This window comes from Rhinichthys klamathensis, unplaced genomic scaffold, assembly GCF_029890125.1.
Source record: "Rhinichthys klamathensis goyatoka isolate OS25496 unplaced genomic scaffold, OSU_Roscu_1.1 h1tg000176l_1, whole genome shotgun sequence".
Lineage (NCBI taxonomy): Eukaryota > Metazoa > Chordata > Actinopteri > Cypriniformes > Leuciscidae > Rhinichthys > Rhinichthys klamathensis.
In genome coordinates this window covers 10294243-10366331 of record NW_026606705.1, presented here as the reverse complement: position 1 = coordinate 10366331, position 72089 = coordinate 10294243, and the positions used below count along the sequence as shown (strand labels likewise).

Genomic DNA, 72089 nt, shown 5'->3' with positions numbered 1-72089 from the left:
CCCTTAGACTATTCCTCCCATTCCCCCATGAACTCTTCCTTCCCCAATTGACCTCAACCCACCACCACTCCCGGAAGGGGGGAATGAAGTCTGGTCTATGTTCTGTTTTATGGACTTTTAGTTTCTTTTTCATTGTTTCTCTGTGTTTCTGTTCCTGTGCCCTTTGTTCCTGCCTTAGTTTGTTGTCATAGTTACTGATTTGGTCTCCCTAGTTATTGATTCTATTCACCTGTGTCCCATCTAGTTTCCTTGTTAGCTCTGCATATTTCAGCCCTCAGTTTCAGTTAGCCGATTGTCCTGTATTTTATTATGGTGTTACTTTAGTTTGCACCTTTTATTTCTCCTATGTTTCTGTTTTTGGATTATCATCTTTGTTTTGTTTAATAAACTCTATTATCTATTTCATCAATAATATAAATAGATTTTATACAACCAAAATGATCTAAAATCTTGTTGCCAAATCATTAGCTGTCCAGAATTGGAGGAGGAAGCTATTGAGAAAAAATATATAGTTCTCACCAAGTCTGGCACTTTGTTCTGCGTTCCTGTCCTGGAGCATACGTTTTCTTTGCATGTACACATGGACATTCTTCCACATTTATGGAATGGTAACCATCAGCATGATCATTCAAGACCTTTCCTGAAATTGCGCGAGAAGAAAAATGTTGCAAATTATATTAAAATGGATATTATAATTAAAACTAGATTTTTGCATCTTCTGAAAAGTGACCGGTTATTTGAGGGATCATTGATTTAAGTTAAATACTTAAGGTATGAATTAAATTAAAATAAAATATCTGTTGAAAACACATTTCCTTTTTTTAATGCTAATCAAGGACCAACCTCCAGCAGGCAGGCAGGTGCTAGTAAATCCTGTGGTGTAATTCTGTGGGTTGCTGCAGGTTGGGGGGAAAGCGGGACCCATCTCCTCATAGTATAGGTCTCCAGGACAAAGAGGTTTGGCTGCAAACAAGATAAATTCTTACTATTTCAAACATAGTTAAAAAAAATGTAAACAAAAATGAATATGATAACATTTCTCATTAAGTTGTTATAAACTGTGGTTCTTACAGCAGTTGGTTTTTGATCTCCATTGTTTCCAAAATTGATTGGAGCTCCCACACATAAGCGAGATCTCTTTAAAATAGGAGCAATTTGCTTCCTGATGCCACAAGCCATTCATATGTTTTTTACATAGATCCATGTAGCTTTTATATTTTTTGCCGAGACATTCGTAAGCATGGGACAAAACATCACAAACCTAAACAAAAAATACAGATATGGTTAGTAGACAATCAATGCATTTTAAAGTAGTTTATAGCTTATAATAGGGTACATCATGTAATCCTTTGCATATTTCACAAATATAAACCATAAAACAATGCATAATTATAAAGGATAACTTTATAATTCGTTTTAAGTACAGGCTTCATAGAAAGCACAACACCGTAAACAGTTCTGGGTAGCAGCTGATTATATGTAATCTGGATTACGTAATCAGATTTTTTTTTTTTAAATACTTGTAATTAGATTATATAACATTTTAAAATACTCATAATCAGAATACAGTAACTTTTTTATTGATTACATAATTACTTAATATTCACAAAATGGCAAAAAAATGCCAATTTAAAATGCAATTTTTCTTTCTCTTTATATTTTTCATCAATATGGTACAAGATTATACTATTCAAATCAATGGTTTAAACCAGTTAGGTGAAAAGTAATCTAAAAGTAAGCAACAAGTAGTCAGATTACATGACCTAAAATGCGCAATGTAACAGATTACATCACTAACGACAATTTGTATCATGTCATTTGTATTCAGTAACGGACTATAATTTGTAAGTAATCAGTAATTAAGTAAAACAATGCTACGGTAAATGTCCCCTTACTTTATTATGGTAAATTTAAGTCCAGTTCAGTTCTGTTGCTACAGTATTTTTATGGTAAAGTGCTGGCAACTTTACCAGCTTTTTTAACCTCAAATTTCATGTTAGTTTTATCAGTTTACTGTACATATTTGAAACAGAAACTCACTTTGTTTTCCCGTATAACAGAGTCTTGTGTCAGGCATTGCCCATCAGAGAGAACACTGGCAGATATCAGCTGCTGCATAGTTTCTATGAACAAAACACCATAAAAATTATTCTACTATTATATCTTGACACTCGTTATTTAAACAGAGCATACCCATTGAGCACACTAACCTGAGCTGTTCTGGTGCCCACAAAGTCCACTCACACCCTCCACTAAAACCTGGTCCAGTTGCACCTATAAAAGATTTGCTCAAAGATTACATATAAAATATAGTAAGGTCAGAGTTGCCTTATAGAGTCGCTATAATGCAACAATCACATATTTTTGGTTAAATTATGTTAATATTTTAAAGAATTTCCGACCTTTGTCTTTAAAGGAAACTCACCCCGAGTGAACTGACGCCATTAGAGACACTGTACCAGGTGACAGACAAAGGCAAAACTTTGCTTTGGAGCCTGGTATAGATTCCATAATGAAACACATACTGATAGGTGTGGTCGTATGGAAGGGGAATTCTGCGAAAAGATCAACACATTTTTGATATTTTATGTGTGCCGTAAAAAAAAAAAAGCAGCTGCATTTAAATGTTTTAAAGTACAATCAACTTGGAAGTTCAAGTCATCTCAACTTAAATTACATTAAACTGACTTTAAAAAAATGAGTTGAATTTTGTATAAATGTAAAAACACGTTCTCATAACTTATTTATCATATTTTTTTTACAGTTATACTAACAAAAATATTTGAATCAAGAAATACTTCTAGAAATGTGGCCCATATGGCTCCAAAATGGTATCTTGCATGATATAGTATAAATAAAACATTGAAATATGTTTTTGATTCATTTCATGTCAAGCTTTTATATATTCTAGCAAAAACCCAATTCGGGAAAATCTGTAATTTCGGTAGTCAAATATTTGATTTGCTAAATTAAAATCGAATTATTGATATATGATTTATAACATGAGGTGAAACCAATATTAAATAGCACACACAGCAGCTTTTAATGTCATAAAATCATAAATACAAGAAATTACAAGACAATTACAAGTAGTTTTATACAAATACAGAAATAATCTAAATTTAGGTCAAAAATGTGAGTCATAAATTGCCAAACCTGCTGCCTTCCACTGTGACAGTGTTATTGTGAATGAGGGTCGTGATTTTATTGACAATGATCTCCACTCTGTCCATCAGGCCGTTCGGTCCACGCTGGACGATGATATGACAGTTCACTCCAGCATGAGTGAACCGTGTGAGCGTTACAGGACATGTGGACTTCAGATGAAATGCGGTTTTGTTGAATGTATAAAAGACGCCGCTGCCATACGTCTTACACTCATCTAGAAAAAAAGAAACCAAAAATAAATAGGACCAAAGTAGACATAACAGTTCATTACTAAAATGTATGTATTTATTGTGACAAAAGGTTTGTCTCATAACAAAACCAAGTCTATTTTTTTTCCTCTTTATAATACTAACACATTTATAATTGGACATGTAACCAAGCATGTATTAAAGAAGATAAAATGCAATACTTTCTTACTTTGAGCTGCAAACCCAGAGTAGATGTGGCCTGCGAATAAAATCAGAAAAAAGTTTAAATTCCTTTTTTTTTTCCAATTAACTAGATTAATCATTAGTCAATTTTTAATAAATTAAACTATATAAATCATTTAAGTAATCAAAATGAACCAACCTGAGAATACAACAATTATTCCTAAAAATATTGCCTTTTGCAGAGCCATGCTATCTGATAAACCTCTGCTCGCTGGTGCATCAGGACTACAGACATGTGTCTTGAAGCCCTTTTATGATGAGATCCACTTCACCAATTTGAATAGCATGAGGAAATAGCCAATAGATTAAACATTGACTATATTCACATGAACTAATAACGGGGTATGGAACACAAGAGCAAACAAAGAGCTTTTTATATGCTCTTATTTGACAACTGTAGAGAAAATCCAAAGATTACTGTGGAAATCTCTTTATTTGACACTGCTTTGTTGTTTACCTCCAATGGCACGTATGGGTCATTCTCTATTTGACATAGTTCCTGGTTATGCTCTGTGAACTGGTGGATTTGATTACAGGAACTATGTGAATAAGATCCCATAACTCACTCATCACGGAAAACGCTAATCTTTTTGTTTCTTCAAATGTGCATTTAAAGAACATACGCAACTCTAATCCAAAACATTCCAAAAGTTTTTTGGTTTTTTTTGCAGCGATTACGTGCAAGAAGCATTTTTGGTTCCTTGAAGAACCTTTCAGTGACCAGTTCTTAAAATAACCATTTTTCTTTTTCTCAGTTAGATCATCTATTAGAACCCTTTTCCACTATAAAGAACCTTTTGTGCATTGGATGTTAAAGCTTCTTCGATGCCAATGAAAAACCTATGCATTTACTTTCTTACCATCCTCAAAATGATTCAAGAAAACAAAAACAATGTTTGCATTGTGATCTTGTGCATCATTTATGCCCTGTTACCAATCTTACAATCAATTTACTTGATTCTCTTTTCATTTCTTTCTTTCTTCCCCCCCATGAATAGGTAAATTATTACATCCTTCTGCTCCAGGATAAAACAGACAAATTCATGCCAAGAACCAGAGAAGATCCTTATGGCAACATGACTATTAAATTGTGACAGTTAATTAGATATTAGATAAATATTAGCTAAAACAAATAAAGCTGGTTAAGGATATCCTTTAGAAGTCTTCAAAACAGCATTCACCATGGCACTATTAAATGAATGGGTTTATTTTATTTTATTTTAGTTTTCAACTAAACTACATTTTCTTGAGTCTTGTTTAATTAGTAGCATATGCAATGTAAAAGAAAAGGATTTTTCGAAGCTGTAAATAAAACAAATACTGGGTAACACTTTACAATAAGATTTCATTTGTTAACATTAGTTAATGTATTAACTAGCATGAACTAACAATGAGCAATACATTTGTTACAGTATTTATTCATCTTTGTTAACATTAGTTAATAATAAAAATATAACTGTTCATTGTTTGTCATGTAACTTCACAGTGCATTAACTAATGTTAACACAAATAACTTGTGATTTTAAGAATGTATTAGTAAATGTTGATACTAACATTAACTAACATTATTAAATGCCGTAGATGTATTACTCTTTCTTAGTTCGTTAACTAATATTAATAAATGAGACCTTATTGTAAAGTGTTATCGATTACTGAAATACAAAAATACTATTTCAGCCTTTCTTCTTATTTCATGTTTAATTCAGTGTTGCTTGCTGTCTCTTTGTAAATCATTTGTGGAATTTAGCAATTTCTTCAAAGTCCTACACCAATTTTTATTAAGTTGTGAAACTGTGAATAAATGGTGACCATTCAAATAATCTGCAATATATAACTTTACATAATTTGGTTGAACTTTATTTTACAGTACGTGCACTTACGTGTACTTACAGTGTACTTACCAAAGAAAGTACTGGGTAATTAAAGGTAACTACATGGGTTAAAGTTAGGTTTAGGGGTAGGTTCAGGGTTAGTACCTTATTACCCAGTTATTGTTATTACTATAATAAGTACGTGTGTAGGCTATGGGGAACAGGACTGTAAAATAAAGTGCTACCCATGATTTTTTCCCTTTATTCTTGAAAAAAAAAAAACCTACCTATATTATGTAAACTACCATTGAACACTAAAGCAACTGCTAAACCTGTAAAAAATGTTGCCTCACAATAATCCACAATTGAGGGCAAGTTTTAGCCTATACGTGCCATTTACAAGGTCTATTCTGTCCAGCAGGTGGCAGTATGTCTGTTTGTCTGGCGTTGTTGTACGTTCAGTCTATCACACTTATTTTGTACTCTTATGGTAAACAGAGATAGAGATTAAGAAGGTCTCCAAAAAAATCAACCCGCAAAACTGAATCCAAATGCAAAAAGTAATGTTTTCATGCCCATTAGAGATTAAATGACTCGTTTTTCAGAATAATCATCAACAATCACTTCATCAACTCGAGTGTCCAAGCCTATCCGTGTTCTCAGTGAAATCGTGCTGATTTACCTATGATCAATTCCTATAATCTAAATAACCACTACTCATGGACATACTCATCCCAGAATAGCACTCTTATCGGGAGAAGTCGGTAACCTAGGTGACTGTTTGAAAACATGAAGGGTAGAATTACTGAACACTCACTAAAGGCTTCTGGTGGAAAACTGCTGAACAATGATAACGAAAAACGATGAAACAACGAACATTTGTCAGCAAGATTAGAAGCAAAATTTTGGGAGATTCTTCTGTTTTCTTTTCATGTCGTTCATTTTGAAACGAATCTTTAATATGACTCGGGACTACCTTCGGGTCTGAGTCTTTCGTTCTTCCTGTCAGTCCCATAGAGGCCATGCTGTCGGTACCGGAAAGATAAATGATTACTTCACCTCTTGAGTCTCGGGTCTGATTCTTCAGAGTCTTTCTTTCTTTTGTCACGTGATGAACGAATGACTCGAACTCGAAGACTCAGAAGATGAACTAATCAATTCTGTATCCGGTACCGACTGCATTGCTTAATTTTTTTTAGCTCAACTGTCAGAATTGAACGCACTGTATTGTGGGAAATCAAAGGCAGAGAAGGATACATCAATGCTGCCTTCAGAAATCGATCAGATGAAGGTATTTCAGTAGACAGGAAGTGAAGCTAACAGTGGATTCAGACGTGCCTTGATACCTTTGTACCCTGGAATGCTTCCATCGAAGGAAGTATTTTTACACTTTTACGCCCTATTCGGACGGGACTAGTTTAACAACAGAGAGGTGGAGTAATAATTACCAAAGCTTCTCTGTGATTTTAGTCCCGTCCGAATGTGCCATCTCAGTAATCAATACGGACAATGTCAGTAAATATTACGGCGACTTTTACCTTCAGTAAAAAGGTCCGTAAAAATTACCTCAGGTAATACTAATCCCGTGCGAATAGACCCGCTGTAAATATGTACATAAATATTTAGTCATTTCGTGTTCAAAACATAGACTGTAAAAAAATAGGTTCAAAAGTATTTTCCACGTTTTTTCAAGTATGGAGATGTTCTAGACGTCAGTTGCGTTCTAGACAATGGGACAAGTCTGTGGCAAAACTCAAGTGATCAGAAAGAAGATCGAAAGCACTTGTTAGAGGCACGAAACATCTTTTAGCGTTAGATAAGTGCCTATTACCAACACAATCCAATCTAAAAGTTAATTAATACATCATTCGACCGGTCATAACAGTTTTATTAAATAAAATATAGGTTATATATGTTTTGCGCACGTGATATCAGGAAGCAGCTTAATACGCACATGACGACAGGAGGTTGACGGCGATGCGCAAAATCGATTTACCCTCCCACTACTGCTAGTTTTACTGAGATATCTTATCCCGTGCGAATTGGCCATTAATATTACAGACGTCCTGTCGTAAAATTACATTACTCCATCTACCCTTGTAAAGTTAATCCCGTCCGTAGACGCAGACATGAAACGTGACGTACTGTATATCAGAGTGAAACGGCTTCTCGAACAAGAAAACATGTAAGGCAGGACTTGAGTTTGTCCATCTATTAGATGGTTGAGGTTTGCTATTGATCTATCACCTTAATGCAGTGCATACAAATATTATCTTCACATCTAGGTCTTTATTTTTAAACCAGCTGTCTGACGGGCCTATTCACCTACATCAAAAGAAAAATGTGGTTGAATTAACTGATTGCGCAGCTAAAACTGATCTTGTCCCAGTTGAATGCCACTAATACGACATTAAGAAGGAAGAGAAGATGAAAGGCAGAGACTCTCAACCTCATAATAAGCTCTTTTGTAAAGAGACGGATTAACCATTCTTTACCAATACAAGCTCAAGAATGTGTGTATGAATACTAGGATAATCAGATAATAAACTATCAGCAAATACTGATATGCCATTATCAACAACTCTGTGTATGAAGTCATTAAGAGGCACGTCTGCGGTATGAAACCACTCAACTCATTGATTCAGTGGACCAAACAGTATCTTTCAGAGATTGTAGCATCTGATGTCAGCTATTCCCCACTGTACTTAAATCAATACAAATAACAACATTAATTAGCACTTCAGATGATCAAACAGATTTGATCAACAGCTCCACTCAGAAATATTCCATTTCCTGCTCCACGCTCTTTAGTGAGAGAAATCAGAGCATTCAACCTGCTCTTAAAACCTGCACTTCCATTTTCCAAGAGCAAACTCATGCTTTGACTTTCAAAAATACCCAACCCGATCTCATAAGACCACTTATGACCATTTTACAAGGTGGCGATTTTATTTGAATTCGTAGAAAGTGAACTTAAACCTAACCCTCAGTGTGGCGTGAGCAGATCTTACAGAGATTCACCTTATCCAATTATCCAACAGTTCACCAAAACATAAACTAGTTACGAAACTGCATGAAAAACCCTCTCCTGGCCCTCTTGGAGTGAGACTTGACCAATCAAATTTTGGGACATGGACCAGAATGTATATTGCTAGAATGTATATGTACCGTATACAATAAAAAAATGTATGAATGAATAAATGAATGAATGATTGAACGAATGAATGAATTTATATCATTTACATCCATTTGTATTGCACATATCACGATCACGCCAGGCTCTCCCTCACTAATTCGGTGGTCACATTTACCAGAGTACTGATTACGGACTACATTTCCCATGATCCTCACTGGCACTTAACCATGTGCACCTGACAGTCATCAGCCCTCATCATCAGCACTATAATTAGAGCACACACAATCTTAGTCATTGTCTGCCTTGTCTGATGCTACAGGCTACTTCCCGGCTACTTCCCGGCTACTTCCCGGCTACTTCCCGGCTACTTCCCGGCTACTTCCCGGCTACTTCCCGGCTACTTCCCGGCTACTTCCCGGCTACTTCCCGGCTACTTCCCGGCTACTTCCCAGCTACTTCCCAGCTACTTCCCAGCTACTTGATTCTGTTTCCCCCGATTGCTAATTCTGTGACCTCTTCCATGTCGATCTCCAGACTTCTCAGTCATCCCCAGACCTGCAAGTACTCTTAAGTTGTTCTCCAGACATCCCTTGTCTCAGCGTGTTCCCTTTGTGTGTGTGCGTGTGCTTATCCAAATATGTCATCAAAAGACTCAAAGTTAACCATAAACCTATATTCTCCCCATCTGTGATTTCAAGCATCACCACTTACAGTACCTGTTTACTGATTGGGTTCTTGCCCAAAACTGTTAATAAACGTCTTGTTTGAGTTTTAGCTACCTTGCTTCCTGGTTATTTTAGTCTTTAGTCTGAGTCTGTAGGCCTACGTGACACATAAAGTTAATGTAATGCATATTTGTCAGTTATAAATACAATTTCTGCAGTCAAAAAATAATTAAAAACATGCAATACTATTTATGTATTTGGTTTTAATTAAATAATCATATTTTCAAAATGCATTTATTCAATTGCTTAGAATCCGCATAAATCTGTTCATTATGAAACAATTAAATGTATTCAGTTCAAAAGTATGAACATAGTTAAAAGTTCAAATGAGATTGAGAGATTGAACGAAATTCCATTTATTCATGATAAATATATAAACCTGGTTATTGTGTATTTAAAAGATTCAGTTTATAAGTAGGCTACTATTTACATAAATATTACCCGTTTCATTTAAGGCTGACAAATATGCATCACATTGTTTATCAGTTTATGTTAGCACTATTTTACAAATACATAATGTACAAATATTATTAGTTTGCTTGTGCACTTACAGTTCAGTGTGTTAGGCTATATATTCAATCGTTTTTTTTATACAATATGTCTTTTATATTCAATTATTCTCTGTGGGACATGGCCAGTTCAGAAAATTCCAACTATGATTTGAAAGGGAGCCAAAAATGTTACATTCTGGCTTTGCCCAATCATGTTATCTACTATATGCATTCTGAAATGTTTTAATAAATAAAGTGTTTAAATAAGACAAATCTATTTAAGATCGCAACTGTTTCTCCAAAAATCTATTAAATGGAGACCAAATGGAGACGTATACTACGGTCGATTGGTTAATAGATTTTTCTCCTGATAAAAAAAGACCCCGGTAATCTCACATGTGCTTCCTCTGTTCAGATATGCCAAAAGCCCTATAAACAAAAGTTGCCAATCTTAATATAACACATTTCTCATCAGAACTCTTCCAAGACCAAATTATCTCAGCAATGATATCCATGTTCATTGGATATCTGATCTAATCTAAGCATTGTCTAATTTGTGTCCATTTGTGTTTCCAAAGAATTTCCGGAGATCTAAATGAAACATAAATGAGAACTTATCTTCCTGAGCTATGAAAGAGTAACCTCTGATCAATACCGTTTTCCCATAGGAACTGCTAAGATGCACCATTACAGCTTAATGTCAGTTTTATCATGTTTAATGCGGACAGACCCAGTTGTCCACAGAGTCTTGCAGTGAAACTGAAGCAGGATTTTGTGGCAAAATGTACAGAGTTTCAGCTGGTTTGCAGTGAAAAAAAATCTAACAAAAGTAACTGAAATAGCTTGACACAATAAATGTTTCAAGTAGTTTCCCCAAATTCAAATGAAAATGCAACTTTTAATGACTTCCGCAGTCTTAAAATTATACTACCCCTTGAATAAATCCCTCACAAATGCACAAATCGGCAAAACAGGTGTTGTCTCAAGCACACCTGATGCAACTCATCAAGGGCTTCATTAGTTGCAGCAGGTGTGCTTGAGCTAGAACACATGAAATGTCTGAACTGGCTAGGTTTGTTGAGTGTCAAGTTTGACTGCATGTTTGGCTGCGTTGAGACTTGGCATTAACATGCGATCACCGTGATCCGATCAAGCAGATCGGATCCCAAGCCAATCAGGACACGGTGCGTTTACACCTGTCCACATCACGTGGCTTCTGTATCTGGATAACAGATCGGATCTCGCTTTTTTCTCGCACAAAAAAAAAAAGGATGGCTCCAGTGCAAAGTCGACCCTGAAGTGGTGGGTTTTCTTTTAAAAACAGTTTTCAGTCGGGGGACATTTTACAAATCTCGCAAAATGAGGAGGATGAAGAGGCTGCAAGTGCTAATAATGTGGATAGATGCCGGAAACGGTACAGAAAAAAGTATGGGTCCGAGAACGTTGCCAGCTGTGGTGGGAAAAATGCGCGTTCTTTACAGAAAATGAATGGTTTTCAGTCGGGGGACATTTTACAAATCTCGCAAAATGAGGAGGATGAAGAGGCTGCAAGTGCTAATAATGTGGATAGATGCCGTAATGGAAACGGTACAGAAAAAAGTATGGGTCCGAGAACGTTGCCAGCTGTGGTGGGAAAAATGCGCGTTCTTTACAGAAAATGAATGGTTCTGCAACTTTCGGGTGTGAACTGCGAAGGCAAACATTTCAGTATATTTGTGACGTAGCTTATATGAACTTCGCACTCGATTGAATCGCAAAACCACACAGCTCTCAGTTCTGGAGAGAGGAGGGGGAATAATGACAGTGGGCGAGCTTTTGTGTGACGTCTCAGTTACGATGGCTGGATTACGTTTACATTACACTGAGATTCGATCACAATGCGTCCTCGACTTTGACTTTATTCTCAAAATATTACGACTTTATTCTCGTAATGTTCTAACTTTAATCTCGAAATGTTTCGAATTTAATCTCAAAATATTTCGACTTTATTTTCAAAATATTTCGAATTTATTCTCAAAATGCTACGACTTTATTCTCTATTTTTTTTTTTTTTTTCGGATTTTCATTTAACGTTGCGGTTCAGGGTTTTCGTAAAATTTACATATTTTGATTTTATATATATAAATAAATAAAATGTTATATAATAATAATATATAATGTAGATATAATAATTGTAGGTACAAGTTCACATGTTAATTAATACTTTAATGAGAGACAAGAAAACATAATGCTAATAAATATATTTGGCTTACATGAAAGGCTCGAGCAAGACACTTGACTTGACCATACCAGAAATAACCCCCAGACTTTATGTATTTTCAAGTTCTCTTTTTATAGTTTATGCATTTTTTTTAACGTGTTTTGAGGTTACTGTTTACAAAAAGAAGCTCTTTGGCCAATGGATGTATTTCTCTGCACGTGTGTTGGTGTGTAGCTCTTTGACGCCATGCGCACGTCACAGTGACGCTAGGCTCTACCTTTCCCTTCACTCTCACCACTGTCTGATCCTCCAGACTTCACGCACAGAGCAGTGACACAACTTGTCAGGATTCAGACTAGACAGACCATTCATAAAACCCCATCAACAACACAACAGCACGTCAAGCTGGACTCATATCAGCACACTTCTCCAGTTCATCCTCTTTGACTTACTGTGCGCATTGTTTTCTTGCGGTTTTTCACTTATGTCCCTCAAATCCAGCGATGACTATAATCTGCGTAGTATGAGCAATCTGATGGGCGAGAGGAGGAAGAGAGCGGCGGATGATGGAGAGCGGAGTCTCATCAAGGCTCCGTCCAGCGCGAGCCTCAGCAGCGCCGGTCCCTCAGCAGCGTCTCCTGCGCCCGCGGACCTGGAGCGCGCGGCGCGCAAACAGTTCCAGCAGGATGTCACGCCGGGTTTCGTCTACGTGCTGGCCGCGTTCTCCGCCATCGGAGGCTTTCTGTTCGGCTATGACACCGGGGTGGTGTCCGGGGCGATGCTTCTGCTCAAGAGGGACATGAATATAACTGCCCTGTGGCAGGAGCTGCTGGTGTCCGGGACTGTTGCTGCGGCGGCGGTGTCCGCGCTGCTCGGCGGGTGTCTCAACGGGTTGTTCGGGCGGCGGGTGTGCATCCTCACGGCTAGCTTTGCCTTCGCCATCGGGGGGATAGTGATGGGATCTGCTCCTAATAAGGAGGCACTGCTGGTTGGACGACTCATAGTGGGACTTGGGCTTGGTAAGTGAGACACACCTGACCGATGGTGATGCATTCAGTGTGCAGAAAAGTTACTATGAGGTTGTTTTGTGTCTTGCTTTTTTATTGTATTTCAATATTCAGTTGATTTATGGGTAACACTTTACAATAAGGTTCCATTTGCAAGCATTTGTTAACTACAATAGTTAACATGAACTAACAATGAGCAGAACTTCTACAGCATTTATAAATCTAATATGTATCAAATGTTACACATCATTAATGCACTGTGAACTAATATGAACATGAATATTTTTATTAACTAACATTAACAGACGTTAATAAATGCTGTAAAACATATATTAATTGTTAGTTCATGTTACTTGAGACCTATTGTGAAGTGTTTACTATTTATGTAATTTAAATTTTAAATTGTAATGATTATATCAAACAGGTATACATATTTAAGGTTATGTATAGTTATAGCTACATGTTAGCATGTATTTACTATATGAGTAAATAATGACTAACCCTAAACCAAAACAACCCTAACATTAACTCTATAATAAGTACATAGTTAATTAATATTACTCATTACTTATTTGTGTAAGTGCAATATAACAACGTCAACTTAAAATTAAGTGTAACCAATATTACTACATTGTAAAAAGTGGTCAATATACAGTTTTTAAAGAGCTATATCTACCTAAGTTCTTAAAAAGCCTAAATGTATGTTTATCTTTATGTAGTCAGGTGAATTTAGTCTTATTAAATTACATTTTGGACTTAACCAAATAAATAACTTTATAAAGTTACCTAACAAAACAGAGTCTGCATTTTTTTGTTTGTTTGTTTGCTTTAAATAAACAGCATTTTTAGAAATCAGCGACATTGTGTTTTGTAAATGGACGGTACAATGTTGGCTCTTTTCAAACTCATTTCAGACTGTTTATTTTGAAATTAGTCTGGCAATTTCGTCCCTGTGGACTGTGGAAAATAAACACATTTCTCAATAGTTTATGTAACATATGTTTATCAACAGTGTTCAATGGTCTATATAAAAGCATCACAGGATAACTTTTTGTATTTAATTTGGTATTCATTTGCTTATTATTTGTGTTTGTACTTTGTACCATGCTTTTTCTTTTCTTAAAACATCATATGTCTCAAAAAAGGGCCAAGCCAAGAATGGCAAAATATTTAGTGGTCTTGTATTGGTCTTAACCATTTTAATCACAAATCACTGGTCAGGAAATTAGCAAGAATTGCACAAATACTGTAGATAAATTAACTTAGCACTGAATAGCCTTCCCCATCTTGCAGACAGCTTTTTACAGGAAAAAGAGTCTGTGTTGTTCCACTCAATGTTGATGGCTTCAAAAAGTTCATGAGTTGTTGAAAAATGTCTCCTAATATGAGACCAAATATTCACTATATGGTTTAAATCTGGACTGTGACCAAGGCCAAAACATGACCCTGATGGACTTGTGCTCAAACCACTTCTTGGTTGAGCCCTCATGTAGCGCAAACTTATGAATTGAAATTATTTGTTGCATTATTTTTTGAGTGGAACCTTGGCAAACCGGAAGTGCCTTCCATAATATAAAATGCAGTAGGCTCATTGGGAAAAAGTGGATTGGAGTTTTTGTTTTTCGTCTTTGTGTTGTCATGTGGCCTTGTTGTGAATTACCTTTTTTGGATACCTTTGTTCTCTTGCCTCTTTGTAATGAGATGAATAAGAGTGTGTCTCTTTCACATTTCCTTTGTGTCCTTTGGGACACAGCTCTATTCAGGAAGTCCTTCCAGCTTAGTAAGAAAACACTTAAGCACGAGACAGTTCTCTAATGTATTTAGACGACCCGGGATGTGGGCAGTAACATGTCATCTCACAATGGAAGAAATCAAGCTATACCGCCATTAAGTTTAGCCTCTTCCTCACCCATGGCCACTCCAGCCTGTTATTCTAGCTCTCCTAACTATTGGAACTGATTCCTTCTGCAATGCTCCTTAAGCTTCGAGATGCAGCCCAACCACTTCCTGACTGAGAAGGCTAAGGTGGCATATATCATCTCTTCTCTGCCCGACAAAGCAGTGGGGGTTGACTATCTTGCATCAGGGCGGTCCAGTTCTCCAGGCCGCGAGTGCTTTCATCCAACAATTCTGGGAGGTGTTCGAGCAACCAATGCGGGACTCACATGCCGGTAAGTAGTTTTCGCGTCTGAGACACTGAACCTTGTTTGTGGTGGAATATGCACTGTGCTTCTTCACCCTTGTAGTGTTTAGCAGTTGGACTGAGCCAGCCCTCCTCACCACCTATCATCAGTCGGTAATTCCTGCTTTACAGAGGAAGCTCGCAGGTAAGGATGATGCAATGGGACTGCAGTGGTTTATTCAATTTGTGTGGATAACCAACTGAGAGCATGCCCTGACAAGCTGTATTCCAGTTATCATGGTGAATAGTCCTCGTTTTAGAAGTCTGCGCTTCAGATGCTTTCCCTGGAGGAGACAATGCAGATTAGTTCCAACTAGCTGACTCTGGATGAGCAAAGGAGGATATAGGATGAGCGGTTATGTTAGTACTTAATAAACACCATTCATTTTCCTGCCATCCATACCTCACCCTTCACATTGAGATTAACAATACAGTTCTATCCATACTCCTGCCCTCATATAGTCCAGTGCAGCAGGAAACTTCATAGCCCAATCACTCCTCTCTAAATTTAAAATTCAACTGACAAAATTCAGCTCCTTCATCAATACACACATTGGTTCAGGATTCATTGCTCATCAAACAGGATCACTCACCCTCCAACCCAGGGACCTCCACAGATAAACACTCTCTTTATTGTTAATTCCACAGACGATGTTGTACTGGGACTGCCATGGTTAATTTATCACAACATGACTCTTTCTTTGGTCCACTCGAGATGTGAGCAGTTGGGGTGAGCAATGTTTTAAAGGTTGCCTGTCTATTCCTGTTTGTCCCACCACCATTGAAAGTCCCTTGATCCTTGTAGAATTGACATTCCCCCTAAGAATCAAGCCTTCCTTGAAGTGTTCAGTCCACTCCAAAATGGATCTGCAGAGCGCCTATAACCTCATTCGTAAGAGAGATGAGTGAAAAACTGCTTTCATTACATCCAGTGGGAACTATGAATATCGGGTCATGCCATATGGCCTGGTTAGCTCCCCCTCTGTATTTCAGTCATTTATAAATGAGGTTCTACAAGACTTTCTCCACCGGTTCATCACACTCATCATGTTCAACGATCCCTAGAGAAACACCAGCTACACCTCAAATTTAAGAAGTGCCAGTTTAACTTTAACTGTCCGTTTCCTGTGATATGTCATATTGTTTCAAACAAAGTGCAAGCTATCACATCCTGGCCTCAACCTTCTACCAATGAGTAACAATGCTTTACCAACATTTGATGGCTGTTCATTCATAATTTCAGCTCTCAACAGGGTCCCCATCCTCTATCAACTTGATCCAGAGCTCCTCTTTACCGTGGAAGACGACGTATTTGTCACCGGGGTTGATGCTGTCCTGTCCCAGAGACGGGGAACTCATCCCAAGCTTTATCCCTAATCTTGTTCTTTCTATTTTTTGTGCAGTTCTCTTATTGTCCACAGCAGTCCAGAATTATGATATATAACCGTAAGCTGCTGGCTATTAACATGGTTGATAGCACCTGTTTCAAGTCATCACAGACCACGACAAGCTTGAGTACCTCTGTTCCACCAAGAGACTGAATCCTTGCCAGGCTCGCTGGGCCCCCTTGTTGCTCATACGTGCCAGAACCACTTTATCGTTCTTTCCTGGATTGGCCACGCAGGAGTCACAGAGGTGTTGGCACTGACCCAGAAGATACTGGTGGCCCCATCTCCTACACAACATAACTATACTCTCACATTGTTCCCACATTGAGTCTCCAAAGTTCCAACTATTTTTTAATGATGGATTTTAACAAAATCTTTACATAAAAGGCAACTTGAAAAGTAACAAAAATAAATGAAGACAGTTGGTGGGTTGAATGCCGTTTATGGTAACATGTGGCTATGCAGAAAGCAAATACCAACTCAAACCTAAAAAAAAATCATTACCAGGTGTGTGTGTGTGTATGTTGACTCTATATTTTTTGGACTATTTCATGTCTGTCAGACTTTTTTTCATTTTGAATAGTGTTTCAATAAATGCACAGTTAGCTTATTTAAATGTGTTCAATGTGGCTGGTTTTTCTAAAGGATTGTACACTGTCTTTTTAATTGCTTTGCTTAAAGGATACCAAGTGAGTCATAGTGCGTGTAAGATCACAGGCTTTGATAAAATTTCATGGAGCGCTTCATTGAAAATTCAGAACTATTTTTAACTCTGGCAATTAGTACAGTCATAAGGATTCACATGATTCGACTGGGTGAAGACTGACAGAGTCCACAAGCTTAAGTTGTATTTCTCATTAATGATTGTGCGTACCACAAGGAGGTTCCAAGAATGACCTGGATATTCCACGAGCATTTGGAAAGATAAATTTAGCCTGATGCTTATTGTCTAGGATTACACACTGTCATTAGGGAAGATTGGTGTTTTCTCAATCCTTATAATGCCTGGCTGAGTAATGCCATCTTGATTGCTCAAATCCAGAGAATCGCCATTCGAGCATTATACTGTGGACCATAATCCATATATTTATCATTTTAAAGGTAGGCTACTATTACTTATTAGTAAACACACACAATACACATTGGGGCGGTGGGGTTGGCATGTTGTACTTAGGGGTGGTCTTTTGCCAGTAATCAAACCAACCATCCAGAACACCCTGGTAGTGTTGCATCCACCGTGTTGTTACTGTCACGTGACCTACCAGCATCAGTTGCGTCGCTTTACTTCCATTCATAAATCCTCTCCTGTGGCCTCATAGGATACTAAAGTGTCCATCAAATGTGAACTTCAGAATCTCGGCAGAAGTAGTAGGTCATCCGGCGACTTAAATTCCGACTAATATTTTTCGAAAAATATGTATTCGGACATATTACTCTTTTTTTCATACTTTTTTTTCCGCATGCTATAGTAGGGAAGTATTTGATTTCGGACACTAAGTGTGAGTTTTTGTGTAGTTATCTTTGTATTCATGAAGTATGATAATGTAATGGTTTTTTTTTTTCAATTTCTAGTACTATTTGCAAACACTGATAAATAAATTGTCTTGTAACTTTTCTGAAAGGTCATTGAACTGATAATGAACCACTGACTTCTGGTTTAAGTGATTGAGCCCAATTACTTCCAGGCTGACCTTTGTGAAAACACAAAACCAGTATGGAGCAAAAGGGTCAGTTAAACCATCAAATGAATGACCTTTTCCTCAGCTCATTATGTTTATTTAGCAGAGCTATGACAGCAAAGTATGTGTTTACTCTACTGTATATGAGTCAAATCATTAATGCAGTGTTCAATAAATTTGGGCAATTCCTCACCCTAACAATCCTTCAAACCGGTCACAGATCTTTGTGCTAATCACAGATGGTGTAAAGTAGAAGTTAATTTGGCATGGCAATGTCTGAGCCAATGGTGTGATCAGAGAAGTAGCTACGCTGTTTTGGCAATCGTCTGCTGTCTCCATGACTCCTCCACCGTTGTGGACCGAAAGGCCATTATAGCGATGGCCTCTCACGCTGAGTGTCTGGGGTAGGCCGTTGAATGAAGTGGGTGTGTTTTTGCTTTAAGACACTCGCTAATAATAAGAGACAGCTACGGCTTCAGTGTAGTCTCACACTAATGAGTCCACTCTCTTGTTTAGAAGGTAAACCTAGGCAAAAGCATCTACAGTTTTTTAGTGGACTTAAACAAGACACCAAAACAACATAGATTGTCTCCACTTCCTCTGACTGACTGTTACATCATTAGGGCAGAGCTTCAATGTTGTTATTGTGATGTATTGTACTCAGGAAATCAGATTTTGAATAATGATATCAGTGGATAAGTATTCCCTAGTGCATTTAAACAGATTTACTGATGGCCATTAATGTTGAAATAAAACACTCACACTGTAACTCTCATGCAATATCAATAACATTGCAAATTGCGATTCAATTGTTTATTGTGTTTTCAGTACACATTGATGTTCTAAAGTGAAGTGAGCTGGCTCGCTGTCTACATGCATAGCTACCTTCTGAAGCAGCTTCCTAACCAAGACAAAACCTCACAAGTGACTTAATGATGTTCTACTTCAGGATATAAACTATGTTACCGGCAGCATAGTAATAACTCTCTGTAAGATTGAGTTAGCTCCTAAGCTTAGCTTACCATAAGAAAAGCTCGAAAATAGATAGGACACACTTTTTTGTGAAATTGGTTTATTTGAATGAGCTGGAACAATTTTTTAGTGATATTTTTTAGTACTAAACTAATTTATCATTTGTTTCTAAGCATTTGGGACTTTTCCGCAAAGTATGTGATTCTGACTTAAACTTCTACTAATGTATTTCATGCAGTCTTTGTCTGTAACGTGTCCTGTTTTTTTGGGCCTGTTATATGGCTCGGTTCCTAGCCTAGTAAGTTAACTATGTACAGTGCCCTCCTCTAATATTGGCACGCTTGATAAATATGAGCAAAGGCGGCTGTGAAAAGAGCCAATCCCAGAATGCACTGCACAACAAGCTCAGTAAACAATACATCCAAGATGGTGGATGAAGTGAGAGAAATGTTGATTATAAATATATTTCATTTAAAACTGAAAAATATAAGTAAAGATAGATCTGTATCCCAAATAAAATTAATTTTTGTGTGAGCTATGTATGTTTATGTTTAGAGTTATGCTGGGTTATGCTATGAGAGTATTGTTTTGGTTGATTAGCAAAGCAACATGCTAACATAAGAATCTGCTGGAATCAATTGTTTTTCTAGTGTCCTTTGTAGACTGCTATTTGTACGATGCAGGTTCAACCCAGGATCATGGGAAAAACATGGCTATGGCGACATTTCTGCTAAATGAATGTATGTTGACTTATTTATTGCAACACTCTCAAAATGAAATGTAGATTTACTTTTATCCAACAGATGAATGTGAATCTGGCAACGTTTTAGTATGTTGGCTGTTGTGTGTATCACAGCAGTTCGGTAATTAAATGTCTTGAGTGACACTAAAAGTTAATACTGCTTTTTCAAATTAGGTTTTGGAACAGACCCTTTTGAGACAACTGGGCGAGTCGTGGTTTCATTGGATATGCAAATGATTTGATGTTTTGGCCCCTCAATGCCACGTATGAAAAATGAGATGGCAAGTTTTCACCACATACAGAGATATCATCTAAGTCCTTTTGACTGATCCTTCCATGTGGCATAATATCGGTCTTCCCACTTGTATAAAAAATGAAGTATTGTCTGTGAATAAGCATTGTTGGATAACCTGCATCAATCTACGTGAGAGGAGAATACATCCTTCACTCATGTGAAGTCAGTGTCTTCCAAAACGTAAATGAGATGCCAATAACAGCTGTCTTCTCACAGTATTGATTAACCTCCTTGTGAGGGAAGCAGCGAGGCGTTCCCATGGCAACAGGTGCGTTGTCTGCCGGGCAACGAGAGCGACAGTGAACTGGGGCTATTAATAGACTTTATAGCGAGCGGTTATGTCGTAGACCTTGTCAGATTAATGTGTGCATCCATGGACTTTTTGTTTGTTCTCCTGTGTAAATATCATGTGAACACTGGTCCCGCCACACCACATCACACTTCCATTTCCTCCCCATCCCAGTCTGCTGGAAGCAAATTCACATTTTATGGTGTCCCTGCTATTCCAGAAATCACTTTCTTGTTGAAAATGTGCATAATGTGACACATCTGTGATGTAATTGGTGGGAATGAGAAGGATGTGGCCTGGCTGTATCATCTATTGAGCCCCATGTGATTGGCAGGGAACATGGGCACACAAAGCATATTCACTATGCGTGTCACATATTGTTGAGTGGTCCTTTGTAGATCTGAGAGACAATGCCAGTGTAATAAGGCTTTCAGTGTTTGGGGATTTATTATGTGGTGCATGTCTGCAGTATTCGGATTCGAACAGCATTACTGGCTTGCATAAACTCACTTTCACATTCTTTATTTCTTTATATAATTCTTTTCTACTACTAACTATACTTTAATGAAAATGTTCACCCAAAAAATGTCACTTAATGACCCCTATGCCATTCCAAATCCATATTATCATTATTATTATTATTATCATTGGTTGTGGAACATGATATGAAAATTAAGCTTTTCCTCATTATGGTTGACCACCAGTTATTTTGCCAAGAGATCTCTAATTTATTATTTATATACGTGTGTCAGACAAAATCACTGAAATGAATTAGTGAGGAATATATTGGCTATAATGAAAGTGAATGGAGCTTGGGCTGTCAACCTCAAAAATGATAAAGATTAACTCTAGAATATAGTGTACAAATACTTTATGATTCCTTTCTGTAATATTTTTGGTGCTTTTTAGGGATGCACGATGTATCGGCTACCATATCGGTATCGTCTGATATATGTTTATTTGAAATGTTATCGATATATTAAAGCCGATCGATAATGAATTATTTCCTTCAGCTGAGACACTTCAGATGCGCACTGTTCGCCATGATTGTTTTGAATTGCTTAAAATATAATAGGAATCTCTTCAAATCAGGAAAATACAGTTAAGTGCATATATGTAACGCAAGTCTGTCATGAAGGCTAAATCCTTATAATTGTGGATTTTAATGGTGAGACTTTTGTTTTTGTAATCAGGCTCTCAAAAAATATATACATACTTGGATTTAGATTTATCAGCCAATATATCGGTTATCAACTTGCAAATATAAAGAATTATCGGTTATCGGTATCGGCCAAAATTGTCATATCGGTGCACCCCCCTAGTGCCTTTGTGTCATTTTGGAGCTCAACAGCCCCAATCCCCATTCACTTTCATTATAGAGACGAGCAGACAGTAGTTTCTTCATATGAGTTTGTAGCAACAGGTTGAGTGAAGGATTGAATTTTCATTTTTGGGTGACTCATTCCCAAGCGTTTGTGCTTTGGGCACTATACTTTCTAACCACAGGATAGATTTCGAAAGCAAACCTTTGTAATAAAAGACAAAAGTGTGTAGGAGAATAATTTTCTGTTGTGCTTATCCATGTTTTTGACTTCTTCCATCCATTCCATACAGCATACTCTAATGTTGAAATGATTTTCTATGTAATACAACAGGGCTTAAGAAAAATGTTTACAGTATTGACAATAAATTATATTTTATTATATGATATGATTAATATCATATTTTTAAATATGATGGATTCTTTATAAATATGGTGATTATCTCTAAGTTATGTTATTTACCATCTGAATCTAACCATGTCATGTCAACAAATGGAAAAGTCAGCCGGCTGTTTATTATCATGTTAATTATTGTGATTTTCGCCCCAACCTTTTACCCCAGATACCATACTTTTCCATATTCTTCTGATATTGAAAAACTGTTGCTTTATTTACCTTGAACAAAACTAAAAACCATTAGAGGTGCTCTATGTAACTTTTCTACAAAAATGAATCCTTTTTTTATTGCCTGTGTGTGAAGGGGTTGTAATCACACATTAAAATGATCCACTTGTCGAGTTTTGCTATTACCTCTGAAGGCCAGTATTCCTATTTCTATGTGAAGTCTCCGGGTCGGATTTACCGCGAAATCCAACGGATGTGACGTGCATGCGCGCTCCCGAGCCTGTCTCCTTATATACAGTCTATATTCCCAAGACTCTAATCGTTCGTAGTGCTGGACGGGGCCTTTCGAACGAGCCCACCCCCGAGGTCCTACTCGTCCGGCTCCCCGAGTTATAGCCGTTCGAAATCGGGGGTCCCAGTGAACGGCGATCCGGTAGGGGGCATCCCCGAGGCCCGTCACTCTAGCGTTCGGGCAAGGGTTCCCCTGGGACCTCCTCCCCCGAATTTGAGCTCTCTGGGTCTTTGCGTTCCAGAGATACGAGCGATTTTCTTCTGAGATCGTGACGTCACCGGCGTCCGCAATTTTGCAGTGCGCCCGATGGTTTTCTGCTAATATCTCCGCGAAAACACCACCAAAAACTATGGAACTTATATGGTTCTTTTCAGCCCGACTAGATGGTCCCAAGGAGCTCGGTGCTCGCCGAATCCGTCAAGTATTCGCCGATATATTTACGTAATAGACGGTATTGTCTATGAGTTCTAGCACGAGCGCTCTTGTAAAATTTGGTTGCAATCTGAAACATCACCACTAGAGGCCGCTAAAAGTTACGTAGAGCACCTTTAAGACAACCTTTGTTTCAAAATACATTCAATAATTTCAAGCGATTCTCATTTGTTTCTTAAACCTACAACATTTAAAAAAAACATACATCAAATTAGCACATAATCAATGTCGAGGATCAGCCAAATTTCCATGTGCATCTTGAAAAGCGAATGTTATGGAAAGGTTATGCCATCTAGTGATTTAGAGGAAAATCAAATCAAAGGCGCCTTTTACCCCAGCCCAGTACGTATTTAGACATGTTGTACCCTATATAATAACTCTTTATCATATCAATAGAGGCACTAAAAATTCATTTTCCAACTCGCGCAAAAAAAATATATATACTGCACTGTAATGTCTTATAATTAGTTTCACATCTGTGGAATGTGAGCAGCTAATGGAAAGATGCCAAACCAAATGGAAAATAGCCTATATTTGACTGCTATATATACATCCGTCCAGGTATTGGGTCCATGACCATTCCTGTGTACATCGCTGAAACATCGCCACCCCACCTGAGAGGACGCCTGGTCACCATCAACACACTGTTCATCACAGCGGGCCAATTCATAGCCAGCCTTATCGATGGGGCCTTCAGCTACATGCAGCATGGAGGCTGGAGGTAGGAGCACCAAGTCTTTGGGTTTTAATGACAGAATTTGCATTGAATCTAGAATGTGTCTCGTTTCTTTGCTGTGGTGTCAAATGCGGAACAATACAATGACCGTATTTTTTTTTTTTTTTGAGAGTATTGAAGGATTTCTATGATGTTCACAATCTACAGCGCCATGGGATGTGAGCTTGAAGTCTGATTTGAGTGTGATGCGAGAATGAATTCACTGTGTGGATTTGTCTACCTCTGTGTGATGTGAACGTCAACTCTACTGGAAAGAAGAACCATCCTGTAGGGCAGATCCTGTAAATCATATAATTTTCACTCTATGTAGCCTGTCACAATAAACCCCCAAAACAAAACAAAATAAATGTTAATCCAGCAAATATCCCCCTCGCCATGTGTTGCTGTTGCTCTGGGAAAGAAAATGTTATAAATGTGTGTACTTGATGGAAATGTTGCCATTTATTTACTTTTATCTTCCCCAGGATCTAAACCGCAAATCGCTCTATGTTAATGAAGGGATTACTGCATAACCAACTCATTCTCATGATAATTTGCAGTAAATAATGATTCAAAGGATGGCTAGGTTCATACAAAAAGTTATGACGGTTTTTGCTTTATGTATATTACAGACCAAGTTGGCTTAACTGGCAGATATTTATGGTAAAAATCAAACATGTGATACATTTTTTTCAGAAATACTAAACACAAGTCTTTCTGCTTGTCTCCACACTCTGTAAAAAAATCATTTCCGTCTAAGATTTTAGTAAAATATGGGTAATACTTTCCAATAAGGTTTCTTTTGTAAACATTAGTTAACTTTAGTCAATTTGAACTAACAATGACCAATACTTGTACAACATTTATTAATCTTAGTTCGTTCATTTCAACATTTACTAGTACATTCAAAAATTGTATTTTCATTGTTAGTTTATGTTAGTTAATGCATTAACTACTGTTTACAAATGACTTATTGTAAAGTGTTAAATATGTAAATTATGTATGATAAGAATGTGTGAGAATCTTAAAATCAGTTTACATAGATACACGTCAACTAACTCTCAAGACTATTAGTAGACTGTTAGGGCTAGTAGAATAAGTTGACATTTACTTGCAGAGTTGCTTATAGTCAGTAGATTTTCTGTTGGGGGAGCATCAAAATAAAGTGTTAGCAGATATTAAGCAGACAGTCTACTACTCTAATGACCGCTAGTCGACATGTAGTTGTAAATGTACTTATAATTAGTAAAGTGGACTGTTGAAATAAAGTGTTACCCAATTTGTCAAAGGAATGCTTTTTTTAAGTTAACACCATTCACCCTATACCATTAGCGTCATGTTCTGTTCACATCAGATGTAGTTTTAAAAATAAACTAGCTACAAGCGTAGGCACCATGTAATCTTTCAGCAGCTGAGGATAAGAGACAATGAGAAAAAAACAATGATTTTTTTCTTCTAATTTCTTCTAACATCCTCTATTAATGACATTTCTTTTTCCATCTGTGTAGGTATATGCTGGGTCTGTCAGTGGTCCCTGCATTGCTGCAGTTCCTGGGGTTCCTCTTCCTACCAGAGAGTCCTCGCTGGCTCATCCAGAAAGGTCTTACCCAAAAGGCCCGGCGCGTGCTCAGCCAAATACGTGGCAACCAGAACATTGACGAAGAGTATGATACTATCAAAAGCAGTATTGAAGAGGAGGAAAAGGACTGTGGAGGAGGTGAGAAAATAGTCTTGCAAACACTCAGAGATGCAAGTAGCTCAAAGAAACACAAATATAGTTCACTGGTTTCATTAAATTATGGAAAGTAATCAAGTGCACAAGAGAACACCATGTGGATGTTGGTAACTTAAGAAGCTTTCACATTTTCAGCGATTTGCTGCATAAATGCGCCCAGAAGCCATTCGTTTAAATGGGAATTGGTGAATGGAGATGAAATGAGTATCAGAAACTGCTACAAATGCGACACACTTGCGGAGACCAATAGGGATGTTCAATAAGTCTAGAACTGCTCTGATTCATTTAGTGTCTTTAGACTGATTCAAACTTATTACTAATGAGTTGAGTCTTTTTAACCAATTAATTTAAAAAGAACTGACCCATGAGACGTTTTTGATGTTGTTTCTATGCCTATGTGGTGTTTTTAATATGGTTTAAGACAAACCGTGTGCAAATTCATAAGTCAACACCATTGCTGAGTATTTTCTCTTTGAAACTGCAGTGAACAAAAGACAGTCTCAAAAACACAGTTTGAAAAATCGCTGGCGTTTCTGACGTCACAAACTACCTTGTAACCAATCAGGTCAACGTGATCGTCAACGAGTGGATCTCTGAGCTGCTGTGAGTGAGTGGAGGCGGGGCAAATTTGCATATTCATAGAACCACGTATATATTATATGAGGCAAGGATGTAGAGTTACATTCAAGCTATTTTAAGGCATGAATTTTCTTTAAGGAGAGATATGCTTAAATATGTTATTTTGGTGATCAAAGATGAGTTTTAAGGGATACAGTTATTGACTACAGAGGGACTTTAATTATTTTGCAGTAGCACTATATATTCAGTAGTGACGCAGTCCAAGAATTCTGCTACTGGAGGTCCACTTCCCTGCAGAATTTAGCTCTGCTTAACACACCTGGAAGTTTTTGGTGATCCTGAAGACCTTGATTAGTTCAGATGATTCAATATATATCAGTTGGGGCCAGAGCTAAACACTGCTGGAAGATACTTTCCAGAAGAAGCATTGAACATTCCTGTGTTACCGAATATTTTGGTAAAATGTTCCAAGTGCAATGGTCAAAGAATGCCGATCAAGAGCAGTTAACGGAACTATGATTTATCACGAAATGTCATGAAAATCAATTGGCTCCAGTAGTCTCAGTTTAGGAACTAGACATAGGATTTCAGACAGTAAAGCTCACATAATCCGTTGTCTGATACATTTGGCTATAGCAGTTAAGCAGGAACACCTACTAGCAACAAACAGTACAGCATCTTGGCAACCTCAGTATCAATACATTTGTATCCTTATGAAAGCAACAAGAACAACAAATCAAAGTAATTGAAGATGTGGCCGCAAGTCTCACAGAATCAAAAAAGCTTGGGAAATGTCAAGAGACAAGAGGATATTGGAAAGTGGATTCGTTCTGTCCTTAATTACCTCTGATTCAGAGGTCGCTAACTTACTGGCTTAAGAGGACTTTAGAGTACATCCCACTTTTCTCTGCAGAACTAAAAGTGAAGGAGCCCTTTAGAGTTTTCAAGCTCTATCCAGAACAACAGTCCTATTGTGGCACATTCGAAAATGCCATGTCGCTCATTTTTATCCGCTACACTCCAGGAGGTAACTTGGTGGAGATTAATGGAAATGAAAAGGGAACAAAATGTTTCTTAATGCCGAACAGTACATGCAGGGCACACCAGCAATAAAAACCCAAAGGTGCCACAGGTGTTCATGAACCAAAATTCATTTGAGTCAACCTATAAAAGTAAAATGCAATGGAACATTACCAGCAATTCAACAGCACAGCAGGGCAGAAACAACTACTGAATAGCACATGCACTTGAACAGCATGTTTCACCCAAGCAAATCTAATTCGGCCGTAGGTGGAGCCAATTGCTAACCATGGGAAGTCACCCACCCCCTAACCAGCCCTTATACAACCTCGTTTACTAACCAATCACATGTCAGTCATTGTCTCCCAGACCTTATTGCCACTTTAGAACATCTAAATATGATTGACATTTTGTTATGGGACAGGTTTCTGACCTCAGACAAGTCATTGTGAAACCAAGCCATAAGCCGAAGACCCTATGGACATTATGGTGATTACACCTTTAACATGAAACACATATTTTCTGGTTCTGCAGCTGTGATAGTGATGATCTCATGCTCTCATCACTCAAATGTGAAAGGTCACTGTTCATGGGTTTCAAATGGGCAAATGTCAATTACTGTGACAGTAGGTAGTAGTTACAGGAGCTGAAGTGAAGCGATTGCAGTGATTGTTCTTAAGGGTGATTTGGAGCAGAGGTCGTGTTAACCGAACATTTTCCATCATTGACAGATTTTTTTTTAGCAGTGACGGAAAAATCTGAAAGCCGTCCGTCATTTTGACATATTACACTGGTGATCTATTGCAGTGTTTTTCAACTGGTGGGTCACGACCCAAAAGTGGGCTACGGAATGTGTAGTCAAGGAAACAACAACAAGCGTAATTGTACGTTTTTCTGATGCGAGACTTTTATTTTGAAAGACGTGCGTGAAAGCTCAAGCTGTTGACACTTCTGTCAGATGCGGTTGAAGTTGTTGTTTTGCCTGTTCTGCTGTCAGATGAGATGTTGTCAGCCTATATGTCAGTGACATTGTATTATTATTTTCGTAACTTGTTACGAAATAAAGTGTCTCACCTCAGAAAAACGAACTTTCCTGTCCCGTCAGCCTGTCCCTTCATTATTAATTATTAAGGGGAAAAGAAACTATGAGCAGCATGCAACATTGTTGTCAAAGAGTAAGTCTATTAGTTTGGAGAAACAGTGGTTTGCAGAAACCAAAAGTCATTAATTTACTGTTAGAATTGCCCATTTTAAGTATCAAGAGTTAGAGTTTAACCAAAGTCCCAAAGTCAGTTCATGCTGTGGCCACATTTGCATGCCCTATTTAAAAAGCCAGCATTTCTGGTCACCAGCATAAGGTATGTTTTGCAAGCTGGGACCAAAATGGTATAGCTGGGGATGCTGTTTGCTGGTCCCCAAAATGGGAAGCGGGAGTGCTGGTGGTCCAGCAACAAAAGCTCAGTCTTGCTTGAGAACAGCATGCTGGTCCACCAGCTAGACCAGCACTCTACCACCAGTATAAACCAGCCTGGACTAACATGGAATTCATGCATGTTTCAACAGGGATCAACAGACTATATGTGCAGTCCAAAGGGCATGTCTCAGGACACTGTTTCTATGGGAACTGGAGCTTCTAACAGCAGTTGAAGTGACGTGATGACTTTACCAATTAGTGGTTGGATCTTTAATATGGAGGGTGGGATTTAATTCTCTCATTCAGAGTAACATGAGAGCACCATCTTGGTATGTTGTATATTCCTTGGTTCAACAAATGAGCAGCTAGCCCCGCATTAAGTAGCTTGTATTAACATGATGTTAGAAACAAAGTTCTGGAGGAGCATGTTCAGATAATCAACCCAGTTAGCACGAGAGGAGGTTTATACATACAAGAGTTCAGATGCAAAAGCCCCTAAACGCCATGTCCGTCAAAAATTAGAAATGATATTGAGCGAATGCTCTCCGCACATACTATACGTTCATCAAATACTTTCGTTTAAAATATGCTAAAATCCAGTTAGTTGGCAGAAAGCGCTAAACACCACTTCCCTTTTTCAGCAAGTCCACAGAAGAACCAATCGGAAGATACGGCAGACTTTAATTTGCTGACCTGCAAGTTTTTATCATGTTTTGTCCATCATTACAGTGGCAATGACAGGATTTAGAAAAAAGCTGTTAAAACTGACATGGAAACGGATGTGGAAGTCACTCGCATCACAGCTCCCCCTACTGTGTGGATCAGTTTGAATTCTGGTTTCATTATTTGCAATTTTTCCAGTTGCATCTTTAGTGATTTTGAAATGTATGTCTTGTTGTCCAAAGAGGTGGACTTAAGGTGATGATACGCAGGGCAACTTTTTGAGCAATGTTGCTGAGCAATCTTGCCGAGCGATTGTTGCTTGGGCACTTTCCCATTGAAAATGGGCAATACATTTCCAAATGGATCATTTAGATGGGTCGCGGGCCCTGTGTCTCATCTGCTTGCCCGTTGACGGCAACATTGCCCAGCAACATTGCTCAAAAAGTTGCCCTGTGTATCATCACCTTTAGAGGTTTTTGTGAAAAAAGCACACATGGACATTCACTTGACATTGGACACTGGACTTGACATTTTTGAAAATAATGCATTTCATAACATATCCTACAACATTCCGAACAACATTTAATGATCAGCTGTCAGCAGCTAATGTGATTTGGTTTTGTAGTTTAGCATTCTGTTAATTTGTCCTTTTTGAAGTTTTAATAACAGGAAGAATTTAATTATTGCTTGCAAAATAGAGCAAGAACTACTGTTTCCTGTTGGAGCCATGGCCAGTAAAAAGCTAGATTGTTTTTTACTGGGGCACAAGCTCTAGTGAAACACCGTTGTAAAAATGTACTGATGAATCCGTGCCTGACAGTCGAAATTACCATATACTGACCTGAAAATCACGTTCTCTCGCAATTGTTTTGAGGTCTTTGCGAAGGAACGCAAAGCTTCTTGGCGGAATGCAAAAGTTTTTACGAGGGAATGCAAAGTCTCTTGGGGGAACGGCCGCAAAACATTTGGGAGAGAACGCAAAAGCATTGACAAATACTTTTTCCTTCATCTCATATTTTTTCCCTCCACCATGTCCCTTTAGGGGCTCCATAGTTTAGAACTACCCTGCTGAAAAATACAGCATGAATGCCATGTTGTTCCAGGCTGATTTATGTTGGTGGTGGGTCTAGCTTGTGGACCAGCACTCCTGCTTCCCATGCTGGAGACGAGCAAACTAGCAACCAGTATCCAATGCTGGTCCCAGCATGCAAAACATACCTTATGCTTATCAATCCCACAATCCTCTGCACAAGCCTGCCACTCAACTCCCACAGAGAATAAATCGAAAACACCTGCCCAGCCCCGCACACTCCAAACCTGTGGACAGTAACAGTGATATCAGTTCACATGCACTATATAATTTCAGTGGTGACAGCGATTTTGAAGAGAATATATAATTATATTTGCATTGTAATCATGATGTGTTGTCCTACTGTGCGGATTGGATGTTGTTTCTCGTCTTGTTTGTTTTGATTGTTCCTGATGTGAAACACCTCGGCACTAATAGAAAAGGAAACGGTAGATGTGGAGAGGATCAAGGGAAATGTAATGAGAAATCGTCTAAATGAGGTGACACTGTTAAACCTGCCATCTGGTATCGCAATGACGGGGACAGCTAATATTAAACATCCCACAGTAAGCAATAGACGTGAATCAGCAAGAGGAATGATAAATGTAAGACCTTTTAAAACAGTTTCCTTAGCCTTTTTAATAAAATCATATTGATTTGTAAGGATACAATTAAGCAATATTACACTCACACTTGTGTTGTTGTAGGCTACTGAATATTAGGGGCTGTCTACACGACACCGTTTTCAACTAAAAACGTAAAAAAATTTATGCGATTTGGGTGCCTGAAGACGCAAACTTTTGAAAACGGGTTTCAAAGTGCACGTTTTTGAAAGCGGCCTCCGTGTAAACAACAAAAACACGAATCTCTGAAGACAATGACGTCATGCACATGCGTATATTATGTGTTCAGTCTATAGTGTTTCATCGCCATCTAATGGCCTGGCAGCAGAAAACAGCGTTTTTAGTCGTTTTCGCGGATCTGTGTGAATGGGGGTCGTTTTGACAATGGTGTCGTCTGTACGCGGAAAACTCAAAGGAAAAACTTTCAGTTTTACATAAAACTTATATCGTTGTTATGTAAACTTACCCTTAGGCCCCGTTTGCACGAGAACGATTCCGGGTGAAAACGCAAAAATATTTTATCGGATGTGCCTTTCGTTTACACAGCAACGGAGTTTTGGGGGCTTAAAAACGCAAAAAAGTGAAACCACCCTCCAGAGTGGAAATCTTAAAAGCGCTCCACCGTCGCGTTCCCGTCTAAACGGTAAAAACGCAAATCTGCTCACGGTGGCTCTCGTCGCGTACGCGTTTACGTCACATGCATGCGCCAGTACAGAAAAATAACAACCAACATGTCAGATTATTTCCATACGTCGGACCTTCAAGTTGCCCTAGCAGCTCTGAAAAACATACAATAGTCTTTTTAGCAGTTGTACAAAATATTCTAAGATATTGGTGTTGTTGTGTGGCAGTGCTTCACATTGCCACCTAGCCGCCTGGAGTGCATACTACATCGAATTTCACACACTTTTGCGTCACCATATGCACGCGGATTTCCCATAACGCTCGTCTAAACGCAGAATAAAAAGTGATAACGCAACGCCACTTTTGCGTTTTCTCTTCAGATCGTTTCCGTGTAAACATAGCCTTAGTCTGACCATGCTAAAGCTCCAATATTGGCTTACTGGGAAAATGTGACTATGATGACATTACTGCAAAATGATTTTATGAAGTTGCTTCTTGCACATTTTGCGACGTGGTAAAGTAAAAAAAATTGTTCAGTTTAATCTGAAACATGTGAACGCAAAGTTTTATGATGGATTTGTTGTACATAGCGACTCTGAGGCTAAAAGGCTAATGATCTATCATGTTTAGCGAACCACCTAACCGATAGTGATAACAAATACAAACATGAGCAAAAATGCATTTTCTGAAGAAACCTTTTAGCTTGCTTCGACAAATCTTTGTGCTACTTTATCATGACACGTTTTACAGGACTCAAGCGCTCTGCATAGGGCAAGTACAATGAGATGAGCTACTGATCAGCTACTGGCAAGAAAGGCCATACTTATGAAGCTGTTAATGCAAAAATCTAAATATATGAGAATACAAATCATGCACTATGGTAAGAGTGTTTTGAGGTCATAACATAGTATTTTGAAAGGAACCGCATGAAAATAAGTTTTTATTAATCGATAATCTGCCCCTGTATCATAATTTGTGTGAACAGGAATACAATTTGTAAGTGTTTTACTGGTGTTCATTTCAACTGGAAACTTCAAACTGGAGTTTTGCAAAAATGTAGGTAGAGGCATGCTTCTCCAATGAGTAAGAAATATAGGCAGTATTAACGACACCCTGAATTAATAATTCAGAGATTTCATGAAACTCTTACCCTCATGCCTCTAGGAAGTTTGGTTACATGGAAATACATGTTCAGCAGCACATATTAAATTTGAACCAATGAGTTAATGAGAATGTGTATTTATGTGTGTAGATGTGTTTTTTCTTGATTTGTACAACTGTACATCTTGTACCGTGTGCTTTTATGCACGGTGTTACACCTTTTTAACACCTTGCATCTAAGCGTCTGCTTTCATCTCCAGACTTCATTATCCCCTAAGTGGCAAGATTTGCAAGTCTTTTTTATAACATGACAAATTGAATATTAAAATGCTGAAGGTGTTGTCTTTTACTTCAGTAGTCAGAGTTGAAAAAAAAGCAAAAAAAAAAATATATATATATATATATATATATTGTCTTGAAAGTAATGAGAATTTCCAGTGCATTATGGTTCGTGTGGTAGAAATTACCTCCAGTCCTATTTTTTCGAAAGACTAATATAAATTTTCACAAAATAAGTATTGAAATGGCCTATATTTATACATAAAAGACACAAGTAAATTATGTAAAATAAAATATATTTCACATAGTTGTGAACTGAATAAAATATATTTCACATAGTTAGCTATAATCATCTTAATAGTTCAGCATGATTCTCTTCAAAATGTTCCATCCTCATTAAAATAGTTGACCTGAATGAGAAAACTGAAGGTATGTTTGAATTTCAACAATGTACTAAAAACGGAAAAGTTTGCGTTTTTCGCGTACAGGCTTGCATGCAACCTTGTCAAAACGATCCCTGTTCACACGGATACGCGAACACGACTAAAAACACTGTATTATTCATGCCAGGCCAGTAGTTGGCGATGTCACTTTGTAATGAAACACTAGGCGTGTATAGACTGAACACGTAATATGCATACGCATGACGTCACTGTTATTAAAAATTCACATTTTTGTAGTTTACATGGAGACGATAACGTATATCATTTTCAGAAACTTGCACCTTGAAACATGTTTTCAATAGATTGCGCTTTCAGGCCCCGCTATTAGACGCTATTGACGTCTAAATGAACGGCCAAAACCTATAAAAAAAATCAGTATTTAGTTGAAAACGGTGTCATGTAAACCACCCCCCCCCCCCCCCCCCCCCCCCCCCAATGCTGAGATTGGCAATACTGAGAATGCAACATGTACTTCCAGTGCATTGTAAACAGCAAATTACGTATAGTCAGATTTCATAACTTTTGCTTGTGCAACTACAAGTGTTTTCATGCCTATGGTCAAAAATAGCTCTTTTTTAAGTGTGCGAAAAGCCTTTCAGACAAATTTTCTGTAAATGCATGGCTCATTTTTGTTTATTTGGTGTATGGGTATATAAAACTGTATGCGTGTTTGTTCTGATACAATCATAGTGATCGTATCATAGAGCGAGGCATCGAAAATAATCTATATTATCCTTTGATAAAACATAATGTGAGAAGATTGGATCTCAGGCTTTTAGTGCATTTTATTAACAAGACCAGAGAGCATTAGAACATAATGATCTATTCAGGAGTTCTGTGATGTTTGCCATGTTATGTTCATTCAACATACAGTCTGTAGCTTTGATAATATAATACTCCCAGTTCAAATATACAGCTAATCTTTTGCAACCTTTGTGTAGATGTTTCCCAAATGAGCAGGAACAGAGACTACAGGTATGACAAATCGTGGTGAAATCTCTTATCTGCCACATCTAACTGGACACACAAACACACACACACAGCAGGCGGAAACTGTCACAATGATGATGTCTTACAATATGAGATGTGCTTCTCATTGCAAATTCTGCCATTTTGGTGACATTTATGAGGATTGTGGGAAGCAGAAAAGAACAGTCGCTTAGAACAATGTCCTAGAAATCTTGAATAATTTGAGCTTCTTCAATAGAAGAGAGGCTTTTCATGCATTTTCATGCAGTTCACACATAATAGCTGATGAAGTTATTAGAAAGCTCTGTGGATTTGGACTCTTGGTCTGATAAGAGCTCTAGGAAGTGAAATGTTAGTGAATACATGCTGATAAAAGTGCGAGAAAACATTGAAATATTGTTTAGATTAGGAAAATATGCCCCAGATACTGTATTTAAAACCACATGAAATGATTTGAATGCAATTTTATTATTTCTAAATCATTTGATTTGATTGTGTCTTTAAGACTATGTGAACTAGGATTGTTAGTAGTATAGTAATCATACAAACGCCTTCAACTATTGAAATTCAGTTTTGTCAGCTTTAGTCATTTTGAAATGTTTTTTGGTTGATCTCAGTGAAGTAATCTGTTAAATAAGCAGCTGGTGTCTCGCTCTAAAACGAAAGCCCTATTTATGATGAGCTTTTGTGTAAATCGTGTTTCCAATGACAACAGCACTGAGATCAGGTGATTTTCAGCGGCCCTGGTACCTATCTCAAGAAGGTAAATGGGAGCGAGTTTAAGCCAGTGGAGACAGACAGTTGTGTAAAGTGTACTTTGAGGAGATGGAATGTCCTTCATGATTGTATATGATTGATTGTAAAGCTCTTTGGATGTACAGTAGTACATACAGTAGTAAAGCGCTGGATAAAATGCCCCATTCATTCGGAGTTCATACGGCGGAGGTTAACATTTTTGATGAAAGATTATGAGGACACATGATTTAAAAAAAAAAAAAAAAGATTTGCACGGATATATCTTTTTAATTTATTTCTGCGTTTGAGTTTTGTTTCAGTTGTTAGCCTGTTAGTTTTGCACTGTTCCAAGTTTACTTCATGTGTCTCACCTGTGTCTAGTTAATTATCTCGTTTTTTTCCTAGTGATTAGCATCACTCACAATATAAAAATTCTCTCCATCACACATTTTTCCAAAATCCACTTGAAGTTTGAATTCAGGACATGTGATAAATGTTTTACAGAATGTCTGAATTGCCAAAACACATTTCTCGAAACCATCACCCACTTTCTCAAAACGTTAAACACAAAACCAAATCTTCAAACTATATTAGAGAGAACCACCGACTCTTCTGGCAAAATCAAACAATTGCCTCAAAACCATTTTATCTTTGCTCAGAATCAAAGAATATATTGTGACAAAGTAAACAAATTTTGAAATTATGTAAAAAAAAGTATAGAAATCACAACTTACATTAGTAAGGTGAATATATTGTACTGTGTACTGCAACTGTAGTATTGTACTGAATCTTGTATAGTATTGAATGTCTGTATATTCATACTGTGAAAATACAGTAGTCCAACTACAAAAGCCAAAAAGGTTAAAAGACTCTAAATAAAAAGCATGTTACAGTGCACTCAATAGAGGTGTGCAACTGCAAAATCAAAGTCAGTGAGAGATTCATTCTGCCTCACCATCACGTCTTCATGCTGGGTACGGCCTCGGGACTTTGTCAACATCACAGACAATGTCGTCTCTTGCCAGGCATAGGGAAAAACCCTCCTGTGTGCCAGATCCAGCCTTGACAATGTCCACACCTGGCTCTTTCTCGTCCTCTTCCTCCTTGTTCACCACCCCTTACACATACTCTTCCTCCTCTCCCTCTTATTTTGTTTTTATCCATTATTGGTATCAACATTCAATGCAACATTTTGAGTCAATTTTGACACTCTGAACTGACTTGTATTTTGTACAGTTGGTTTGATCACATCCTTAGAAGCAAGTGTGAACAATTTTGAGTCGTTGTGTATAAACGGTGACAACTGTGTTTTAGATTTGTTTACCATTTGCCTACCTGTGTTTAGCGTTTTTGTAACATAAGTGCAAAAAGAGTGCATGAGATTTGCAAACAGTGTCTTAACAACATGAACTTGTTTAATGTTTTACAGAAAGAGTGATTTATTCGACAAATTAGTTTAGGCTATTGAGAATTCGGTTCAGAGAATGGGAATTAGTGTTTTAGCAATTTAGAAAAACACGGATGAAATAGTTTTCTGAAACAGAAGTTTCATTTTTCAAGATTTCCATTAGTCAAAATTGCCCCTAATTGAACAATCACCTAAATATGTATACTGTATGAAGCTTTAGAGATTATGTTTTATGCCAGTATTCCATTCTCACAATGTCAACTGTTTTACCATTGGGTGGTCATGTCTCTAACTTCACGGCATATCTGTAATTAAAAAGGAGATGGACAACGTGTAAAAGAACAAGAGAGAACCTCTATTCTCCTGTAGGATTTTTCTTGGCATATTAATATTAAATGAAAGTCAGAGTACAGCAGAAGCTTGATCATATTCCAGGCTGCTGCAGTTATCAGCAAACCTCTTCCGACTTTTACCAGTAAAGAGCCTTGCATGTACATAATTAGAAAGAAAAGTATTATTGAGGGTCACATGGATTACCCACTTTTGAGGTTTTTGAGAGATATAGATGAATAGGTAATTCCTGTAATTTCGTAGAATATGAAAAAATAATAAATATTAAGACTCGACAAAGAATATGTGTCACAATCCTAAGTCACCAGCCTGTCACCTTCAGCACTATATATCCCAGAATCCTTCCTGGTCCACCACCTGCACGCATTCTACAATCATCACCAGCTGTCACTAATCACCTCATCAACTCCAAATATAAGGATACTCCACACACACACACACACACACACACGCACACACATTGTCTGGTCTCGTCTCTACCAAGACTGCTATCGTTTGACTCATGACATACCTGAAGTATACTCACCTATGTGTCCAATTCACTAGTCTGTTCCAATAAGAGAAATTCACCAGTCTGTTCAAGTAAGAGGAATTCACCAGTCTGGTCCTGTAACAGAAATTCACCAATCTGCTCCAGTGAGAGAAATTCCCCAGTCTGTTCCAGTGAGTCAACTTCCCCAGTCTGTTCCGCTGGGTAAAACTCCCCTGTCTGTTCCAGTGGATCATCTTCCCCAGTCTGTTCCACTGGGAGAAACTCCCCAGTCTGTTCCAGTGAGTCAACTTCCCCAGTCTGTTCCGCTGGGTAAAACTCCCCTGTCTGTTCCAGTGGATCATCTTCCCCAGTCTGTTCCACTGGGAGAAACTCCCCAGTCTGTTCCAGTGAGTCAACTTCCCCAGTCTGTTCCGCTGGGTAAAACTCCCCTGTCTGTCCCAGTGGATCATCTTCCCCAGTCTGTTCCACTGGGAGAAACTCCCCAGTCTGTTCCAGTGAGTCATCTTCCCCAGTCTGTTCCGCTGGGTAAAACTCCCCTGTCTGTTCCAGTGGATCATCTTCCCCAGTCTGTTCCACTGGGAGAAACTCCCCAGTCTGTTCCAGTGGATCATCTTCCCCAGTCTGTTCCGCTGGGTAAAACTCCCCTGTCTGTTCCAGTGGATCATCTTCCCCAGTCTGTTCCACTGGGAGAAACTCCCCAGTCTGTTCCAGTGAGTCATCTTCCCCAGTCTGTTCCACTGGGTGAAACTCCCCTGTCTGTTCCAGTGGATCATCTTCCCCAGTCTGTTCCGCTGGGTAAAACTCCCCTGTCTGTTCCAGTGGATCATCTTCCCCAGTCTGTTCCGCTGGGTAAAACTCCCCTGTCTGTTCCAGTGGATCATCTTCCCCAGTCTGTTCCGCTGGGTAAAACTCCCCTGTCTGTTCCAGTGGATCATCTTCCCCAGTCTGTTCCGCTGGGTAAAACTCCCCTGTCTGTTCCAGTGGATCATCTTCCCCAGTCTGTTCCGCTGGGTAAAACTCCCCTGTCTGTTCCAGTGAGTCAACTTCCCCAGTCTGTTCCGCTGGGTAAAACTCCCCAGTCTGTTCCAGTGAGTCAACTTCCCCAGTCTGTTCCGCTGGGTAAAACTCCCCAGTCTGTTCCAGTGAGTCAACTTCCCCAGTCTGTTCCGCTGGGTAAAACTCCCCTGTCTGTTCCAGTGGATCATCTTCCCCAGTCTGTTCCACTGGGAGAAACTCCCCAGTCTGTTCCAGTGAGTCAACTTCCCCAGTCTGTTCCGCTGGGTAAAACTCCCCTGTCTGTTCCAGTGGATCATCTTCCCCAGTCTGTTCCACTGGGAGAAACTCCCCAGTCTGTTCCAGTGAGTCATCTTCCCCAGTCTGTTCCGCTGGGTAAAACTCCCCTGTCTGTTCCAGTGGATCATCTTCCCCAGTCTGTTCCACTGGGAGAAACTCCCCAGTCTGTTCCAGTGGATCATCTTCCCCAGTCTGTTCCGCTGGGTAAAACTCCCCAGTCTGTTCCAGTGGATCATCTTCCCCAGTCTGTTCCGCTGGGTAAAACTCCCCTGTCTGTTCCAGTGGATCATCTTCCCCAGTCTGTTCCACTGGGAGAAACTCCCCAGTCTGTTCCAGTGAGTCATCTTCCCCAGTCTGTTCCACTGGGTGAAACTCCCCTGTCTGTTCCAGTGGATCATCTTCCCCAGTCTGTTCCGCTGGGTAAAACTCCCCTGTCTGTTCCAGTGGATCATCTTCCCCAGTCTGTTCCGCTGGGTAAAACTCCCCTGTCTGTTCCAGTGGATCATCTTCCCCAGTCTGTTCCGCTGGGTAAAACTCCCCTGTCTGTTCCAGTGGATCATCTTCCCCAGTCTGTTCCGCTGGGTAAAACTCCCCTGTCTGTTCCAGTGGATCATCTTCCCCAGTCTGTTCCGCTGGGTAAAACTCCCCTGTCTGTTCCAGTGAGTCAACTTCCCCAGTCTGTTCCGCTGGGTAAAACTCCCCAGTCTGTTCCAGTGAGTCAACTTCCCCAGTCTGTTCCGCTGGGTAAAACTCCCCAGTCTGTTCCAGTGAGTCAACTTCCCCAGTCTGTTCCGCTGGGTAAAACTCCCCTGTCTGTTCCAGTGGATCATCTTCCCCAGTCTGTTCCAGTGAGAGTGATTCCTGAGTCTGTTCCCATGAGTGAAATTCCTGAGTCTGTTCCAGTGAGATAAATTCCAGAGTCCGCTTCAGTCCCAGAGTCCAGTCACAAACCTGTTCCAACCTCAGAGTTCAGTCCTGAGCCTGCTCCAGAGCCTGAGCCAAGACCAAGGACTACTAAAGCCTCAGCACCTCATTTAACCTCAACTCCGAGGAAGCAGAGGAAGAAACAGCCCTCCTCCAGTCTAGCCCCTGACCACAACCCAGTGTCTGCTCCAGCCCCTGACCACAACCCAGTGTCTGCTCCAGCCCCTGAACACATCCCAGTGATGGCTCCAGCCCCTGAGCACAGCACAGAGATAGCTCCAGTCCCTGAGTTCAACCTCATCCCAGTTTTCAGTCATGAGTCCACTCCAGCCCCAGATTTCAGTAATGAGTCCGCTCCAGCCTCAGAGTTCTGAATCGAGCCCGTTCCGGCTCCAGAATCTACATCAGAGCCCACTCTAACCCCTGAATCAGCATCAGAGCCCACTCGTACCGTGAAGTAGTCACAATCCTAAGTCACCAGCCCTGTCACCTTCAGCACTACATCTCCCAGAATCTTTCTTGGTCCACCACCTGCATGCATTCCACAATCATGCTATCGTTTGGCTCATGACTTAACTGAAGTATACTCACCTCTGTGTCAAGTTTCTCATTCCTGTCTCTTCTTCAGTCTCTTCCTGAGTTTTCCGCATGGGATTTCCTACAAGACAAAATAGTTACCATTTCTCCTCAGTGACTGTTAACGTGTGTGTGTGTGTGTGTGTGTGTGTGGATCCGCAAGAATAACTACTAATGCTTATACTTACAAACCCTTAAGTAAGTATTTAAGTGTAAGTATTTTCACTTTAATAATGATATGATCATTAAGTTATGACAACATGTTTTTACATTGCTCTAACTCATCAAAATAAGTTAAGCAATTTTCAGCTTTTATTTGTTATACAAGATTCAACCATTTTTTTAAAGTCAGTTTAATGCGATTTAAGTTAAAATGACTTTAATATCCAAGATGATTGTACTAAAAAAATACTTTAAATAAAATGTACATTGTTTTTGCGTAACTCAGCATGAGTTTCGTGACTTGTTTATGTCAAAAAAATTTGATGAAATGATGGATGAATTTATTGTTATTTCAGCAATAAAACTAGACAAGTTTCATGTCGAAATATGCTAGCATTGTACAATTACATCAGAATATATAACAATTCAGTTTAGAGCACCTTCATAATTTGCATAAATAAAAAAGCAAAAACACACCTGATGCGCATTTTTTATCCTGCATTTTGTTAAAGTACACCTTGCTGTATTTTGTGTGCAATAACCTAGAACGCTCTAGCGACTACATAGCAATGTGCTAATGGTGCGTTAAAGTTCATGCCTCCTGTCTACCATTAAACGGTCAAGCCCCAAACTCACACCACTGGTTAGCGGCGTAGCTCATCAGGCTATAGCTCAAACAAACAAAGCAATGTTTTGAAAGCACCACATACCTGCATTCAGCATTTGCATTTTAAAGAGAAAACCACCAACGAATAGATTATTTAGAGTTGAGATATTTTAGTACTGAAACACCGAAAAAGTTCACATACACTCTTTGTGAATTGGTCTAAGAGCATCATTAAAAATAGCTAGTTCAAAAGAACCATTCATTCACAAATCACTAAATCTAAAGACTAGGTTTAAGAGATTTACTCACAGACTGGTTTCAGTTTTATTTGAAGTGGTCTGTGCATTGTTACAATACTGAACACTTACAGTAAATTAGTCATGTCTTCGTTTTTTTCTACTCTTCCTCTTTATGTCATGACTCTGTGAAGCTCCCACCCTTATGGCCATAGGGTGCCATCTCCAAACAATATGCTTTTGTTCATTGCATCACTGATGCCTATAAGCTTTGTGCCGGTGAAATGTCACTGCCCATCTGGGAACATATAGTTCTCTCCTTTCAAAAGGCCACAAAAGTGAACGCTTACATGACAAAACCTGTGATAAACCTGTCAGTATACAGATAATTTATGTCTGCGTGGAGGGAAATATTGACATTTTGTCAATATTGGTGTAATATACTGTCTAGGGAGCGTTATTCAGTCGGTGGAATTGAAGTCAAAGCACTGACATAAAATGGATGATTAAAAGGTCCATGTTAATTCTTGAAATACAATTCTAGAGTTCTGTTTGGTGTATACTGCACAATGTGTACTGCATACTGCCTAGTATACACATTTATTTTAATTGTATTTTATTATGGGAATGGGGGTGGGGGTGGGGTGAAGCAGTTGAACGTTACATTGTTGTCATAGTGTCAACTAGTGGATGAACTTGTGCAATTCAAAACATTGTGCGTTATGTTCTATTTAGTTCAGTTCATTGACTTCTAGTTTGTTTTCATCCATCACATATGTTGTCTTTGTTTTCCCGCCACTGATCCGTCACCATGGACACTGACACTAATCATCACAGCTGTTCGTCTTTTAGTTAATCATCTCTGTGTATTTAAGTTCCTCCCTTTGTGCTGTTCATTGTCGGTTGTTGTTTGTGCATCGCACGTTGTCTCGTTATTCTGAGTTCGTAATAAATCTTATGTTATTTTAGAATCATCTTCGTCTTCTGTGGACACTGAATGGAATGTATTTTCTTTCTCTTTGTATTTTTATATCAATATGGTATCCTATTCAAATCAATGTGGTAAATGAGTTAGGTCACAAGTAATCTAAAAGTAGTCAGATTATATAACTTTAAATGTGTAATAAATCGAATGGATCGCTTTACTAACTACATTTTTCGTCATGTAATTTGGAATCAGTAACCGACTACAATTTGTAAGTAATCTACTCAACGCTGGTGACTTTCTTTGTATCTTCTTTTCAAAGCCTAGTAGAATGAACAGCTTCTAGGTGACAGTACTAGAGAGAAAATGCAAGAATAACTATGAGAAAGCGAGACCTCAGTCCCGTCTCCTGGGCATGTCTGGAAACCTAGCAACCAGTTACCCAGGGCACTCTTGGATAACTACCCAGCTGCCAAGGTGCATCTGTGTAGCAGGGTGGCTCAAGCTTAACCAAGGCCAGAGATAGAGAAGCCGACTGAAAATGGAGATGCCTGAGGCTCGGTCAGACCCGCATAAAATAAATATCAGCCTGTAATGGCACATTCATCTTATTGTTTCTTTGTTGCCAAGGTGTTTTTGATGGTGCGCCTGTCCTCCATTGAACTCGTAATAACACACAAGTGGACAGACAGAGGCTTGTAGCTCAATTAGCGTGAGCACATGCTTGATTAGAGACTGACGAATGTCGTTTACTGCCTTTTTGTGATTCCAAAGTATGACACATCGTCGATCAGCCCGCCATCTTTGAATCGATTCAGATATCGCTGACAGGGATTTTTGTTATCAATGGAGGTCACTTGTTCTCAGGCAACCCTAGCGATTATGGGCTTGTTTGTAGATCCCTTGGTCAGCTGGTGTCTTTCTAGTGCTGGTGGTTATGGCATTGAAAGGTACAGAATGCTGTAATGTGACTTGTCAAGTGAGTTATTCTGTCAGTTACAATTAGAGAATATTTTCCTTAGACAGATTTTTTTTGTTGCTATAATTGATGCTCAAACGTGATGTTATTAGCACTGCCCCTGCCAATGTTTCAATAAACCTCATTACCAAAATGTTTTGCCACATTCATTTTTGAAAGCAAATTGTTTTCTTATATTTCTTTTAGAAGATGACGTGAAAGTAGCGTACCTAAATGCAGCAATAAAAAAACAAATTCAAAATAAATAAATAAAATATATCCACAAACGAGAGTAAACGAAACAGTGTGCTAGAGCACAGTCAACACTAGACAATGAGCAAACTGAACTGAGGGCAAGATATATAAAGTGAACTTAATGAACGAAATGTGTGAAAACAATGAATAACCATGACAACCAATCGAAACATACTTAGTAACCGAAGCTGTGTTCGAAATCACTATTCACTATTCCCTTCATTAGTCCACTAATATAGACCACTTGAAGGAGTGACACTGAGTGCATAGTTTGTGCTTGCTGTTTAATAATCATTCGAAACTTAGCAAACTGGCAGCTCCAGTTGTAATGAAACTATTTATCTTGAATCTGTCATGGAAACTATGCACAACCCTTAATTAAACAATATAATAATCAATTAAAAAGGAATTTATACCTGTATGATATTACGCTGTAGCCACATTGGACCAGAGGTTTGGAAAATGGATGATTGATTCAACTGCGGGCGCCACTTTATGGTGAGACACTGGAATTCATTTGGCACGACCCTCACGTTGCATTATGGGCATTTTCTAGGCGTTGAGCGTACTTCGCTTGTACACTTGTTATGTGGTTCATTGTGGGATTGAATGAGTGCACTCGATAACGTCCACTATGGTTTCGGACACCACTACAAATGGCTGTACCCTCAAATAGTGCCCTATTTAAAGGTATAGGGAGCGATTTCGGACACAGCCCAAGACAACTAAGGAAACACGGGAAATAAACTAAGGGTGTATTCACACCAGGAAAGTCCGATAGTTCACTTGCTTTGTTTGGTCTGGATCAAATAAATTGTTTTTTTGTTTTTTTTGGTACGGTTCGCTTTCACGCTGCTCTTTTTGCAAGTGAACCAAAATTTGTAAACAAAACCACACGTGTGCTAAGGTCGTCCATTCATTGGACAAGGATTCTCAAGTAGGGAAATCAGGAAGTGCAAAAAAGGCTTAACGTAAATTAACGCAGCATCATCCTTGTATTGTAACTATCGTTACATTATATGAACTGTAAATGTTTTTTTTTGCATCTATGCGCGATTAGACTAAAGAGAACGCTCTGTATGTGAATGTCCTGATGCACACACTCATTCATTCATTCATTCCAATGATGCACACACGACGCGCAGAAAGACGCGCAACAGATGTAATGTAGTAGGCTACAACAGATCACTTTCCCATAACGCAACTCCGACTACGGAAGCCTGTTAACTCAAAGGCGCAGTGCTTTCTTGCAATTGGGTCGGTTCATGTTCACACCGTAAACGAACCGTACCAGAGTTCGTTTGGAACCGTACCGAGACCACCTCTTCAGCTGGGTCTCGGTTCGGTTGTTTGGTCCGCACCCGAGTTCGATTGCTGTATTCACACCTGCCCAAAAGGTCCGCAGACTCCGCACCAAGGGGGGGAAACGAACTAGAGTTCGATTCAATCGAACCAAACAAGGCAGCTGTGAATACACCCTTAAAGTCTTATGAAAATGAAACAACAACTGAATGTGACAGTAACATTATTTGCTTTATTTCAGATGTGCTTTTTAGGATGTCTTTAAAATGTACTGCAGCATAGCCCGATAAAACCAAACTCAGTGTTATGAAATGCTATAAATCCATTTTGTGCTTGCAAAGTTTGTTCTCTTCACTGTAAAGAGATCATGTAACAGTAATTGATGTATAAAATGACTTCCACTTAAAGCAGCTCTTGCCACACTAGTAAAGAGTGCACACTCTAATTGCTTTCAGGAAAAATAAGGTGTTTTTCTGGGCTAGTGTCATTGCAGTTGAACATAATTGGGGATTCCATGATGGTGAGGATCAAAAGGAAAAGATTTACCTTCTCATAAAAAAAAAACAGCACACAATCCATTCACAACGTAATCCCTTCACCAGCCACCGTACATTTCACTGCTTCAGTTAATGTCTCACCCTTTGATACAAAGAGTGAAGCTAACTGGCCAAATGGTTTCCATGGAGATGAATTTTTGCAAATTTAAGGGTGTAAAGAATGTTAAAAAAGAAAAACTCAAGTGCTCATATGCAATCCTTCTTTAAGCACGTCCTGATTTTGCTGAGTTAGAAGCGTTCCTGGGTCAACATTGTTGATCCTGGAACAACATTCCTATCTGAACATTTTGTCCTAAGCAAATCTCTACACCAAAACCTAACCCTACCCATAACTTATCCCTTAAATAAGAGGGAAATAATAGGTGAAAAAAAAACTGATGTAAAAGCAGCTTACCCGGGTTGTAAGGCTAAACTTGACATAAACTGTCAAGTGTCCCTCAAAACAAAGATGTTGATCATGGAACATGTTGCACTTGGTGAAATCAATTTCTGCCTTCTTCAAATAGGCTATATTGGATTGGAATACTACGGTGCATACACTTTAAAACTAGGTTGTTATGTTTTGTTTATTCTAAATTCCTTTGAATTGTAAAACAGTCTTCTTAGTCACACTAGACCTTGAGAACACAAAATTTCTACGGACTCTGTAATGGTGTAATGGCGTAACACTCTGTGGCGTCTTTTTCATGAACATGAATTCAACATATAACAAATAGTAATGATGTAAAAAAAAATGTTAAAATTTACAATCTACTCGACTTTACTGCAAAAATATGCGTTCTTTTAATTCAGTCAATAGGTCACGCCATGACGTATCGATCTTCTACCGCTGAGTTCACCAAACTTGACCTTTGGAAAGCAGCGAAATGCAAAACTTTTCTCATGAGCTTGCGTTTCCGGTCTGATTTGCATGCGTATAAATGGATGTAAATGGAACGAAGTGTGTAGTGTGCCCCCTTTATCTTGTTGATGTGCCTTTGCTGCCATGGTAACCAGTGCCTGGTTCTGCATTTGGGTTGTGAGGGGCCATTTACACAACACGATTTTCAACTATAACCGGAAAACTTTTTATGCGTTTTTGCCATTCATTTACACGTCAACAGCATTTTGGGGGCCTGAAAACACAAACTTTTAAAAACGTGTTGCAAAGTGCAAGTTTTTGAAAGCGGTACCGTCATAGTCTCTGTGTCTCTGGTGATGTCGTGTGCATGGTGTGCGTATTACGTGTTCAGTCTATAGGCGCATTGTGTTTCTTTACAAAGTGACATCGCCAAACTGGCCTGGCATGAATAATACAGCGTTTTTAATCGTTTTCACTGATCAGTGTGAAAAGGGATCGTTTTGACAACGTTGGCGTCTGTTTTTAGTACATCGTTGTCGTGTAAAAGTACCCGTAGTTGCTCTTCAGGAGTAGTTCCACAGAACTCTACCTCATGGTTTGCTTGTTGGGTGCACGGTATTGTGGATTTTTAAAAAATATATAAGTTATATAACATAGTAATTGTGTGTCGGATCTGTCTCAGTTGCTACATTTATCATTTAATGTCACAATGCCAGATGTTTACTTACTGGTTTAAACTCTCCTTTACTAACAATCTGTAGACTTGTTGTATCTAGAGACCAGAATATCACAGAGAACTGGGGGTGGACAGCTTTAACTTGGCCAGTAAGAAACCACCAAAAATCTCTAGCAATGCCCTTACAATACAAGAAAAAATGTAGGGAAAAAATATTGTCTGACTGAAAGTTGAACTTTAAAACAGATAATTAAGGAAAACAAGTAGTCCTTCACATCATCTTAGACAGGATGCAGATTTGTTGTATAACTTCCATGATGACTTCTGGGGCTTCCTTAGTTACCATGTTCCCCAAGCCCACTGCAATTAGATTAAAGGGCACACAGATGTTTTGCCAGTTTTGTTTGGAAGTAAGGATTGCATGTCTGAGTGGATGAAGTTAGTGTCTCATTAAAAGCGCTGTTCCTCTGTACAGTCCTATTTTGAGTGGTTCATGAATTTGAGTTTGGAGCGGTAATCAAATAAGCGCCTCTAGTCGCCGTCTCTGGAGAAAACCCAGTCATCACTCGACATGAGAACCTGCAAGCTTCCTCTGACAATATCAGACTAACACAGCACAATTTCACTCCCAATAGGGGTTTATGTGTGGGAGTGTATAGAATTATAGGAATAATACACCCAAACATGAAAATTCTGTTATAATTTTCTCATCATGTCATTTCCAAAACCCTGTGGCATTATTTTTCTCTATACTTATGGTTTTTCTGTAATAATCTCTGTGCTGCTCTTATTAAATGTTTGAAATCAATTGAATAAATGTCATTGTCTTGGAATGAAAAAAATGAATGTACTAACAAATGCATGTGCTTTATTTTAATGCCATGGACTAGCCTCCTTTGAAATCAGCTTACCAATAGGCAGCCATTTTAATTTCAAACTTTTGAGAGATAATTAAGGAGAGTCTTTTTGTTGACTAGATTTTGTCCTCTGAATAAAAATGTCCAAACAATACACTTGAATTTCATGATATTAAATAATGAATCATAAAGTATTCAATATATAAGAAAGTTTTCTAAATGTAAAACAAAATAAGTGTATTTGAGTGCAGTTTACAGCCAAAGACACACAGCAAATGTTAGTGAATGTAAAGAGTGTCAAACTACCATTTCTCAGTTTTGCTTCTTCCTGGTGCAGATCATATTTTCGTCATTTTGTAACGTTATAAAAGGGCTTTAATTCAATCCATGAACTGAATACCATCCATTCCCAAATCTACAGCCATGAAACCACCAAAGCTCTCAAATCTCATTTAATCAATTTAATCGCTGTGGGTGTAAATGGAGCTTTAACAGGGACAGAGGTATTTCTCATAATAGGATGTGTGAGTCATTCTTGTTGTTGATGCAAGTCTACATGTTGACGTAAATATGTATTTATATGTGTGCTTCCAGAGGGCCCAGTGATCTGGCGCATGCTGACCTACCCTCCGGCTCGCCGTGCTCTCATTGTGGGTTGTGGACTCCAGATGTTCCAGCAGCTTTCTGGCATCAACACGGTCATGTAAGTCTCCTTCACTCAGTTCTCAGGTGTTCTTTGAATCTCAACTGAAGTAATATCAAGTCTGTTATTTTTTTAAGAGGCCATTTTGTAGCGTTTTTTAACATGTAAAGCCAGTAATAATGCCAATCAAAGTTTCTTGGAACAAAGCAGACGTAAACTCTGTTTCAAAACCTACTTAGCTGCCTTGCTGTCTACATAGGCAACTACCTTGTAAGGAAACACCTTATACAAATTAAAAAGTGACTGATTTGAAACACTCTACACAGCAACTCCACACGCTGTTCAAATTGTGCTCCTCACAAATTGACCGCGAGAGTCAATTGGCTCCAATAGAATTTGATATTAGCACATCACAATGTGATACTATTGCTGAATTCTAGCCATGTTGTAATTATCGCAATTTCGAGATGACAACACGTGACATTCTAATTAAAGCTGTTCATGTCCTTGGACTGGGAAATCTGTTTTTATTTGGCAACACTATCAACACCTAAATTAATCTGTAAATCAGGTGGTAGAAATAGGTGCTCTCTGAAAATTCCCAGGTTACAATTTGTAAGTATGAGTTCTACGAGGACGTGAATGCTTTTTACATGTTGGAATCTCGTAATTACGACATGGTATTAATTCACCTTTTATTAAACACAGAAACAAATAGAATTATGAATTACATAATTTAATTTTCCAGTCCGTCTATGTCACGATTTCTTGTGTTTTGTGTTCTTGGACTCTTATTTTGATATTCTTTTGTTTTGCTGTGCCTGTGTTCAGTTCCTGTTAACCTTAGTTTCTGTAGTTTCCCTTGTTAGTTGCCATGACAACCAATCACCTTCACCTGTTCCTTATTAGCCTTTTGTAATCCTGTGTACTTATACCCCTGTGTTTTAGTCCTTGTTTGCTGGCCGTTGTCTTTACTGTAAAGCTGTTACGTCTCCTGTGTTCCCTTGTCATCTTGTTTGGATTATTGCCATTGTCTTATGGTTCGGATTACCTTTGTGTTTACTGAATAAAGACCTCATCTCTCCTTGACCCGGCCTGCTACACACGTGATAATTAAAGAGAGGATTTTTGATACTGTGCCTTTAAAACTTATATGTAAATGAATCAAAGGTCAAGCTGCTGAAAAGATGTGTATATGTAAATATGGTCGGCCATTTGTTAATATGCTGATGGTTGTGATGTCATCATAATCATGAAGATTTAAAAATGTCATTTTGCAGTTTAGTTTCAATAATTGGTATACATCCAATAATAGTATGTCTACAAAGTATAATTATCAAATATATCTTGATTCAAATATGTCTCCTTTAAAAAAAATGCCACACATAGATGTTTGTAGGAGGAAGGACTGTTTCACAACTGATTCAAAATTCAGAAGTTGTTCATTCACATTCACAGATGTGACTGTGCCTTTAATTCTCTTGTTAGCTGAACTTTAATGGATACCCTTCTAAAGTGTGATTTCCTCTTCGTGATCTCTTGTCTTTTTCGCTCCTTATTCAGTGACTATTTTTCAAGCATTGTAAACAATCTCGGAATGTGTGCTGTTGCTAAGCAACCCCTCATGGCAAAACGAGAAGTGTTTATGGGAGAGAGAAGGGAAAATTGTGTGTGTGACTGTGTGTTTACTTATTTTCTCAGCTGTCATTTTGGAAGATCATGTCATGGTCATGGTCATGGTCATGACAGATGGATCCTAAAATGGTATTCTCGGTCAATCAAACACCTTTATTCTTATCCTTCTGTCGTTGTCAATCAATCTGTCCAAAGCAGGTTTAGACAGACAGTATAGCAGTTAAAACTGACAGGTACACTCACACACACACACACACATGTATGAAGTAGTGTTTAGTAGGTTTAACCTGATGTGCTATTTCGTATTTGCCCACAATCCCCTACTCCTCAATCGTTCCTGCATTGTCAGATGTCAATCCTTTGTACACAGGAAGTCTTGTTGTGGGATGTGTTGTCTGTCAAGCTTAACCTATGCACGAAGAATTTGTCAATACCTCTCATGGAGCGAATGTCTTTGGGGACGTGTGCCAATTTGATGTCAGCCGGAAAAATCTATTCCGTTCAGAAAAGCACAAATCTTAAACTGCTATATGTTACTAATGGCTGCCCTTACACTGGAATTACAGCATCTACCACAGAAATTCATGAGGTTTTACAGACAGCTTGAGGATCCAATGGCGTTACGAGGTTTAGTCGCAAGCTCTTTTTAATACTTTTCATTGGTTAAATATTCGCAAAACCCACAGACCAACGTAAAGGGTCACCAATGGTAATGATTTATGAAAACAAAAATTCATATGAAAGTTTTCCATCCGACAGTGACGATGAAACTCCTCAAAAGAATTGCGCATTTTTTAACAAAGGTGGGTAATTCGTACGAATTCATACGATTTTTGCTAAAGCGTATATATTTTATGAGTTGCCAAATTCATATGAATTCATACGAATGACCTACCCCTGACCCCGCCTCTAAACCTACCCATAACTGGGGTTTAGACAAATCGTACGAATTCGTACGAGTGAGGTCGTACAAATTAGCCAACTCGTACGAATTCGTACAAATTGGTCGTGAGATAGCGTTGATCTGAACACAAAGACAATAGAATTGCTTTATCAGTGACAAGCATCCCCTCCTGATGGACAAGACCCCTGCGTAGGCTGAAGCGCTGGCCATGCTGCTGTCGTAATTAGCTTGTGCTAATGCTTCCTTCCAATCAGGCATTGAACTAGTCTGCTTTCCTGCAAACAGCTTTATCTCCCCTTACTCCACTCCCAAGCCATTATTCACATGCCTTAATTGATTAATGTGTTATTTAGTATAGAACATTGTCGTTACATGCTAATACCAGAGTGCTAACATTTAAACAAGTCTGAAGGGTTGTAGAGGAATCAGTTTTGCTGATGTTGTGTTGTCGTTGGTTTCTGAGATGGCATCCTGTATATGTGTGTGGCAACTGAGCCTCATCTGTGCCTGGATAAAATGATTAGATCAATCCCTGTTGCCGAAACAGGCAGACCAATCTGGAATCTCTGCGTTTTAATAAAGACGGATGGTCATTACAGTCACTAGTGGTCATCAGCAATACAGATTGGTTCTAGTGATACATTTTTGGCCTGTTTTCGTTCTTGCTGGCACGCTATGACTTGTTCCTTGGGTTTGTGACAGTGCTGGCACCACTGGCCTTTGGCGCTCTGTGTTTTTGTGATTCGTATGGAGTTGCGCATGATTCATAATTACCAGCTGTGAACCTCCCACAGTCTGTTCACTGACCAGACAAACAAAAAAGCTCTGATCTAGGCTGTGTTTCCCAAAAGCATTGTTACCAAGCTATAGTTGCAAGATCCATCATTACCAACATAGTTCAATGATTCAGTGTTTCCCAAATCCATAGTTCCAGCGAACATTCACAAATATAGCATAGCAGTGATTGGAACTACAGCTCTCAACTTGTTAGTATGAATTGGACTTTAATAGATCATGCTCTTGGGCTCAATAAGCAAGCTGACATTCAGTACATTTCATGTGTTTTATTACATATAAATACACTCACCTAAAGGATTATTAGGAACACCTGTTCAATTTCTCATTAATGCAATTATCTAATCAACCAATCACATGGCAGTTGCTTCAATGCATTTAGGGGTGTGGTCCTGGTCAAGACCGTCTCCTGAACTGCAAACTGAATGTCAGAATGGGAAAGAAAGGTGATTTAAGCAATTTTGAGCGTGGCATGGTTGTTGGTGCCAGACGGGCCGGTCTGAGTATTTCACAATCTGCTCAGTTACTGGGATTTTCACGCACAACCATTTCTAGGGTTTACAAAGAATGGTGTGAAAAGGGAAAAACATCCAGTATGCGGCAGTCCTGTGGGCGAAAATGCCTTGTTGATGCTAGAGGTTAGAGGAGAATGGGCCGACTGATTCAAGCTGATAGAAGAGCAACTTTGACTGAAATAACTACTCGTTACAACCGAGGTATGCAGCAAAGCATTTGTGAAGCCACAACACGCAAAACCTTGAGGCGGATGGGCTACAACAGCAGAAGACCCCACCGGGTACCACTCATCTCCACTACAAATAGGAAAAAGAGGATACAATTTGCAAGAGGTCACCAAAATTGGACAGTTGAAGACTGGAAAAATGTTGCCTGGTCTGATGAGTCTCGATTTCTGTTGAGACATTCAGATGGTAGAGTCAGAATTTGGCATAAACAGAATAAGAACATGGATCCATCATGCCTTGTTACCACTGTGCAGGCTGGTGGTGGTGGTGTAATGGTGTGGGGCATCGTTTAAATGCCACGGCCTACCTGAGCATTGTTACTGACCATGTCCATCCCTTTATGGCCACCATGTACCCATCCTCTGATGGCTACTTCCAGCAGGATAATGCACCATGTCACAAAGCTCGAATCATTTCAAATTGGTTTCTTGAACATGACAATGAGTTCACTGTACTAAAATGGCCCCCACAGTCACCAGATCTCATCCCAATAGAGCATCTTTGGGATGTGGTGGAACGGGAGCTTCATGCCCTGGATGTGCATCCCACAAATCTCCATCAACTGCAAGATGCTATCCTATCAATATGGGCCAACATTTCTAAAGAATGCTTTCAGCACCTTGTTGAATCAATGCCACGTAGAATTAAGGCAGTTCTAAAGGCGAAAGGGGGTCAAACACAGTATTAGTATGGTGTTCCTAATAATCCTTTAGGTGAGTGTATATATATATAACTGTGACTTTTACCTCAATAAACTCCTAATAACTGCTTATTAATCGTTAGTAAGGTAGTTGTTAAGTTTAGGTATTGGGTTGGATTAAGGGATGTAGAATATGGTTATGCAGAATAAGGCATTAATATGTGCTTTATAAGTACTAATAAACAGCCAATATCCTAGTAATATTCATGCTAATAAGCAACTAGTCAATAGTGAGAATTAGACCCTAAACTAAATTGTTACCAAAAAAATTAAGTAGTCCTTAGATGCCATGTTCTTGAAGAAATTACGCGACGAATTTTACGAGGTGGCTAATTCGTACGAATTCATACGACCTCACTCGTACGAATTTGTATGATTTTTGCTAAATCGTACATATTTTACGAGTTGCCCAATTCGTATGAATTCGTACGAATGACCTACCCCTGACCCCACCCCTAAACCTAACCGTCACTGGGGTTTAGACAAATCGTACAAATTCGTACGAGTTAGTACGACCTCACTCGTACGAATTCGTACGGATTGGTCGTGAGATAGCGTTGAATTAGCAAATTCTTAGTAATTCTTAGCAAATTCGAATAGTTAGTGAAATGCCGTAGGCTATGCTAGATAACATCACATGTCGGCTAAATGCAGTCAATGTAACGTTATCATGGTACGAGCATGGAGCATTAGTTCAACATCAAGCTGATAAAAGTAGCCTATTATTGTAACGTTGCAGTGGGAGTTTACATGAGTTTCCAGCATGTTGTGTGATGCTTTCGCCGTTGCGTTGAAAGTCTCCGTGTGGCCGGTAGTGAATGCTCGCTCCTGAGATCGCACACGCACACGAGCACGAGCGCTCTTGTTGCAATCTGAAACATCACCACTAGAGGCCGCTAAAAGTTCCATAGAGCACCTTTAACCGACCACCTGCATGTGACGTCAATAAATCCAATTTGTGGAATCGACGTGGTTCAAACGATGGAGGTGTGACCATGTTACTCCAATATCCGGGAAACAGTAAATTTGACTAGTAACAGTGACTAGTAAATTTTTCATAAAATGCATCATACTATGGTGGTTAAGCAGCGAGTTATGATTTTGTATTGGAAACGCACCCTTGGTTGTCTGCCAATTGTGTGATTTCAGGGAGGTTGGGGACAATGAGTAAAAAGTGTAGTGTTTACAAATTATCAGGCTTCTAAAAATGAGGCTAGGTCTTCCAAAGAAGATCAAGATTTGTGGCATCAAATTTTTGAAGATATTTAGGGGTGAGTTCAGTTGACAGTTGTGCAACATTATCATGTAGCATTTTGGTGTCAAATTTTTGATTTACCACCTAGTCAAACTTAACCCGTGTGCTAGTACAACATGTCTTTGTTATGTCTTGTTTTCAGCACAAACAAGCCTCCTTTTCATTCAAATGAGGCTCAATATAGAATGCGCAATATTAGTCATATTATCTTGAGGCACCTTTTCGATTGTTCGCACATCTGTATATTCCTTTTTGTTTTCAGAGTTTTCTGTTGGGATTTACTTGCCCTTAAAGTCAAAATTAAATGAAAACTCACCCTATGTTTTAGATTTTAATGTGAATTATTCATGCATGTATGTGATGCTTCTGCCCTTTATCATTTAATCCATGCTCCTAACTCAAAAAGTCTACAATTTGTTTGTTTGATGTGTGTACTTGGGTTCAGATCAGTGTGTGTATATACCGTATACCATCTAAGCACGAAACAATGTTCATTCCTTTCATTATTAAAATAGATTAGTCCCCATGGGACTGCTTCTCTCTACCTCTTTCTCTGTCTCTCTCTCTTAGCGTCTCCCTCTGTTTTTCTCTCTAACACACACTTTTCACTGGCTTCAGTGCTGAGTACAAGTCCAACTGCTCTCAGCCTGTTCTCCATTATATCCCTTCACTCCTGTTACATCACGTTTATCATGAAGATGGATGGTGTCCGAGATTCAACCAAACACAGCTCAAGCAATCTGTTGCTCCGTGAGTCAGTCCGTATGCAAAAACCCTTTCAAAAGGCTCATTTATGAGAGAGAGAGAGAGAGAGAGAGAGAGAGAGAGAGAGAGAGAGAGAGAGAGAGAGAGAGAGAGAGAGAGAGAGAGAGAGAGAGAGAGAGAGAGAGAGAGAGAGAGAGAGAGAGAGAGAGAGAGAGAGAGAGAGTGAGAGAGAGAGAGAGAGAGAGAGAGAGAGAGAGAGAGAGAGAGAGAGAGAGAGAGAGAGAGAGAGAGAGAGAGAGAGAGAGAGAGAGAGAGAGAGAGAGAGAGAGAGAGAGAGAGAGAATGAAACCCTCCAAAAGCCTGAAACCTTCAGTATTTTTTTAAGGGGAAAAAATATTATGATAATTCCATATTTTAGGAATATGAACATTTTAAATATATGACATTCTTCTTAAGGTTTAAAAAAGACAACCTATTTGTTTCTTGCCATGATATATTGTGAACCTCATTAACGGATTTATTTACCTAAAAATTACAATTCTCAAAACTCACTCACCCTTGTGTCGTTCCAAACCCATAAGACTTTTGTTAATCTTGAGAACAAAAATCAAGATACTTTTTAAATCCTCTAATTATTTTTTGTCCAGTCATTTTTGTTGCTATTGAATGGCCAATCAACCAAAATTGAAATCCAGGTTTTATAATGAGACACATGATTATATGATGAACAGATTTAATTTAGGCTTTTATTCATTAATAAACATGAATTAAACTATATTTAAGTAATATAGTAACACTTTATAAGTCAGAACATCAGAACCCCACAACCAATTAAAACGTTTTTACTATTATTTTGTGTTTTATATCTCTTATATGTTCATTTACTGTGTGTTTCCTCTATACTGTCTGTTAAACAATTGATGTTTATGGCTTATAAATGATAACTACTGTTACCAGTAAATGCATAGCATATCATACATTCTGGGGTTTAGGATTGACAATAACCTGTATATTTACTCACAGATGTGACAAAAAACGAAACCTTATGAACGAATGTCTATAAACGAATAACACTTTTGATTGAGTGTTTTAGCACTCGTATTCGCTGTCACAAACTCGAGTCCAAGACCATATTTTCTTGACTCGTACTGCACCCTTATCTGGCCTCAGTCTTGATTCGATCTCAACTCACTCAGGACTCGTATTTGAATGCGCTGGTCTCGTCTTTAACTCTAGGGTAGACCACGGAATTTGGGAACCACCCAGACAACAAAACTGATGGGAGCAGCTTGGTTTGCCTGAATATTTAAGGTGTCAGTTCAGTTATAGAATACAGTTGTTGCTCTGTAACATGGCTGACAACAGCTTTCTGGTGATGTGTGATTGAACCCACTGCGTAATTTAATCACACACACACACACACATAGGCTAGTCGTCATGACATTCTGTGAAATCACAACCCAGTGTTGGTGTTGTTGAGGTTTCAGTCATTAAAATGCTGCCTCTAAGGCCTTAGTGTGTACAAGAAGACAAATGGCTGTTGAACTCTCACTTTTCTCTCGGTGGAGTGTGGCAGCAGTAAGACCTTTGAAAAAGCCTCATAACTTAAATGTCAGTGTGTGGTGTGTGTACCTCCGCCTAGAGTGAATGAGGCAGTCTGCCGGCCAGCGGGAGTCTCTTACGAGAGAACATTGTGTATATGAGAGTGTCTGCTATCTGGTGTCTGTGTACACTTCTATATTTCTGGTTTAACACAACTAAAACCTTATAAAATGTAGGCTTTTATTCACGTTAACATTGATTAAACTATTCCTTTAAGTAATATACTAGTGATAATTAAACTAATCCCATCATAAACACCAATGTGGTTTTATTTTGTGCCAAAACAGTCATATTTCAAAACGGGATTTGGGGAAAATTGGGCCAAAATAGCCATTTTTTCGAGATGGTCCTCACTGCAGAACACGAAATCCAGAGGATTACATATACCTAAACTTACCCATCTCCGCCCCCTGATCCCTAACCCCACCCCTAAACCTACCCATCTCCACCCCCTGATCCCTAACCCCACCCCTAAACCTACCCATCTCCGCCCCCTGATCCCTAACCCCAGCCCTAAACCTACCCATCTCCACCCCCTGATCCCTAACCCCACCCCTAAACCTACCCAACTCCGCCCCCTGATCCCTAACCCCAGCCCTAAACCTACCCATCTCCACCCCCTGATCCCTAACCCCACCCCTAATCCTACACATCTCCGCCCCCTGATCCCTAACCCCACCCCTAATCCTACCCATCTCCACCCCCTGATCCCTAACCCCAGCCCTAAACCTACCCGTCTCCACCCCCTGATCCCTAACCCCACCCCTAATCCTACCCATCTCCACCCCCTGATCCCTAACCCCACCCCTAAACCTACTCATCTCCACCCCCTGATACCTAACCCCAGCCCTAAACCTACCCGTCTCCACCCCCTGATCCCTAACCCCACCCCTAAACCTACCCATCTCCACCCCCTGATCCCTAACCCCAGCCCTAAACCTACCCGTCTCCACCCCCTGATCCCTAACCCCACGCCTAATCCTACCCATCTCCACCCCCTGATCCCTAACCCCACCCCTAAACCTACTCATCTCCACCCCTTAGATCTGGATCCAACTCCGCCCCCTGATCCCTAACCCCACCCCTAATCCTACCCATCTCCACCCCCTGATCCCTAAGCCCACCCCTAAACCTACCCATCTCCGCCCCCTGATCCCTAACCCCACCCCTAAACCTACCCATCTCCACCCCCTGATCCCTAACCCCAGCCCTAAACCTACCCGTCTCCACCCCCTGATCCCTAACCCCACCCCTAAACCTACCCATCTCCACCCCCTGATCCCTAACCCCACCCCTAAACCTACCCATCTCCACCCCCTGATCCCTAACCCCAGCCCTAAACCTACCCGTCTCCACCCCCTGATCCCTAACCCCACCCCTAAACCTACCCATCTCCACCCCCTGATCCCTAACCCCACCCCTAAACCTACTCATCTCCACCCCTTAGATCTGGATCCAACTCCGCCCCCTGGATCTTGTGTACTGCAATGAGGTGCTACTGATTTTTTCAGCCTTTCTGTGAACCTTAGAGCTAAATTCACTTTTTTTTTTGTTTGCTACTGTATATTTAAGACGCATATATGGCTAACATCTTTGTTCAACATTTTCTTATAGGTTTGCTGTTCATACAACATTTACTTTAGGTATGCAGTACAGTTTGTACTGGCCCCTCCTTCGATGACTGCTTCTTTTTGTAAGTTTGTAATAACGGAAATTGTAATAAGTTTACGATTTACAAAACAATCACACCGAGCTGCTCCAATCAGGACTGGGTCAGGGGTGCGTATCCTGTACAACAATGTAAGTCGCTTTACGATGCATCGTTGAAGAAATCAACTAGCTAGTCACGACTGTTTCCCGGCGTTCAACCCCATTGGTTAATAATGTCACTGCAATAATTGAATCAATGTAAAAAGAAGTTATTAATCAATAATCAACATCAGATTCAATGTTGCAGCTTAGTTTCCGATCCTCAAAGAGAGGAAGTGAAGATTTTGATCCTTAAAGAGAGGTATTGAAGATTTTTTTTCTCAAAAGATCAACAAATTGTGATTCTTTTAGACATGGCCCTTTCAAATGAAATCCAGTCTAGACGTTGACCACACCAGCCTTTATCTCATCCAAACACTCAGCAATTACCTCTTCTATCCACATCAGAACCCTCCCCCCATCCCTCGCACACCAGCTGACATCTCTGTTGATTCCCTGACTCACGTCGAGTAGTCAGGGGTGAATTTGCCATGCAGGGTTATGTCCGAGAGCTCTTCAAACAGTTGCTATTTTCAGACAAGAATCCATCTTACACCTTGGCATGAGTCCATGGCTTTTGCCATTTCCTACTCAATGCCTATCTTTAAGTTCATTTGTGCGCCGAGGCGTTCGCAGGGAAGTTAGCGGTACTGTAGATAACACAAAACCATGACTTCGTTATAGCGCTTTCATAATTTCAAAGGTCAATCTGTCTTGTTTTTCTATTTTTCAGCTTTACTGAGAATCTTTTAACTATCGGCATTAAGGATCCAGCTATAAAAGCCAAGAAACAGCTTTCTATTTTGGTTGATGAACCAAACCAGAGTGCTTGTAATTCAGCTGGTCGTGATGGACTGATGTTGAAATTATCAAACATATTTTGTGACAGATCAATGTTTGTATGACAGCTTTATGCTTTTCAGGAATATTTTCAGATTTGTGGAAATGCTAAATAGGGATTTCTTCACTTTTAGGTTTGTCCACAGTGTTGCCAAGTCTCGGGCTACTTTTACACTGTTGCCGCGGGTAGTTTGTCTAGACTACTTTCTAGTTTTTCGTATTGAACACCCTCACCCCACCTGGAACGCGAGTGGGATAGTTTTGGCAGTGATTGGGCTAGTTTTAATTTGCATTTGGGCCGGTTTTGTTGTGCAGACCTGGCAACCCTGTTTGTACATTAAAAAACTCTAGTGGCAAAACATCCGTCTGGCTCCCTGTATCCTCTCATCAATCATTTCCAGGAAGCAGTAAGTCAATGCACCTGAATGGATCACCTCACTGTGACCAGCTAGTGTAGTATGTTTTTCTCTATTTATATTGTCAAGAATAATGAACTGGAAAAAATAATAATAAAGAACTATAAAGTTAGACATTACTCAATTGGGGATTTGATATTTTCAACAATCTGAAATTTTTATTTTCAATTTATTATTTGATTTAAAAAAAAAACAGAATTTACAGAATTCATCAAATCTACTGTTACTTACTAATTACTAATTTTTAACTAGTAAATAAAATAATATAATCATGTATTCATAGTTTTGATCAAAATAAATACATTTGCTTGGAGGAATTAACAATATTACAATCTGAATAGCTTTATTTATTTATTTTTTTAGGGCAATATTCAATACTTGTTTTACTTCTATATACTAAAAAGCCTGGTTTATTTCCTGAAAATGTATGGATATGGAATTTACCCTTAAATAAATAAATAAAAAATTGTGTGTTTTGTCTTTCTGTCTTGCAGAGACCCAACAGCACATTTCCACGGTCAAATAAAAAAAAGAGTATAAATATTTATGTAAAAATAAATATTTATAACCCTAGGAGTATTTTCACACGTATATATATATTTTTGTTTCATTTTAAAAGCATAAACTGGAGGGGGGAAAAAAATTGGTGTAGGATTTTCAATCAGAAATTACTAGTAAATTGAACCATTTCAAAGAAATGACAAGGAACACTGAATAAACGTGATTTTTTTTAAGTTGAAAGGCTGAAATAGTATTTTCTTATAAAAACTAGTAATCTTTGTTTTATTTACAACTTCGAAAAATCATTTTACCCAGTATGCACATGCTATTTTCTTGCATTTTTCAATTTGAACATAATTTAAGGGCTTAAGATAGTGTTAGCGCTTGAAGATAGACCAGTAGATCTGCAGTGTAGGTCATTTGAACAAACCCACAGGGGTCGCTGACCCACTGCTAGAAGCGCCGATTTCTGAAACAAGGAGAGAAAAAAACCTTGCCGTGATGTCTAGATAATAAGACATCTCTTATCTGGCCCTGCGTGAACACTCATCAGTAACTTAGGAGCAATTCTTCTCATTTTCTGACCTTTGACACTACTATTACCACAAACAATACCTCATCTCTCTGTCTTTGTACTACAGTGATGTACCTTCTTTTATCAGGGCTATTTATCCAGCTTATTTGTGGCCAATAGATGAGACAATTAGGGAATGAGTTTCCCCCCAAAAAGACCCTTGCTGAGGACAACCAAAAGATCACATTTTAATCAACCCAATGGAATAGAGCCAGGAAGCTTTTAAGGATCAAGACATAACACTTTAAACACACACACACACACACACACACAAGGGAATACTGTGACTAGAGAACTAGGCGAAGGTGATAAATCTCCTATGAGAGGCCTGAGTCTTCAGGCAAACAAGATGCGTGTGTGAAATACGTCTAAAAGCTCAAAGGTATAGTCCAGTCTTCACGAAAGTAGGAATTAATTCCTGTTAAGTAGCTGCCGAAATGACCTTTTTTATTAATGAGTGGTTGGTTAAATGCTCAACGTCTCACAGCTGAGACCCTTTGACGTCATGGTTTGTAGAGCTGCATTAATGGAAATAATTAGAGCGATGTAATTCCACACTGGTGGATGGTGAAGACCCGTGCACGGGTGTTTACTAGAATTAACAAGCATTACATTTCAAATGTAATACTAACCAGTATCCAAGTGCATCAATAAAGCAAGAAGGATATATGCATTAGTATAAGGTTAAATATTTTGAAACATGTCAAGATTGTGTCAGTCATATTTTACATTAAAATCAAAACGAATAAAGAAAAAGTTAAAGCCTATTTTGGATTTTTTTTTTTAAAAGAAGAAAAGAATCCTAAAAGTAACAGGAAACCATTGCGACTACTGTGATCTGACATGTTTCAGTCTGTTCTGGAACTGCCTAATTTAACATTGTTTCTACTCTTTAAATCTGACACAGTAGACCAAACAATAGATACCCCCAAATGTGTGCTTTCACAGCAGCTCTTCTTATCAGCACTCCCGGAGCAGAGTATTCTTTCTCAGTGGGTAGACTGAAAGCATTGTTTCTTTTCTCTCTCTTTTTTTTTCATCATACAATCTCTGTATCTTGTTCAGTTTTTCGCAGGATATTCAGATTTCCATTGAGGTTTTCTTGTACTGCAAAACCATAGGATTTCATTTAAGTGAATCAACTGTATTCAATATATTCGATTCTGTTATACACTTAGCATGAAGTTTTGCATGAATTGTATAACAATAAGGTGTCCGGATTTCTGAAATAAAATCAAGATTTTTTCAGTTTTGTAATTTTCCTGCATTGGTTCCCCCGAAGTATATATATTTTTCCATTTATTTTTCCCATAGGGATTTTTAAAATAAATTGCATGGAGCTGCGTGATCATTCTGCGAAACTTCTTGTTTAGTGTTTCACACACGTTTGGAATGACATGAATAGGTGAAAGAATCTTCATTTTTTTTGAAAAAGCTGATTGTATAATTCGGCATTCAACACTAACGCCCGTTTCACACATACTCCGTGTGCAGTGCGTATGCGGTGCGTGTTGCGGTGCGTATGCGGTACAGGAGCAGCACGCGCTATAGTGCTTTCACATATGCTGCGTGCGTTTGCAGTGCGCAACTGATCCGCGGCTGTACCACAAACACATTTACTCACTATTTGTATTTCAAAAAATCATCAATCAAATCAAGTTATCAGCAGCAAAAGTTTTTGCCTCCAGTGCAATTCTCTTTGTAGGCCTATTCACGTTTAAAACACAATTTAAACAACGTATTATTCAATGCATTACTTTTATATAGGCCTAGATTATATATTAAGTTGCTCAAGCAAGTGGTAACATATTTAACCATGTACTTATATTAAAATCGCAAACATTTTAAATTAAAACTTAAAATTGACAAAAACAGCAGACTCATACCTTTTCTTTTGCATAATTCAAATCTGTATACAATAAATCTTGCATGTCACAAATAACTTGTTTTTCCACCTCAACGAATGAGACGAGTGTCGTTCATTATGTGGCCTTGTTGAAGTAAATTGTAGCTTTCTTTGCTTTACCCCGGTCTTAAAGTAAAAAGATGACTGTGAAAAAAGTAGTATTTAATTAAATGCATTTATGGTTACATTGTATTTAATTAAATACATTTATGGTGAGATTACTACATTTTATTGAATTAAATCAGATTAGATGCATTTATGGTGAAATTACTACATATTCAGGTCAGTCTGTGTTCATTTTGACCACGAACCGTGCGCTGTCACTTTAATTCAGCGTTTGCAGCACAGCAGAAATAGACTCGGTGCGGAAACGATCTCTGCACTGCTGTATACGCACCGCAACTGGAACGGATCGACGGACCGCATCCGCGTGCAGTGTGAAAGCTCTAACTTGTTAACATGGGTACGGAAAAAAATACGCACCGCATACGCACTGCAAACGGAGTATGTGTGAAACGGGCGTAAGGCTGCATGTAATAATGCAAATCCCTTGTGAATGCGTGTGAGAGAGAAAGAGAACAGGAAGATGGCATTTTACTTCGGGTTAATAAATGTTTTCCTGCTTCAATCCTTTGTGTCGAGAAAAACACGAGTGTCGCTCTCTCTGGCTTAACCTCACATCCATTACGCAGCGTTCAAGTGCTGATGTTACAGGCGAGTGCATGTCTGTGTTTTTGAGCACATGCTTAATTACTGTACAGAATGACTAAATATATAGGTTTTTAATCGTAACGGAGGATTTAAAACACATTCATGCATGACAGTTGATTTAAGTAATAGCTAAAAAATCATTTTGTCCCCTGCTCATTGATGAGAGATATTTGAAGGATTTAAAGTCCTCAAAATCATAATGAGAGGCAATTAGTTGCAAGTATGCTTGACAAAAAGGAAAAAGATGAGATGACATCAGCCAGAAAGAGGTGGATGAGTTGATTGCAAGGCCACGATCTCATTGGTTGATGCTACATGGGTGAAGTGCACCTGATTGGTTGGCTCAGTCAGAGAGGAAGCAGTAACTGAAGTGTCTGGCTATGTTCAAAATGACTGTTACTATTTTTGAGGAATAATACCCACAATGCAATGTGACTGTACTCAGAAATTCAGATGTGCATATGTTCCCTTTGCGTTCTATCTGTAGGTACTACAGTGCCACCATTCTGCAGATGTCAGGAGTACGTGATGACAAGTTGGCCATCTGGCTGGTGACTGTAACGGCGTTCACAAATTTCCTGTTTACTCTGCTGGGCGTTTGGTTGGTTGAAAGGGTGGGCAGACGTAGACTTACGTTGGGGAGCATCTTCGGTAAGATTTTGACATGCTTCAGGAAGCTGAATACTGTATATTCCAGTGTATTCCAAACTTATTTTGGATTCTAAGATTTAACTATGGTGCTTTTTATATAGAGAGGGGAGGGGGGTACAATTCAAAAGTTGGTGGTCAGCAAGAGTTTTTTTTTTTTTTTTTTTACTGTTTTTAAAGAAGTCTCTTATGCTCACCATGGCTGCATTTATTTATTCAAAAATCCGCCATTACTCCAGTATATGTTCCAAAAATCATATTATAGTTATTTGGTGTGCAAGTAACATTTCTAATAATTTTACAATGTTGAAAACAGTTGTGGTGCTTATTACTTTTTTTTGGCCAGCAGGATACATTATTTTCAGGATTCAATGATGAATAGAAAGTTCACAAGAACAGCATTTATTTGAAATACAAAGGTTTTGTAACATTATAAATGTCTATACTGTCACTTTCAATCCGTTTAATACATCATTGCTTAATAAAAGTGTTGATTTCTGTAAAAAAAAAAAAAATGAAAAAAAAATATCTTACTGACCCTAAACTTGTGAATGGTTGTGTATTTGTATTTAAAATGTATTTTATTCTATTTAATGACTTTCTAGCAACATTTAATTCACGAAACAGTAAGAAAACGTAATGGTATATGCCAACGCTATCTCACGACCAATTCGTACGAATTCGTACGAGGTGACTAATTCGTGCGAATTTGTACGATTTGTCTAAACCCCAGTGATGGGAAGGTTTAGGGGCGGGGTCATGGGGAGGTCATTCATATGAATTCATACGAATTGGGCAACTCGTAAAATATGTACGATTTAGCAAAAATCTTACGAATTCGTATGAGTGACTACGAGGTGACTAATTCGTACGAATTTGTACGATTTGTCTAAACCCCAGTGACGGGTAGGTTTAGGGGCGGGGTCAGGGATAGGTCATTCATATGAATTCATACAAATTGGGTAACTCGTAAAATATGTACGATTTAGCAAAAATCTTACGAATTCGTATGAGTGAGTACGAGGTGGCTAATTCGTACGAATTTGTACGATTTGTCTAAACCCCAGTGATGGGTAGGTTTAGGGGCGGGGTCATGGGGAGGTCATTCATATGAATTCATACGAATTGGGCAACTCGTAAAATATGTACGATTTAGCAAAAATCTTATGAATTTGTATGAGTGAGTACGAGGTGGCTAATTCGTACGAATTTGTACGATTTGTCTAAACCCCAGTGACGGGTAGGTTTAGGGGCGGGGTCAGGGATAGGTCATTCATATGAATTCATACGAATTGGGCAACTCGTAAAATACGATTTTGCAAAAATCTTACGAATTCGTACAAGTGAGGCCGTATGAATTCGTACGAATTAGCCACCTCGTAAAATACATACAAATTGCTGTGCGATTAGGTTGTATATGCAAACATATTAACCAACTGGTTAGGCCAACATATATTGTAATTAAAATGTACAAAATGAAAACATGTAAAAAAAATAAAAATTCAAAGATATAATTACAAAGATATAGTCGTTGTGACAACTTCCCTGTATGAAAACTTGCCCATGTTTCACCCACATTTTGCAATTTAAAATGCTATTTTGAGAGAGAAAAAAAAGCCAAAATACATATTTATATATGATAATATATTTTTTTATTCAATCTGTGTGTACAGGTACTGTTTTGAGTCTTTGTGTCCTGTCTGTTGGCTTCCTCCTGTCAGCCCAACATTCCCCTCCTGTTACACTACACCTGACGGACCCCACGACACCCAACTCCAGCTGCACAACACATCTGTGAGTATGATTTAATGGGCATGGTTATCTTATAGAGCTTCTAGCTAGAGGCAATATGAATAATTCATAAGCACACTATAGGATATAGTATAATCAGTTCCAATATAGTGACAGCTGTCTTGTTACTTGGTGTCTTGTCATTTAGCATGTAACAAAAGGGACTGAAGAGACAGTTCCCCAGAGCATGCATGAGTTAAGTTCCTACATGTGCAAGACTTCCTTGGTCAGCCAATTGATGAAGCTTCTTGATCAGCATGGTTTTTCTGCAGAAGTTGATTGACCAAGGAAGTTACGAAGATAATTCACTCAAAAGCTAAATTCTGTTCCTTGTAACTTTAAAGAGTGACATGAAGGCGATTACATGATGACATATACATTTCATTTTTAGCAATTAACACGTTTGTTGGTGGGTATAACTTGAATGGAGAGAGAACAGAGATGGATTGTACCTTTCTAGGTGGGTCCTAGTTTAGCAATCACTGCTGTATAGTGATCTGGGGAATTCATACTGGAATAAAGTGAATATAAATCAATATCAAGCCTCTATGGGAGATGCATGAAAATGAGTTGCACAAGGACAGCTCAGAGATAATAGGAACACTGTACAATTGGAACAGTGGAACTGTGGGACCTTATGAATACCATCAGTCTCCACATCATTGTCTCATCACCATCTGTCGGTACCATTGACCCCAGGTAGATTGCAGTGGCAAATGCCATCTTTGCGGCAGAAATTGAGACTCATCTTCCAATTCTTAGTATTACCTTCACGGTCCTCATCAAACCTCAAACCAAAAGTTGTAAAGCAGGGCTTTAGCCACCCAGGCAGCCCATACCAAGATTCTCATCCAATCCAGGGACCACAATAAACACTTCCTCAAAATAGTCTCCTCAAACAAGTTTCAAGAGGGAAGAAGTCTTCTATAATCCACTGCAAACTCATTGAAGTCTGGTTTCATCATCTGGAGTCATTTACAAATAAGAGTCTTGACAATAATGAATATATATATATATATATTACAAGTATATAAGTTGACTGCTCTAAAATGTCATGTGGGGAAAGAGCATATTTCCTTTTTTTTTTGTTTAAATATATTTTAGATTTGTATAAAAAAAAAAAATTTCAAGGTAAAATACGCTTTTTCTAACTATCATAAATCATATATGTAATAAGTTTTTGGAGAGTCGTGCCGCATAACATTGCTCTAAAATCTGACAATTTAAGACATTTATTGACCTTGACACACAACCATTGAGGGTCCGCTTTCCCAACAATGAAGTAATTCCCTGTTCCCTACTAAGGTCACACAACATGAATTTAATTTGGTTGCCAAGTTTTTTTAAATATCAGTTTGTAAAAAAATATAATTTATTTTATAAGAAATAATACTATAATATACCAAACTACTGAAGGTTGTCATTTCAAGAATTTCATCCTTTTAAAAGGTATTTTTTCTCCATTAAAAAATGAAAAGTGCATAATAGAAGAGGTATATTCATGTCATTACACGTTTAAGTTTTATTTTTGAATAAATTCATAGATGCAGATTAAAACAAAAAGTGTTATTTCATTCAACCACCATCAATTTATAAATCAAGTCCCAGTCTACATTTTTGTCTCGTTTTATTGTTCCACTCAGAATTACCTCACATTCCCGAAGTAAAATGTATTTTTCACTGTATAGTTTTCTTCTGTAAAGTTTATGTCGAGTCCAGTGGCGATCAATTGCTATACTTATGCCTCTATCAGCATGCTTATTGTGAAATTATACCATTTATAATGGGTTTCTCTTGCTTTAGTCAACAAACAGCTCTTCGGCTTTCAACCCGAGTGAAAATCAATTTTATGTTTGGCTCTGTTGGTGTGTACTTTGAGGTAATAACTGCATGTGTTAGGAGGTCCAGGCTGCTCGCTGTTCCTTAATGTCACAGTAATAGAGAGTCTGAAGTGTGTGTAACCTCATAACAGTGACCCCCCTGTTGTCTGACAGAGCGTGGCCTCTGCTCTCCATCCTAATTTACTCTTACGCCATCCTCCAGTTCACCATACGCGCACCCCCAAAAACAAAGCATGTTTATTTTCTGCTAATGGACGCGTAATGACTGCGCTATCATCACGGCAGCAAACCCAATTTGTGTTTAGACTTAAATATTCCATATTGGATTACAGTATTTAATGGACACACCGTAACTGCCATGCAATTTCCATTGACCAAGACAGCTGGAGCTAATTACTTAATAAGTGTTGATATGTAAATGTGGTGGTCATATGTTAATGGGATTGTGGTTGTGATCTTTTATCATGAATATTTCTGAGTGAGCCATTTATGCAGCTTAAAATCAGAATAAAACGGAAGTTGTGACAGACTTTATTACTGTATTGTGGCGTTTTTTTTAGAGTGAAACAGCTTACCAAACAAGGGGAAAATGCTTTGACTTGATTTAATCCTTCGGTTGTTAACAATATTGAGTGATGAGTCACGCATAATAAGAAATTCTGGCAATGTGCATTAAGAAAGTAAATGGGGTCCATTTTGACTTCAGAAGTAGATTTCAAGGTCAGTATTTTGACACAGCACATTGACAGGCTTGGCTTGGGTTTTTAAAGTAATTTGTCTTGCTCTCACATTACCTTTCCAGGTCGTGTGAGCCCTGTATGTTGGACCCTAGCTGTGGTTACTGTTATCAGGAAAACAGCACTGCTGTGTTCGCCTCCTCCTGTGTGCCCGTCAATCCGGCCTCCACCGAGAGAGCAGCGTGGGGCAAGTGAGTCACTAATAAAGCCGAGATTTTGTGTGTAATTGTGCTGTTCTGTGTACATTTGGGAACATGTTGTGATTTTATCCATTCTAAAGTACATTACTAAGTTACCTGATAAAACTTGCCAAACGTCAAATGTGTAATAAAATTTGGTTGTCAAAGTTGTCATGCCCTTGACAACCCAAAAGGCTGTTTCCCCTACTTGGGGCTTTATAGTTTTTATATAACATTTTGTCTTTTTAACAGGTTTTAGATTGTTCATTGTCACATTACGGCATGTTACATGTGGTTGAACCTGCAGTGTTGTTTAGTAATCAATTCAACTATTAATTAATATGCCCTATATAGTTCATTATGTGTCTGTTTTAAATCTAACAGGTGCTCCAACTCCACACATATGCCAGATAGTGGTATATGGGCTTATAACTTTTGCCCAACCTCTTATTCATGGGTTGTGCTCCTGGGACTTGTGCTATATCTCGCATTTTTTGCCCCAGGTAAGATGATCAAAACTGTCTTTTAAGTACCTCAGCATACATGTTTTTTTCAGTTTTTGCTGCATGCATGATAACTAGGGTTTGGACACTCCGGTTTTAGTTCAAAAATAGCAGAAAATTGCCTTTATTTCGATAGTATATCAAGAGAGAGGATACGGAGCAAAGTGGGAGAGAGTGTGTTGGGAAAGGACCACGAGTCGGGACTCAAACTCGGGTCAATCGAAGCGCGACCGCACTACATGTCGGAGATTCCGACTTTATTTTTTATAATAACAAGCGGGAGGTCCAAATAGGGGAACAACAGACCGCTAAAAGAGATGATAAAATAAATTCATATGAATTGAGCAATTTAATCCAAGTCTTCTGAAGAGACACGATCGCTTTATATGATGAACATATTTAATGTAGGCTTTTATTCACATACATTGATCAGCAAATGTACATGGAGCACTAAAATTTGGTAAACGGAAGCTCAAGCGTGCTTGCTTGATGCACAAGAACCGGGGTGCTTCTCAAACATTAGGCTGCATCCTAGAAAGGCTGCGTATCTCGGTTGCCACGTCATCAAGCACCACTGAAGGTCATCTCAATTTGAAGAATCCTTGGAGAGCAGTCTTCGTTTCGTATCCTTCATTCAGCTCATTTTGAAGGATGCATCAAGTGTATCCTTCACGTACTTCAATCACCCACAATCCTTTGCACACATTCGAATTCACAGAAAAGACATAAGCATGGTTGCTTTGGGGGATTTATACCTGTAATATGTTCCTTGTGACATATCATTCAGGTCATTTAAAAAAGTTTTACCCCTTGACAGGAATGGGGCCGATGCCATGGACGGTTAATTCTGAAATCTACCCTCTTTGGGCCAGAAGCACGGGCAATGCTTGTTCGGCTGGGGTGAACTGGACCTTCAATGTGCTGGTGTCTCTAACGTTCCTCCATATGGCCCAGTACCTGACTTACTACGGTAATGCTCTAAACAGTTCAGTGACAGCAGTCATGAACTTGACCTTTTTGTCAGCATCATCCCAGTATTTGATCTCTCAACATCAAGAGTATACTATGCATAAAGGCATTGTAGAACTAATTATGTTCATGACTCACTATTACTTTCATCTGGAAGTCTCTGTGCAAATTGACATTTTAATTAAGCACACTTTCCTGGACTTATTGTGGCAATTCCTCAATGTTTGTTATTGAAAAGGAAAAAAGTCTTGGGTACAGTTCATCAGTTAAATAAATGCTTTGCATCTTAAACTTTTCTCTTCTTTGCTGACCTCATCTAGGCAATTAGATAATTATAGTGTATATTTATTCTTTTTTTGTAAAAAAAAAAAATACATAAAGGAAACATCACTTAATAAAAACACTAAAAATATAAAATGATAAAAATGGGTCATACTTTTATGTAAAAATTGGAACTACAATGAAGAAGCTTGTTTCAGCCACAGAATAAAAAAATAAAAAGGTAATAGCGACTTTTTATCTGACAATTCTGACTTTTTCTCACAATTGCTAGTTTACATCTTGCAATTATGACTTTTTATCTCAGAATTGCATGTTTATATCTAGCAATTCTGACTTTATAACATGCAATTGTGTTTATTTCTCGCAATTGTGAGATAAAAAGTCGCAATAATCTTTTTAAATGTTTTATTTTGTGGTGTAAACAAGATCCTTAATTCTGACTGGGCCAGCAGAAAGAAAGAAAAATGCATAGTTGACTTCTGTATAGTTTTGGTATTTTTAGCCATTATAAAAATGATAATTTATTAAATAATATCTCTTTTGTTTTCCAGGTGTATTCTTCCTTTATTCCAGTTTGGCTCTATCTGGTTTCTTTTTCATTTATGGCTGCCTCCCTGAGACCAAGGGACGGCGACTAGAAGAGATTGAGTCCTTGTTTTATAACCGGCTCTGCTCGTGTGGCATCTCGGATTCTGATGAGGATCGGCAGGTGGAATACATCCGGGTAAAAGGGTCAAACTACCACCTATCGGACAACGACGCATCGGATGTCGAATAACACGTGTGAAACCTCTGGTTTGGCATCGATTGAGCATCGCTCAACCCTGACGTCAGGTCCGCCCACTGTATTGGTCAGGTTGAGCCTCTCTCATCCAGACGTTCACCGCGATGGCAAGAACAGGGTTGTAGAGCACACACAGTGCCATGTCAGCTTTTATAATATTGTCAGTATGTTTCTGGCTCGTTCCTCCACTGTCAGATGAATATCCTCTGCTTATTTATGTAAAATGAGATGTTAGCTGTAAATGCAGTAATATATATGCAGAAGAACATGTTTTTTTTTTTTTTCTTAATGTCATGTCATGTAACCGCAAAAAGCAAATTTTATACATATATAAATCGGAATGAAAAAAATGATATAAATCGGAATGAAAAAAATGATATTTGCGGCAATTTCCGTTCAACACACTGACAACTTCTAGTTCTGAGAACCCTGAAAATGTGAAAGGGTTTATTGTATTTTAGAATAATAGTAAAGTCATCAAAAATATTAACAATGGAAGTGTTGGAATTATGTAGAGATCAAAAATATTGAACAAATCATTATTTTCTATATATTTCAGATTGGTCAAAGTAGCCACCTATTGCCTATATGGGCATTCAAGTCTGTCTGAATTTTTGACTAGTCTATAAATTAATCAAAACCAGTTTCCTAAAATAATGTGACTCCCTGAATATCAACAAAATATAAATTGCAGTGAATAAAGATCATTTGCCAACGCGATAATATGCGATGCGTATTTCACCGTCTGGATTTTAAAGTGCCATAGATTATTTTGTCATATGAACCATCATGTTTGTAGGATTAGAGATCATTGACACAAAAAAAGTCAGATGTAGCTTTCTGCAGTTTTCCTGTGATAGTGTATTGTGGCCTTATAAAATATTTCACAATTTGTATATCGGTTTGTTTCATTATTTTTTCATTTGCATTTAAATGTTTACATTTAAGATGTTATGATTTGTTATTAAATATATTTATATATTTTTACTATAATTTTAATTTGTCTTCCTTATAGCCTAGTGTACAAAATCCTCGCAGTTGGTCTTGTCCATGAAACAGTGTAGGATAACCGTTTCGACAAGTACTGTAATATCCATTGTTCTTTTGTGCTTCTTCGTAAGTATACAAATAGACAAATACACATCAAAGTGTGCCAAACC

General features: G+C 38.6%; 2 protein-coding genes across 2 annotated transcripts in view; one reads left to right on the top strand and one right to left on the bottom strand.

Moving 5' to 3' along the window:
- Nucleotides 1-3832, bottom strand: part of LOC130092367 (mucin-2-like) — a 23085-nt gene extending 19253 nt beyond the window's left edge. The window contains exons 1-9 of the mRNA XM_056260209.1: nucleotides 3739-3832; nucleotides 3586-3615; nucleotides 3157-3382; nucleotides 2426-2555; nucleotides 2211-2274; nucleotides 2041-2123; nucleotides 1072-1261; nucleotides 844-963; nucleotides 520-640 (exon numbers count right to left, since the gene is read on the bottom strand). Of these exons, the coding sequence (XP_056116184.1) occupies nucleotides 520-640; nucleotides 844-963; nucleotides 1072-1261; nucleotides 2041-2123; nucleotides 2211-2274; nucleotides 2426-2555; nucleotides 3157-3382; nucleotides 3586-3615; nucleotides 3739-3787 (1013 nt within the window). The 5' untranslated portion in view covers nucleotides 3788-3832. The remainder of the gene's footprint in view (nucleotides 1-519; nucleotides 641-843; nucleotides 964-1071; nucleotides 1262-2040; nucleotides 2124-2210; nucleotides 2275-2425; nucleotides 2556-3156; nucleotides 3383-3585; nucleotides 3616-3738) is intronic.
- An 8428-nt stretch (nucleotides 3833-12260) lies between these two features.
- Nucleotides 12261-71064, top strand: LOC130092522 (proton myo-inositol cotransporter). Its single transcript, XM_056260410.1, has 10 exons — nucleotides 12261-12981; nucleotides 23688-23847; nucleotides 25350-25558; nucleotides 48111-48219; nucleotides 63683-63846; nucleotides 65517-65637; nucleotides 68278-68403; nucleotides 68776-68894; nucleotides 69712-69864; nucleotides 70697-71064. Exons 1-10 carry the CDS (start codon nucleotides 12447-12449, stop codon nucleotides 70921-70923), a joined length of 1923 nt encoding a protein of 640 aa, XP_056116385.1. The 5' UTR covers nucleotides 12261-12446; the 3' UTR covers nucleotides 70924-71064.
- The last annotated feature ends 1025 nt before the right edge of the window (nucleotides 71065-72089 follow it).

Coding starts and splice junctions, on each gene's coding strand:
- LOC130092522 (XM_056260410.1), top strand. CDS start 12,447: ATGTCCCTCAAATCCAGCGATGACTATAATCTGCGTAGTATGAGCAAT. Junction 48,220..63,682: donor TCTGGCATCAACACGGTCAT/GTAAGTCTCCTT, acceptor TTCTATCTGTAG/GTACTACAGTGCCACCATTC. Junction 69,865..70,696: donor CCAGTACCTGACTTACTACG/GTAATGCTCTAA, acceptor TTTGTTTTCCAG/GTGTATTCTTCCTTTATTCC.